This window comes from Lissotriton vulgaris, chromosome 1_1, assembly GCF_964263255.1.
Source record: "Lissotriton vulgaris chromosome 1_1, aLisVul1.2, whole genome shotgun sequence".
Classification (NCBI taxonomy): domain Eukaryota; kingdom Metazoa; phylum Chordata; class Amphibia; order Caudata; family Salamandridae; genus Lissotriton; species Lissotriton vulgaris.
In genome coordinates this window covers 187086415-187158503 of record NC_141685.1, presented here as the reverse complement: position 1 = coordinate 187158503, position 72089 = coordinate 187086415, and the positions used below count along the sequence as shown (strand labels likewise).

The following is a 72089-nucleotide window of genomic DNA, read 5'->3' as shown; positions in this document are numbered from 1 at the left end:
TCTTTCGATCGGGTGGAATCCCTGGAAGTGGCCGCAGCTGTGGAAAGTGATCTGAAGGTCCTTCCATCCGCTGCAGCCGAGCAGGCACCCACTCTTTCGACGTTCCCCCCGTTATCCTGCGAGTCCTCTCTGGAGCTGCTTTCCCGGTTGAAATCTGGATCCCCCTTGGATGCGTGTCCGGCCAAATGCCTGAGCTCGGTGGCACCAGCTATTAACAACTTGCTGAACCCCTTGCTCAACATGTCTCTGAGTTCTGGAGTGGTCCCTAAAGAATGGAAGCATGCTCTTATTCTCCCGCTCATTAAGAAACCTCTGCTCGACCCTTTACAGTGGGCCAACTATAGACCAATCTCCCTCCTCCCTGCTCTGGCGAAGGTGGCGGAGAAACATGTTCAGCTTACTCTTACCACCTTTATAGAGAATAACAAACTGCTGCATGACTCCCAATCTGGTTTCCGTGCTAATTACAGTACGGAGACAGCTCTTGTGGAGGTGACCGACGCCATCAGGGAAACGCTTGATCTTGGGGGAAAGGCTATGTTGGTCTTGCTGGACCTGTCGGCGGCATTCGACACCGTCCCACACGCCGGCCTCCTCCGAAGACTCCGGGAGGTAGGTCTGCGGGGGACGGTGTTGGACTGGTTTCAATCCTTCTTAACCGACCGTCGGCAGGTGATCTGGGCTCCTCCGTTCTCCGCGGAAATGCCTTCGCTAGAGGTGGGGGTGCCTCAAGGATCCATCCTGAGCCCCACCATATTTAACATTTATGTGGCCCCTTTGGCGAAGGTCGCGGAGGCATTTGGAGCCCGGGTCATTTCATACGCTGACGACACCCAGCTCCTGTTTACCTGCAGGAAGGGAGAGGTTTTTAATGGCGACAGAATCAGAGACTGCCTGAGTGCTGTTTTTGCTTGGTTTCAGCACCAGAACCTGAAATGTAACTCGGATAAGTCCGAGTTGCTTTTTTTTGGCTGCGCTGAGGACCCTGGCTGGAAATCGTGGTGGCCTTCCGACATGTTCCCCCCTGAGAAACCATCTGCCCAAGTAAAAAATCTGGGTGTGGTATTTGACGACAGTCTATCTTTTCGTCCCCACATCACGGGCCTGGCGGGGAAATGTTTCGGTATCTTGAAGATGGTGAGGAAATTTCTCCCACTGCTTTCCCTTCAATATCGTAAGAACATCGTGCAAGCACTCGTGGGTTCGCGTTTAGATTACGCGAACGCACTTTTCTCTGGTCTGCCTAAATATCTGGTATCCAGATTACAAGTTGTTCAAAACTCGGCGGCCAGAGCCATTTTTGGCCTTCCACGGAGAGCCAGTGCTTCTCTACTGCGCGGCAGGCTGCATTGGCTGTCTATCCCCAGCAGAATTAGTTTCAAGGTCCTCACGTTGGCGTTTAAAGCCCTCCACTGCATTGGCCCAGCTTACCTCAGGAAGCGGATTGTTTTCTACGTTCCCCGGAGGAGTTTGAGATCTGCTGACCTGGCTAAAGTGGAGGTACCAGTGATCAAACGCGTGCGGATGGGAGGCCGGTCCTTCCAGTTTATGGCGGCCAGGTTGTGGAATGAGCTTCCTCTATCACTCCGCAAGGCTAATAATCTTCTGGCCTTTAGAAAGGAGCTCAAGACGCTCCTTTTCTCCGCCTAACCAGTGGGCCTACAGGGTTTCTGCCGCTGGGTTTTTCTTGGTTGTGTTCAGGACTCTCTGCCAAAGCGCCGGGACACCCGATCTGGGTAGCCGTGCGCTCAAGAAATACAGTTCTAACATAACATAACATAACAGAAGGGGGTCTTGTCTCGACAGTGTGACTGCCCTCAGCAGGTAGTCTGGCAGAGGTGGCATTAGAATGGGGTCCTATCCCAATAGTGTGACTCATGTCAGCAGGTGTCTGGCAGAGGTGGCATTAGAAGGGGGTCCTGTCTCAATTGTGTGACTGCCGTCAGCAGGTGTCTGGCACAGGTGGCATTAGAAGGGGGTCCTGTCTCAATTGTGTGTCTGCTGTCAGCAGGTGTCTGGCACAGGTGGCATTAGAAGGGGGTCCTGTCTCAATTGTGTGACTTCTGTCAGCATGTATCTGGCACAGGTGGCATTAGAAGGGGTTCCTGTCTTGACAGCGTGACTGCTGTCAGCAGGGAGTCTGGCAGAGGTGCCATTAGAAAGGGGTCCTGTCTCAACAGTGTGACTGCTCTCAGAATGGCTCTGCTTTTGGCGTCCACATGACTGACAAGGTTTCTTTGAGATGGGACTAGTTGATGGAAAGAGAAGTGCTACTTGTGATACAAAGACCTGGACTTCACTTCTTTTAATTCAGTAATTTTTGTCCAACCAATGTATCATTTATAAGGAAAGTTCAAAATATGTCTGTGGTTTGGCACTCCCCTTGTTAATAATTCATAAAAATTCCACAAAATGTTCAGTACTTGTATGTATTCTGCTACAAGAGGTATGTAGACATAGATTTGTCATATTCCAAAAAGACTTTTTTTAAGAGTCTTATTTAGTGCAACTTTATATACTGGGTGTTAGATTGTGTTATATCTAGACCACCGTATCTGTGATGGACGTGGAATAAGGGAGTCGAGTACAAAGAGTTTCTCAGAAAGCTGTGAGCACCATCAAAGGGTGAACAGTTATAAAGCTAAGCTTATTTAAGTGTTGGCTTTTTGTCGAAATCTTTATGCCACAATCATATCCAGAATGACGGTCTTCCTGAGTCCAGGACTAACTGAGTGTTTTAAGCTTTTTCTTAGTATGGAAGGAAGGCTGTTCCTGAAAGCCCCTGTAATAACATACAGCGCTAAAATTCGAGCAAAAGCAATCTATGGAGCCCTCCGCTGGTGTTACTGAGTAGCACCTGCTAGAGCTGTTGTCGTAGGTAACTTGTAAAAGAGAATTCTGTGGTTTCCTCTGGGGAATAATCATTCCATAGTCCTATGAAAGCTTAACTTTAAATGTATAATTGACTATAATGGAACTGAAAGCCCTCCTGGACTGAGCCAAGATAGGGATAAGTAAGTAGTCTGTACTGATCATTGTCTTTTTTGCCTAATGAGCTCGAGAGTAGATGATTGGCACAAGGATCACTGTCATCACACAGTTTATTCGGCTCAAATCTGTGTATGGAATTGTGTTAAAATGTCCTCATTTTGTGCACATATTCACTGCAGTACTTCTAAAGCCAGTACACCATATCTAAATGATATGAAAATGATTGTATTTGGTTCTTTTGATTGTGTAAACCTTTTTCTGCCCTGGTTCTCTTTAAAGCAGGTGCTAGCCGATATACCTATAAAGCTGGTTTGAGATACAGCCTAGCACACTAGTTCTATGTCCGGTAGACTAGGACATGGTCACTGTCAGAATTTGGAAATGAAACCTTTAGTTACTGTTTAATGCTAGAAAGAGCATAGCACATCTAAAGCGCCAGAGTTCCATCCACCATGGCACTTTTGGTATGGAAGGCTTTGTGAACCAATGATATTCAAGTGAAGAAAGATGACTCCCTATCGACTTGGCTACCTGTCCTGTATGACATGGTGGGTGTTCACCGAGAACTGGCTTCTCAATCTAGGTGGAGAGCACTGGGGATGCTCAAACATATTTAAAAGGTAGTTTGTTTGATGAACAAGACAGCTGTCCCTAGCTTTCACTGCAGTGTACAGAATAAAAAGGTCATACATTTCTGAAACACCTTGTTGCTGAGTCCGAGGGGATGGATAATATGATAACAAAGTGGCAATTTGGCAACAGTTATGTATTGAGATACATTTTCACTGTATTAAAGCCCTTTAAATGAAAATTATTTTTTTAAGAACACTAGTGTGAGAATCTAGCATTCCTCCTAACCTTAGATGATTTGGACGTGCTGTAGTAATTGGCCAACAGTATGACACAAAAAAACTATAGAGTTTTAGGTCAAAAAGTGACTTCATTATCCTTATGGGTAATAATTCCTATCACCCATAGGTTGGAGGACGCTGCTGGTAAGATATTTCCGCAGGTTTGATTTAACTAGCGTGATTAACCATAGAATCTTTTTAGTCAGTTTGTGTATCTTCGAATGTTTAATCAAACGTGTAATCTGTTTTAGAAGTTGGATGTATCTTATCCTTTTGATCCACCAGTTTCCTGTTTCCTACCAGTGTTTATGAATTGATTAGTTGATGTTAAAATGCATTTCAGTTGTTTACTTGTACTTCTGTGCTATTGCTGTATCAATTTCGTGAAATATTAATTAATTCCTAAATAAATCTTGATTGATTCATTCACTCACATTCTGTCAGCTCTTATGTGATTTTTTTTTGAGGAACTGAGAATGCTTGAAATGTATGTCTCGGGCAGTGGGCCTCAGGCTGGGGGAGGGCCCTCCTAGAGGGGCCTGAGATGATTCCAGGTGGGGCGCTAGGCTCTGATCAAAAGAAGCATTATGCTGATAACGGTGCTTTGTTTTAAGCTGAAAATAATGAGCGTCAGTAAGCTGCTCTCCAATGGGCCATCATGAACATGTTTCGTTCGTTATATCCTAGCTACGAGTATATGTCAAAAGGGACGAAACTCCAAATGTTCTTCAAAACCCCCACCCCCACTTCAAATAAACACACTGTGGGTACTTGTACCTGTTATTGTTGTAATCGAATCTAGGACCCTAGTGTAATTGTCCTGATTCATGCCCTTATATAGGTATACTTTATCAGACCCTTATATAGGCATAGAAATCATTACCATATTTAGGCCTGAACCATACAGCCAAAATACGGAACGGCTACTTCCACTAAGTTCCGAGAATCAACAACGATTTCTTGGAAAAACCAGCCTTCAGCAGCTAGGGACTTCCCCCTGCTTGAATATTAAGTTATCCAAGAAATCCTGGAGATTTCGAGGAATTGGGTCTTCGAATGACGTTATTAAGTCCAATGTTACGTCAAACTCAGCACCTTCAAGGTATACATATGCCTATATTTGCCCAGACAAACACACAGTGGTTTTGGAGCAGATTGACTAACTACTTGCCCGACGCCCTGCAGCTGCAAGTGCCGAAGGAAGCGACCCTCCAGCAGACGCACTGAGAGACGCTGTCTTTTCTCTGGCTGAGAAATCCAGCTCCAGTGTTTCCGGACTACCCTTGCGGGTATCTGTGAAATCGAGTCCTGAGAGAGAGATACAAGACCTCCTTCATTCTAAACCAAGGTACAGAGCTGATTAGACCCTAAGAGAATTCTTGCTTAGATTCTTGGCAAAGAAATACTAAACTTAAAGTACTCCTCACTTACTCCTTCCCTAGAGCGAGGCTTAGGTCAGGTACACCGGGGTAGGCGTATTTTAGAAACACCAGTTGTGTACTTTTAGCCATTCTTTTATCACTGTATGTATTTTATATATTTTAGTCAATTTATGGCATAGAAACCATACCATGCTTTTACAGTACTACTTTATAATACTGTTCGTATTATATGCCCTGTACTTTATAACCAGTATTGCTATTGGAGCAGTTCATTTCTTATGCTTTAGAAAGAAGACTGTTCAATAAATACTTTTTATAGAAAACGCCTGTCTCTCTATTTTCTCAGCACCTCTGGTGAAACGAAGCATGCACGATTGACTGAGTGAAATAGTTATCTATTGTTTCCGCGACTCTAGAGATTGATTTCTTATTTCATGGGAAACAAAGTTGTCATGTTTATGCGGTTGTCAGAAACTAATCCCTTCTTGTGAATTTGAGAAAGTTTTTAGTGACCTCTGAGCTAGCTGGCACTCACAATTAACTTTAATATATTCGGTAGAGACCTAGTAGACCTCAGTCCTACGTCTAACCTACAGTATATATTATTCCAATGCGCAGAGCCTATTGGGAATATAGGAACTACACTACATTATTAGAACATTGGAATGTTGGGAGCTCCATGGAAGCAGCTCCGGGCTTGTAATTGCTGGTATAAGTCTGGAGCTCCAACATTCCAATGTTTGTCTTCATGTTTTTATCTTTTTAATTTAATACATTCTACCCTTAGTGGGTGGAATATTCCAATAGCCTTATAGCCCTTCTGCCTTTGGATATACCGCTTGTTAAAGGCCCTGAAACCGTTATAGACCCGAGACGTAGTCCCTCGGCAGCGGGCCATAAGGCTATATTAAAGCCTGCCTGACCAGAATAGTATGTTTGCCAATCATGTGTTTGATTGCATTCTTAAAACAGGACTTAACTGCAATGTTTAAATAAGTCTAGACATACTTAAACATTGTCAATTGAATAGAATAATCGTGAAAAATTCTGAGGGGAGCCCGGCGATCGCTGTGGGGTTGGGGGCGTGGCATTAAAAGGTTTTAAGACCACCGGTCTAGGGTGTTCCTCATCGGAGAGGTGTGAGGGGCCTGATGTAACACTGTTGGTTGGTCAAATCTCAAAGGAGAGGGCACAGAGACTCAAAGCCGATGGATTTCAATGTCAAACCTGTTCATCACCACTTAATCATCCTCACAATCGCAATAAGTGACTGGATCAGGCCCCCTCCAATCATGTCCAGATGGGCTGCTGGCTGAGTATATTCAGCACAGGTTTGGAAATCAAGGTTTGAGATGTAAAACATGAAAGTAATAGAAACATGTACACTTTGCAAAGGAACGATGATGGTGATGCCAAGCCATATGCGCCACTGTTAGTACTGCTAGCAAGAGTGTGTACATGTATCTGCTAACTGCGCCGCTCCATGGCCAAGGCCAAGTGATGGGCTCTTTTTCAAGTCTGAGATGTTTATTAGGTCCTTGAGTAGATCTGATTTAATGGAGACTGTCTTAGAGGCGAAGAAGGAGGCAAATTCATCACAGTTGGGAAGAGAGAGTGGGCTGGCGTTGAGGATATTAGCTAGGCTCTTAGTTTGGGCTTTGATAAGATCGAATAGCTTTTTGGGGCGGTTCTTAGCTGGGTCTAGCTGAGACCTGAAGAAATCGGTTTTGGATTTTCTGATCTTTCTAAAATAGGCGTTTCTGGAAGTTCTTAGAAGTTTGAGGAGGTCGGCTGAGGGTGTAGCTCTCCAGCGTCGTTCAATTACTCTAAGCGAGCGGCTGTCAACATTCAGTCTCCCATCATACCATGGTTTTGAGTCTTTTGCGGATGTTCTTTCCAGTTGCAATGAGGCCATTTTGTCTAGCAGGTTGTTCATGGAGTGAATAGCCCTAAAGTTGTAGGGGGCTTCATAGGGTTAGCATTAGAGTTGGAATAGGAATGTCCCCTGTATTTATTTCGGAGTTTCATTAAGCTCGCACTCGACCCAGAGGTATCGGGATCATAGTGCTTTATATGAGCCCCAGTTGCATTACAGATCGACACATTCATTTTTGTTAGGCACGGGGATATTGAATGATTTGCCCAGAATCACAGGATGTCTCATGTGATGGATCGGAGTACTGTGCCTGAATGTAGCTAAACCACAACCCTTAAATGTACGAGATCAGCTTTGCTCAGTTTGACTTCTAATTATTATAGCACCGCTCCAGCATTTGACAGCTCAGAAAGCTATAAAAATGTGTGACTGCATTTCATTACAGTGATGCAGACCACCACATTGAAATGCGTTAGTCTAACCCCTGATGCGTGGTACTGGTCAGGCCTGTTCCCCTCAACGCAGGAATCCTTGCACTATGGTACAAGGCTGCCTGGGTTGACACTAGGCAGCTAAATGTAGCATCAGCACAGGGAGAAATGCAGGGCTGCACTGTATTCTTGTAAATACAGTACAGCCCTGTATTTCGGAAGTGGAGAGCGCGGCGTTAAGCCAAGGAGGCCAACACAGTGCTCCGCCACTTGATTGTAAATATGCCCCTTAATGTCAACAACCTGACCAATTTTATCAAGAGGCAGAAAGTCCTCTCATTTCAGAAGATACACCTTCTTGATGAATCATTGCTCCAGGACACACACCTGTCACCTATTGAACATGATAATCTCAGAAGGGATTGAATGAGTACGGTACTATATGCCAGCAGGATCCAGACTACCCTTACAAACCCACCTACTCTTTTGGAACATGGGGAGAGTGGGTTGGACATCTTATTTTACAAATCCCTGGAGGTATGGGACCCCCCAGGGCAGATATATTTTTGCCAAGGTTCAGATGTTCAATGAGTCTTTGTGTGTGGGCTCTATCTGTGCCCCGGCGGCTGATCAAACTCCTGCTCTCCTTTGGGACAGTCAGGGTAATAATGAGGGGGGTGCTGGAATATGGCACCTTGACAAGTCCAGAAACCAAACGACCAGGCAGCCCCGAGACCGGTTCATCCTCTCTCACATTATTGATGATCATGCCTTGATGGATCCATGGTGGTTGGCGCACCTGAGGGACGCAGAATATACTTTCACCTCCTGCGTCCATTCTAAACGTTTATGCCTTGATCCTCCCAAACAGTACCTCTGATCATGATCTTCTAGAACTCAACCATAAACTTTGACGGTTGCAAACCCCTCAGGCCCATTGGCGTATGCATACAGCACGGTATAACTTGAACAGTTAGAATCGCGAGTTGCTTCTGTTGCTGACTACCATTTTGCACTCTGCATCCTTTTAATTTTAATGCCTCTGTGATTTGTTACCTTTTAAAAAACTGTGGGAAATATTGCCTTTGAAATTTTTATATTTTACCTGTGTGTACTTGTGGGACTTTCATTTTTGCTGCCTCGTACTGGTGTGGCATCGTGAATGAATGAATGAATGAAAGAAAATTTATACCGCGCAACTAAAACCCGAAGGCATCAAGGCGCCTATAAAATAAATCTTAAAAGGCAGAGGCAAAACTACGGGTATGCTTTGGCAAATAGTCGTGACTTCAAAGCTTTCCTAAAGGACTGAAGAGTGGGAAGGGCCTTGATTTCAACGGGAAGAGCATTCCACATTTTAGGTGCCACTGTGGAAAAAGCTCTGCCACCCCATTTGGCTCTGCGAATGCATGGTACAGATAACAAAGATTTGTTAGCGGAGCGCAAATTCCTCGAGGGGCAATAGGGGGTCAAAAGAGCCCCAATCCCCACTGACCTATTTCTCGCATCGGGCACCAAAGGTAAGGCATAGGATTTTAAAAGAGATCCTGTCCTCAACAGGTAGCCAATGCAATGCCTTCCTAGCGGAGGTGGCCAATGCACGTTTGGGTAGATCCAACACAAACTTAGCTGCCGCATTTTGGACCAGTTGAAGGCGCTGCAGCATCCCCTTGCTGAGACCTGCATACAGCGCATTACAATAGTCAAGTTGGGAGCCAATAAGAGCAACCACGACCTGCTTTCTGGCCTGCTGGGATAAGTAGTGTTTGATTCTCCTCAAGATGTGAATTATGCCCCAACAGGTAGAGACTGTTCTGTTCACCTGCTGACGCATATTGAGGGAGGGCTCAATCAGAACTCCTAGGTTTTTTGCCAGAGCGGTAGGTACCGGACACGCTCCCAAAGAGGCAGGCCACCAATTAGCCGACCAGATGTCCTCTTTTCCCCCAAACACCAGAATCTCTGTCTTCTCCCCGTTCAATTTTAATGAATTGTAAGCCATCCATTTTGCGACTGCCTCTAAACAGGATCTAAAATTGGAGGCAGCCTCATTGACGGGCTGAGAGAGGAGGACCAGGATCTGGGTGTCATCGGCGTAGGAAACTACCTCCATTCCAAAAGATCTCATCAACCTGGCAAGTGGGGTCACATAGATGTTAAAGAGGGTTGGACTTAATGCCGACCCTTGGGGGACCCCACATTGCACAGACAGGGATGGAGATAGAAACTCCCCCAGCATAACTCTCTGTTCCCTCTGGTTTAGGAAGGAGGTCAGCAAATCAAGAGCGGACCCCTCCACTCCAATCTCCCTCAGGCGAGATGTTAACACCGAGGGAGAGAGGGTATCAAACGCAGCAGTGAGATCTAGCAGGATGAGGAGGGTGGTCTGGCCCCTATCAGCTCGAGTGCGGATATTATCCAGCACGATGGTGAGGGCCGACTCGGTGCTATGCTCCCTCCTAAATCCGTGCTGCGAGTGATCTAACAAGCCAGAGTTCTCCAAAAAGGCCGCAAGGTGCTTATTAAGATGTGTTTCAAGCATCTTTGCGGCAGCAGGGAGCAGCGAGATGGGGCGAAAGTTTTTAAATACCCCAGGGTCAAGTGTTGCCTTTTTAAGTAATGGTTTCACCATAGCCCTTTTCCATTGCTGAGGGAAGGTACCAAACCTCATTGCCCCATTCATGATCTCCAGAAGGGGAGGTAAAAGGGTCTCCTTACACTGCCTGAGAAGCGTGAGAGGACAGGGATCTAAGGGGGAGCCTGATCTAGTCTTAGAAAGCAGGTCCTCTAGTTCCTGAGATACAAGGGGAGGAAAGGATGCCAAGCGTCCCAAAGGAGCAGCCTCCACCGTGTATAGAGCAAGCTCAGCAGAACCAGAGGAGTCCGCAGTTCCGGCCTTCTGAAGCTCTAATGCCGAATACAAATCAGCAATCTTCGCCTGAAAGAAAGAGGCAATGTTGTTACACAACAGCTGAGAGCAAATTACCGGATCGGGAACCTGCAGGGTAGTCAGAGAGTCCACAATCTTAAAAAGCTCTTTAGGGGAGTAGAGCGAGATGGTACAATCAGTAAAGTATTGTTGCTTAGCTCTTATTATCTCCGCCTTATAGCCCCTCAATAAGGTTTTGTGGGCTTCTTTTTCCCTCAGGTCCCAGCTGGCCAACCAAAGACGCCCCTGCCTTCTGACTCCCTGCCTGAGAAGTCTTAAAGATTCTGAGATCCAGGGGGCCGACGGCTTTTTCCTGGCCGAGTATCGTAAACGGACCGGAGCAAGTTCGTCTAGAGCCACAGTGTTAGACCTAGGGAATCCTAGACTACATAGGGTAGCCTGGCACAGAGGGGAAACAGCTAACCTCCAAGGCTTTTGTGTAGTACTTACAGAACCCACTCACAATAACTCAGCGACTTACCACTAAAAATAAAGGACGCCACACCAGTTTAGAAAAATACCAGTACCTTTTATAAAAATATTCTCTAGGTATCTTCTTCTCTCTCCTTGAATCAAGTTAGTGTATACATTCAGTTCAATAGGAGTTTACACAATCAATTAGCAATATTCATTAGCTTCCTTATTTCAATGAAGATTAATGGTTATTACATTTCATTTGGAATCAATCACCAACAATGTCACCGGTGTCACTTGACCGCATAAATAGTGCAGTTTGAATAGGTCACAGTACCAGATTTATGCACTACACTTTGTAACCTGTCATGCACATCACCCTTAGGACTCAGAGATAGCTCGAGGATACAGTCGAACAGCAGTTTGCCCCCACAGTGATCTTGACCAGAGTCGCAGTCAACACTATGTTTAAGAGAAGACAAGCATATTATTGGTACATTCTGGTTTCTTTACACTTGCTCTGCCCTGAACAGTATTGTACTTGCTCCCCAGATTCCACCTTTACACAGTGAGGGTTTATTTCCGCTACTGCTCAATGGCCTCTAGATTTGCCCCTCTCTAGCTGTGACTCAATACACGGTCTATGTATCAGGGAGTGTTGTTAGCACCTTCTCCCTCTTCACTCTCCTCAGAGATACATTAGCACTGAAGGATCGTTGTTCCGCTAATAGACTGTTCGAATGCTGTCCCACAGTCCGGCGATCTCACTCTCGCTCTCTTAATGTTCCACCTTCCACACTCAGGTAACCCCCCAGCTTACTTCAGCTGTTGCGGTCTCTCACTGCCGGAGCTCCTGACGAGCGCCGCTCCCTTACTCCTCCACCGGAGTTGAGACGCTCCACGGCACTTGGCTTGGGCCGTTTCTCCTGTCACTCGCGGTGCTCTACAGGCGCAGCGGCGGCGGCAGATGAACCCCTCACCGCGATCGCTTTCAGGCTGGCTCTGCCTCCGCCCGGCCTCCGTCGCTCTGGCTCACCCACTTCCAACGTCGCTGCAGGCTCCTTGCTTCAGTGCGTCATCTCTGCACGGCCTCGTCCTCCGTCACCCCGCCTTCCGCGACGTCACTTCAGACCTCCCTCTTCAGCTCCAGGAATCTCCGCTGGGCCGCGCCTCCGATGTGACAGCAGTCGGACTCCGATCCAATGCGGCTGGGAACCACACTCTTGCTGGAATGCCGCAATGCCGCAATGCCTTGAATTCTCCTGGCGGTGAGTGCTGCCCAGACGCACCTATCCTGTTTACAATAAGTTCTGTGCCGCTTCCACACTTAGCGCGGTGTGGGCAATTCGGAAGTTCTGGGTTACTGGCAGACCTTTGGTCACTTTCTCAGTCACCAGTCCTGAGGTAGTAGGTGCGGAGTTGGGCTCCGATATTAGAAGCGGAGCTACCTGGTCAGGGTTCGGTCAGTCCAAGAGGGGCAGCGTCAGTACAAGGGTTTAGCCGGCCCACAGAACAATCTATCCCTGCAGAGCGCTGTCCTACTCCTATGAATTGCCTCCCTCCTGGTCAGTTACTACCACACTACTCTGGTCAGTGCGTACTACCCAATGGCCGCCCTGGACTTGGCTATTTATAGGCTGGACCTGGACCGTAGGAAGGTGCTGGCAGGTTCCAGAACGTTCTCCATAGAACCCAATGGATCTGTTCTCCTAAGGTGGCAGTTATGGCAGTTGCTGGACACCATTTTAGGTTTCCAGGCGTCCCTAAATTTTCAGGATATGGACTAGGCCTCAGAGGAAAAGAAGGCCGGCCTAGTCAAGGAACACCTAGCCCCCTGCCACACTAAAAAGAATCCTGGTGGACATAAAAAAAAAACTACTAACACTAGGAGGCAAAGGGGACAAAATAAATCATAATTGTGAGGGGACTCACAAGAGCAGACAGGTCTAACACACAGTAACAGCCTTCTCAAACTGCGAGACTGAAAGACCTACGTCTACCTCCTGGCAGATTGTAATACTGGAGATCATAGGGGCAAGCAGGTTGTTTGAGATGTTCTTAAGATTTCGCCTAGCTACCCTCTTACTTGGGATCCTTTCCAGACTGTCCAGAGTAGTACATGACAGTTCAAATGGCACCGCGTAGTGGTCGGACCATGAGAGGGGTAAAGGGGAACTAACTGTCAGCCTTTCATCATTAGAAAAGATACCGTCAAGCGTATGTCCCGCCTGGTGGGTGGCACCCCTCACCAGTTGGTTCAGCCCACAGGCGGACATAGCATCGATCAGGGAGAAGGTGTCACTGGACTCCAAATTCTCCAGATGGTAGTTCAGATCTCCCAAAACGATAAAATGTGCACTTTTTCCTCTGCCCCCCCGGTCCACCGTAGTCAAGAGCGGACTGTTTGAGTGGAGGGAGGCCAAGGGTAAACTTTGCGCGCTAATTTTTTACCCACTTCCGGGTTGTGCCATTTGCTGCCATCATCTTAGGCAAGGGATGCTCTAGTGCTTGCGTCCCCTGCCCTGGCAGGCTCTTTAAAAACAGCCCATGGAACTAGCGCGTAGCGGACGCGCACAGCGGGTGTGCCAGTGGCGCGCCAAAGGCCAGCCCGTCTGCGCCCGTCTGCACCAGGCCGGGACCTGGGGCCCAAATCCCTGCCCCTGGTAACCCTCAAAACAACACCAAAATCAAGTTTTCCTCCACTCAGCTACGCAACCTTCGCACTTACCCCCGATCAATGTGCGTCTGTTGGGATGCTAACACCAACACCTCAGTCTGTCCAGGTTGTAGATTTCTTTTTAAACCCCCCCCACTGACTTCAGTCACACCACTACACCCAGCACTTCTGCCTACATGCCTACCCAATTAGCCAAGAAATAAAAGCCAGCTCCCCCAAATATTTTTCTTTTTTTTAGCATTAATTGTCGATCCCTCCCCAAACATCAGGCAGACATCTTTGATCTCTTGGTGGATCTCCAACCCGATGCCATCTTCTTAACGGAGACATGGCTTAACAGTTAATCTGGACCTGATGTGGCCAGAGCCCCACCCCCGAACTATGTGATTGTAAGAAAAGATTTAGGAGACAGGGTGGGCGGAGGAATTTCTATTATTTAAAAAAAAAATCTGTGCTGCAAATTTGATGAACTATCAATTCCTGATTGTGAAGCTGCAACTTTTAAACGAACTCTGACACCACAGTTCACTCTGTCTGTGCTACTAGCGTATCGCCCTCCAAGCCCTGCTGGTTCATGAGCTTCTAATTTCCCTGACTTTGTCGCCCCGCTTCTGTTACGCTCAGCTAATTTCACAATCATTGGTGATCTCCACCTCCATCTGGAGGATCCCAATTGCACTACTTGTAATACCTTGGTTTCGGATCTAGCAGCTTTGAACATTTTACTTCAAAACTGGGGGCCTACACACAAAGCTGGCCATCTCCTTGACCCTATTCTCTCCAATTTGCTTTCTTTACATTACCCAGCGGCCATTCCACTTAGTTGGACTGATCACTTTTTAGTGGGCTTTAATGTAGTTGCCCCCCATCTTGCACCCACAAATAGCAGCCCCATGGCTATACCCTTTAGGAATTGGAAAAACCTGGAAATGACTAAGTTTAATTTATTGCTGTCTAATAATGTCCCTAAACCCTATATAATCTTACTTTGGATTTGTTAGCGTTCCGCAACTGGATATAGACTACCCTTGATATCTGCCTCCCACCTTTGACCAAGAAGCTAAATAATCCCCGTCCCCCGCCCCCTGGTTCAATGATGAACTAAAAAGGGAGAAAACGAAATGTAAAAATTCTGAACGTCGATGGCGAAAAACGTATTCATCTGAAGCTACGTTTGCTTATCTTACCATTAAGCGTTCTTACCATTCCCACTGCAGGGCTGCACGCGCTAACTATGTCTCCTTGTCTATTACGCAGGTGAATAATTGTGCTAAAACCCTATTCAACCTTGTCAAGGATCTATCGGGCGCTACCACCCTGCCACCACCTCCTATTCTCAATACCACACAATGCGAAGAGCTTGCTCAATTCTTTCTTAAAAAAGTAGACACTATATATTCGGCCCTGGCTATCACTGCCACCCCTCCTGTTCCTTCCTTTGCGGAGTCCGCTCTTCCTTAGCGCTTGATAATCGCTCTGTTTCAACACAGACAACGATTAATCTTGACTCCTGGCCACTTCTGGACATGAAATCTTTCATTCAACATCTCAGCAAAATCAAATCTGGCTCTCCTTGTGATCTACTGCCTATTACAGTTTTGCGACAAATTGAATAACCTTCTCTTGACCATATTCTTCAGTTGCTCAACTCATCTCTTAGGAACTCAACTGTTTCCCCTGACTGGAAACATGCTATGACCGTCCCATTATTAAAAAAGGCTAATGCAGACCCCTCTCTTCCTTCCAATTTCCGTCCTATTTCACTTCTGCCTTCTCTCTCTAAGATCCTGGAGAGACATATCAAAGGACATTTATCTAAGTTCATTGAAACAAATGGGCTCCTACACCCTTTCCAGTCCGGTTTCCGGTCTGGCTATTCTACAGAGTCTGATATCAAAAAAATGGAGGGAAGAGGATAAGAAGTCCATTCGTTTCCCCTATACAAGTTACTATTAATCAAAGAGGAATGGACACTAGTTTCTACAAAACCATTAGTTTTTTATCGAAAACCCTCATAGACTTCCTGGTATTATCGTTGCGGTATATCTTTTTTTCCGCCCCATCAGGAGTCCTGGCATAGTCATTGGGTCAGCGATTAACGTGCTGGATGCCTGCCTCACCCGAGGCTACTTCTGGTGCATGTAGAAGTGTCCAGAGATCAAAAGAGGAAAACTGAGCTAAAAAATAGTGTCTAGTCAAAAAGGAAATTTTAATGTAAAGAAACTAGTCACTACTATTAAGAACCATTGTGATATGTAGGTAGTTGAGTTATTGAACTACCTTATCTTCTCAGAAACGTGTCGACATGTTTCAGCTCACAGGGCCCACACGGGTCTGGGGAGCTTTCGTCAGGACAATGAACAGTAAACAAACATACAATACATAAAAAATGTCACTCACACCTTTTGTGTGTGGTTCAAAGAGGCAAACGGAATTTCCGAGCTGTGGAGAAAACCAACAAACAGGCTTGTTTCAGTTGGTATAATTGCCAGGTGAGTAGGCAAACAAATGCACATAATAAAGCAATAATAAAGCAACTTTTAGTTTGCCCTTATGTTCCCTCCCGTAGTCTTTGATCCTCCACCCAAGAAAAACTTTAAATCCCAAAAATCAAACTTTCTCGCATGGGTGGGCGCTCTTTTGCCTACTTGGGCCCCACCCTATGGAACACCCTGCCATTGCCCCTCCGTCTGCAACCTAATCTTCTTTCATTTCGCAGATCCTTGAAAACATGGCTTTTCAGCCAATAGACTGCTCTACTTCTCTGCTGTTCTTGTACAGCGCCAGGAAACCCTCTTGGGTAGCTGTGAGCTGATATACAAATTCAAAATAATAATAATAATAATAAAGCCCCTGAAGACAAGCACAGATGGTACCAATATCTGAGCCAGTGCTTTTTTTTTTAATAGAGTTTTATATAGTGCGAACTTGACCCGAATAGGGTATCAGAGCGAATTACATAGCACCAGTTGCGTTACATTAGGACACATTCATTTTTGTGAGGCACGGGGAGATTAAGTGATTTACCCAGAATCACAGGATGTTCAGTGTCATTGCCGAGACTCGAACCCATTTCCCTAGGTTCGAGGTCGACCGCCCTAGCCGTTAGGCCAACTCCTCTCCCCTAACTTGGAGGAGAACGTTGGGTCCATCTCCTATGCAGAGGGCAGGAAGGTCCTTGAGAGGTAATTCGAGGAACGATTTGGCTGCTACTGTGAGGCATAACAGTGGTGGTTGACTGACCTCCCGCCTCACCTGGCTCAGACGTATAGCGCATTGCTGACACCTGCTCTTCTCAAGGAGCTGCTTGGAGCCAAGTATGATCTGATCTCTGATTACACAGTGGAAGACCAGAGGGATACGCTCTGTTGACGATATAGTAGGGGACGGTGAGTTGGCCCCCTTTGCTACTCTCATGCGTGATTATGGGCTGCCACAATCGCATCACTGACAGTACCGACAGCTCCTGCATAGCCTGCGGCACATGCCGGGTGCTCCCCCTTATGATCTTGAGACTGCCCCAATGTTGCATTATATCGTGATGTGGAAAGGATTCAAGGACACTATGGTGGGATTGTATGTTACCACTATGGACAGCCTTTCTTCGAGCACCACTGCCCACACTTTATGCTGTGTGTTGGAGCAGAGGCTGTGCCTCTCACTGTCTGAGCAGGACGGGCACGACCTTTGGGACGACCATGGAAGTTTCCTCCAGGAGGTCAGGTTGAAATTCCGTTATTTCAAGTTTCTACACTGGATGCCGGAGTGGATCTATAAAGCACATACGGCAGACGATTCCAAGTGCTGGAGGTGCTGAAGGTGTAGTGTACGGCCTGTGACATTTTGCATTTCCTGCGGACTGTACAGTACTTTGTGCTACTGGGGCTCCATTTTGGATACCTTAATTATCAACCTAGGGGTGGCACCTCAATTCATGGATGGTCTGACCTTGCTTCACAAAATGTAAATATTCCAGTATTTAACCCACCATTGGAAAGGTTAGCTGTCTATGGCATTCGTAGTGGGAGTTGTCTTTTTGGGGGCGACCATGGGGCCGGGCACCCTGACATTTTATTTTCCTGTTCCCAATGTTGCTGTCGAGGCACATAAGGCTGCTTGCATGACAATGCTACAAAGAGTTGGCACACTCACTAATCAACAGTGTACTGATGACGAGTGTACTATGATATAGGAGCCTATGTGAAGGAGTACAATATTTTCTATTTATTAAATGCCCCTCCCCTTTCCTCAGACCAGAAATACCCACTCATTTTTATGATACAATGCAAAGTGTGTAAGAAATTTCTGGTTCATATTTGATATCTCTATCTTAGGAATTAATTGTTTCAAAGATAAATTGCTTTATTTTGTGTCAGTGAATCTTTGTTGAGAGAGGGAGGTGGTTACTGTAAACAAAACAATAAAGCCTGGAAGAGGCCGCTATCTTGATAATTTAGGAGACAGTTGTGCTCTTAAACCAGACACTCAAAACCTAATTAGTGCCTAAATTTCAGTCTTGTGCGAGGATATAAAACCGTATCAAAAATAAGGAATAAGCCACATTGACAGAAAATTAGAAATAAGCTGTTCCTTTCAGTCCTGCCAAGTACCACGCAGCAGGCGCTAGACTAACACATTTCAGTGTGGTGGTCCGCATCCCCGCACTGAAATGTGAAGTCACGCATAAAGCGCCTGTGCCAGTCAAGCGCCCTGGACCTAGTGGGGGCTGGTCTTATAATAATACTAGTGTTAGTGGGCCAGGCAGGCAGCCCGCGCTATTCAGAAGACTGCTTGGGAGCTGGGCTCTGAGCTGCCTGCTTGCTACAATGTACAGACTGGTTTGAATCACTGCGCAGTAATGCAGCTTACTTTCACTTGTCATGGGCTGCCTCCCATGACACGTGCTCTCTGCTGCTGGTGCGGTAATGAAACTCGGCGGCTCGCTGCATTGCGATTGACCAACTCTCACCCGGTCTCACCACATCCCTGGGCGGCGGCGGAGTCACTTAGAACATTCGGACTGACTGCAGTTGATGGAGTGGTTAGTTCGAGGTCCCAGATCACTGGGACCCATGACTGTGAAGTTGAGTCCACTGCCCGAGAGAGGGAAGCCATGTGGCAGGCATCAAGTGAAATGCAGCTGCTCTTGAGCTGGCCACCACTGAATGTATTTCAGGTAAGTGTTTGCTTAACCCTGCTAGGAGTCAGTGAGGGCCATAAAATAACAATTGCTGCCAGTAACCAATTTCCAAACCTGTGCTTGACTTGCCTTCTGACCTCCATGTGCCACACACACACGAGTCACACCCACACTTGCAGTCAAACACAAACTTGCACCTAGCGGCCAGTCAGTGACATGCACACACAACATGTACGGCACAACACCTTTCTCAGGCCGGCTGATTTAACATGATTTCTCTCACCTGAACGCTCACTTGACACTGTTTACTAATGCCACTACACTTGATCTATCATCTTCCATATAATTGCCCACTGGCTCCACGAGGCTGTGACTAAGGGGGTCATTAGGATGGCGTGCTGACCTGAGTCTGCCAGCCATCCCCGCGGTTTTTGGACCGGCCGCCAGACCTGCGGCGGTCCCGCACCGCAAATTAGGATGCGATTGCCACCATGGCAGTTGCATTCCGCAATTTAACATTGTGGTAAGTGCTGCTGACAGCAGTACCCACCTCGATGTTAAAATCACATGTCTAACATTTCCCTGCACCACATTGCAGGCACCACACGGTGCCTGGCACCAGGTGCAGCGAAATGTAGGGGGTACTATAGATACCGGCAAGTGCACCCCACCTCCCCCAGATACACGGGGGGCCCTCAACGGGCCCCTAGACCCTATCCCCAATGCCGCCATGGGAAGGCCTTTATTTCCCACATCCTAGTATGGCGGACGGTGCCTGGTAGGTACTGCCACCATATTAGTGCCCCTGCTCCGTCTGCCAGACAATTGTGATGACTGCCACCAGCAGAAATGCAGCGGACGGACTTTCCGTCCACTGCGGTACCCACCGCCATCTTAATTTGGCGGTGGGTAAATCAACATTTGAAGGTGGAAGGATCGCCACCACCATCCCGGAGGTGGCGATCCTCCTGCCACCAAAATGCCTGGGGTGCGTGCTACTGCTCCAGTCTGTCCCCCCCTTAGTTTTGACTTGACTTTATCCTGGCGAGCCAACAGCAAAATTGTGCTTTACTTGGGTGATGATAGGAAATTAAATTCAGCGCTCTCAAGAGGCTGGTAGGTGTCTCTCGAAGGTAGTGCCCATGTTTGTGAGGCAGCTCGTACCCGGATGTATACGTGTGGTACATGAATGCTAGCTAAACTAAAGTGCAGCAAAAATACACCAATTATTGGAGCATGTGGATGGAAAATAGAACAGGTAGTTTATTTTGTATATTTACTAGTTCGTGCTGAGCTGCCTCGAGTTGAACGAGCCATTCCTTGAAATACTTCGAAACAACTGTGTAAATGTTGAGGGAGACTCATTTATAAAATTATAAACACTGCAGCGCACTGGCTGTTGGCTATGCCTGAGACTTCTCTGCGCCTCAGCCTGAGGCTTAATGCGTTTCAGGTGCTTTGCAGCAGTTTAAAGATTTTTTTGTTGCTCAAATTTAATTTAATTAAATGTCTTTCCCTCGTCTTCATTGCTTGATTTATTCTCGCAAAAAAGTGTCACTCATTGTCATTGAAATGTCACTCATAATCACACTGAAATTATGAAAATGTCACACATAGCAATATGAAACCTTGGCAGCTATGTTCTTTAATTATTGCTTTGACACATGACCTATGCTGCATTGCCACTGATCTGGTGTTTAACCCCTTGCATGCGACCGCGATTCTGCGCCTGTGCGGCAAAATCGCAAGTGGGCGGGTTCATGACGGCCCCCAGCCGTCATCAGCACACGAGCACCGCGGTGCATGACATACGGGGGCCGTCATCAGCATGCAAGGGGTTAAAACTCCATGGTATTTTCCTCTGTTTACTTTCCTACGTACCACGCTGTGGATTTGAAAAAATCTACAAATAGATAATTTAAAAAAATTAATACACTGTCCATTTTGATTGCAAAACTAACCAAAATACTTATATATTCATTGAAATATTGATATATTCATTGAAATACAGATATATTCATTGAAATTCAGACTGTCACTTCTAGTTGCCACCTTTCTGTAAATACTCTTAAGTCCTTTACATCGGTGTTTGGAAGATGCTCATCTGAAGGGAAGCTACAAATACTTTTCTACAGCAGCAACCAAGTGTGAGGCCCTGTACTTGAACTGTCTGACCCTTAAAAACATTCACGTCTGTGACATCTGAAATCCCAGGTCTTTACAGGTATAAATGCTTGTTTGTGTGAAAAGTATTCACTGCTGGAGCCTGGAGGCGGCGGTTCCGTCAGCGGCTACCAGAGGGCGCTCCTCGCCTGCTGATGAAATCCACAAAGCTACACATGGAATAAAAGGGTGAAGAGTTTTCTCTTCCGGGTCAGCGGTGGCAGAGACAGCACCAGCAGCGGTGCTGACATCACTTCCTCCATCTGCTCTGTATCCAGACTGCTGCAGAGGATGAAGGAGCCCTGTCTGTCTGGTGGGCAGTTACCTTCATCTTCAGACCACCCCATCAGACCCCTGATCTGCCCCTGTTTCCCTCAGAGTCCAGATCTGCCCCCCCCCACCCCCCCAATCATCCTCCCAGGAGGAGGATAGAGCCTGGACACGTCTGCACAGGTCTCTGCTCAGGTAGGAGATTGTCAGCACCTTCTGCTGTGTTTGAAGAAATAGACTGAATAATCCTGAAGGGAATCTCTGCAGGAGCCGGGCTGAGCTGGGCTCTTCTATCCGGGGCCCCTGGGGTTGACCTGGGCTCTTCTATCCGGGGGGCCCTGGGGCTGAGCTGGGCTCTTTTATCCGGGGGCCCCTGGGGCTGAGCTGGGCTCTTCTATCCGGGGGCCCCTGGGCGGCTGAGCTGGGCTCTTCTAACCGGGGGGCCCTGGGGCTGAGCTGGGCTCTTCTATCCGGGGACCTGGGGCTGAGCTGGGCTCTTCTATCCAGGGGCCCTGAGGCTGAGCTGGGCTCTTCTAACCGGGGGCCTCTGGGGTTGAGCTGGGCTCTTCTATCCGGGGGCCCTGGGGCTGAGCTGGGCTCTTTTATCCGAAACCCTAGGGCTGAGCTGGGCTCTTCTATCCGGGGGCCCTGGGGCTGAGCTGGGCTCTTCTATACGGGGGCCTCTGGGGCTGGGCTCTTCTATCGGGGGCCCATGGGGCTGAGCTGGGCTAGTCTTTCCAGGGGTCCTTGGGCTGAGCTGGGCTCTTCTATCCGGGGGCGCCTGGGGATGAGCCGGGCTCTTCTATCCAGGGGCCCCTGGGGCTGAGCTGGGCTCTTCTATCCAGGGGCCCCTGGGGCTGAGCTGGGCTCTTCTATCCGGGGCCCCTGGGACTGAGCTGGGCTCTTCTATCCGGGGGCCCTGGGGGGCTTTCCTTCCCACCCTGGGGGTGTTTGTGGGCATCATTTGTGTTAAAGAGGGGATCCTTGCACTGTTGCACTGTTGCACTGCATCTTACTGCACTGTGAGGAAACTGTGCACACTACTCTCCATCTTACTGCACTGTGAGGAATCTGTGCATGCTGCTCTATATACTACTGCACTGTGAGGAATCAGTGCCACTGCACTGATCTGTACTGCACTATCCATGCATTCTACACCGCATCCTACTGCACTGGGAGACACCTGTGCAGGCTGCACTGCTTTTCATTGCATTGAGGAATCTGTGCACACTGCTTTTACTACACTTTACGAAATATGAGCACGCTGCAGTGCATCATACTGCAATATGAGGGATCTGTGCACACTGTACTGCATCTTACTACTCTTTAAGAAATCTGTGCACGCTGCACTGCATCATACGACAATATGAGTAATCTGTGCACACTGTTCTGCATCTTACTAGACTTTAAGAAATCTGTGCACGCTGCACTGCATCATACGACAATATGAGTAATCTGTGCACACTGTTCTGCATCTTACTAGACTTTAAGAAATCGGTGCACGCTGCACTGCATCAGACTACAATATGAGGGATCTGTGCACACTGTACTGCTTTTACTACACTGAGTAATCTGTTCACACCACACTGTTTTTTTCTGTGTGACGGCAATATATGGGCTGCACTGCTTTAAGTTGTACTGACGAATCTGTGCACACTGCACTGCTTTTTACTATGCTCTGTGTATACACTTCATTACTTGTAATTGACTATTATAAAGCATTGCATGCTGCTGTTTACTGCACTATGAGATATATGTGCACACTGCACTACTGTTTGCTACACCTTGAGAAATAATGGGACGCTGCAAAGCCTTTTACTACTCGAGGAGAAATCAGTGTACACTTCAGTGATGTTTACTGTACTCTGGAATCTGTACACACTAAGCTGCTGTATGAAAAATATGTGCACAATGGATTGTGCATTCTGAACTGCTGTTTAATACACTTTGAAGAATATTTTAACACTACTGAGATTTGTTCTGATCAATTAGTAATGTGTGCGTACCTCACTGCTTTTCTGCTACACTGTTAGAGCACTATCAGCACTATGAGAAATCTGTTAGGCCCTTTGGTTTAAAAAATGCCCCTGTCACCTTCCAGAGGTTGGTGAATCAAGTCCTGACTGGGTTGGAGTCCTTTAGTGCAGCTTATCTTGATGGTATTGCTGTCTTGAGTTCCACCTGGCAGGATCACCTGATCCACCTTGGGAAGGTTTTAAAAGCCCTGCAAACTGCAGACCTAACCATCAAGGCATCCGAATGCCAGCTAGGGCAGGGCACTGTGGTGTAGTTGGGCCACCTTGTTGGTGGAGGCCAGGTACAACCCTTACAGCCCAAGTGCCAGGTTATCCTGGACTGGGCATCTCCAACAACCCAGGCCCAAGTCAGGGCATTCCTTGGCTTGACTGGGTACTGCAGGAGGGTTGTGAAGGGATATGGGTCCGTTGTGACTCCCCTCATAGAACTCACCTCCAAGAAAATGCCCATAAAGGTAAACTGGACAGTTAGGTGTCAAAAGGCTTTTGACTCCCTGAAAGAAGCAATGTGCTCAGCACCAATTCTGAAGGCTCCAGATTATGCCAAGCAGTTCATAGTGCAGACTGATTCCTCTGCTATGAACAGGAGCGGTCCTATCCCAGACCAATGAGGAAGGCCAAGACCAACCTGTTGCTTTTATAAACAGAAGGCGTCTCACCGCGGAGCAGCATTGGAGTGCCATTAAGAGGGAGGCCTTTGCTGTGGTTTGGTCCCTGAAGAAGGGGAGACCATTCTTGTTTGGTACTCACTTCCTAGTTCAAACTGATCACAGACCTCTCAGATGACTAATGCAAATAAAAGGAGAAAATCCTAAAATGTTGAGGTGGTCCATCTCCCTACAGGGAATGGACTTTGAAGTGGAACACAGACCTGGGACTGCCAATGCTAATGCAGATGGACTTTCCAGGTTCTTCCACTTACACAATGAAGACTCTCTAGGGAAAGGTTAGTCTAATCTTCTTTCGTTTGGGGGGAGGTTGTGTGAGAACGTGCCCTCTTTCTTGCATGGTATGCCCCCACTTTTTGATGAATTGCTGATGTTCTTTGACTGAGTGTGCCCTGGGCTCCTGCTAATCAGGTACCCAGGGCCTATGTTTCTTCCCTAAAACTGTTATGAAGCCTAACCCCAATTGGCATCTCTGGCCACATGTCAGCCCCTAGTAAATGGTACCACAGGTACCAAGGGCACTGTGACCAGAAAAGACCCCTAAGGGCGGCACCACTTATTGTGCCACCCTTAGAGGCCCTGTACCCTGACACTCACACACTGCCCTTGCAGGCTGTGTGTCTTGGTACAGAACAAAGTGAAGAGTCGATATGGCAAACATCTCTGTGTGCCCTGCTCACAAACCACTGCCCTGGCATAGATCAGTCACCCCTCTAGCTGGCTGCCCTATGCCCGTGGTGAGGGTACAAGTGCATTAGCCCTGTGCCCTTACAGTACCCAGGGCCATTCCAGGGCACTGTAAGTGCAGTGCTGCCATTAAGAGTATATGGTGCTAGGAGTTTGTCATCACGAAATCCACAACACCATAATGGCTACACTAAAGACTGAGAAGTTGTTACCAAACTTCTCAGCACATAAAACCCACACTGATGCCAGTGTGGGATTTAATGTAAAATGCACCAAAGAGGGAATCCTAGAGATGCCCCTGAAACTCAACCAACTCCTAGTGACCTGACTGAGTGGCTGCTTAGGCTGCCACCAATTGACATGTTTCGGGACCCCTGGGTCGAGAGCTTGCTGCTCTCGGGGACCTGAAAATGCACATCCTGGGACGAGGTACCAAGCCTCCTCCCCCAGGATGGGCAGGGTTCACGAAGGAGAAGATTCAAAGGCATACCGCCTTTGTGAGCCTCTCCAGACAATTTACTGCTTTCAGCAACTAGTCCCTAGTGGTTCTACCCCCCACTTTGGGCGGGAAAAACAAGTGAGGAAGAGGGGTGTTGCCGACTCCACCTCTCAGGTGGGGGAAGCGGGTTGAAGCACAGCCTCGAGTCCCGGACATCTTGAGGATGGGGGACCCAGCCAACCAGGGACAGGCTCCAGCCGCCCTCCCACTGGAGAGTGGCAGAATAGGGGGTGTACCCACCCCAGGGAATGGACCCAATGGTCCATGCCCTTTACCTACCTATAATATCCCTAAATCTAGTATTAAGGGGTCACCCTGAGCCTCGATTCCTCAGATCCAGAAACGACAAGAAAAGAAGATAAGGAGAAGGACCGAAGAGCCATGCAAAGCTAACAAGAGGAAAGCGCCCACTAACTTGCCCCAGTCCTACAGGCCTGTCACCCCTCGAACCTGCTCCTGCAAAATCCCGGTGTGTCCTGCAGCCAGCAACCTCAAAACCACGGAAGACCTGCCTGCCTTCACTTTAAAGACTGAACCTCTTGTGAACACTGGACTTGTTCAAACAGCAACCCCTGGCAGCAGTCAGGGACCGTAAATACAGCCCACTCTGCACCCGCCAAACCAGGCCCGAACTCGAGTGGAAATATACCACATGGAGGTCACCATGGCGAGCCTGACCCGAGATCAGGTGACCCCCTGACCTGCCTCAAGCCTCCAGCTGACGAATGCAGCCTAAATCCAGAAGGCCCCCTTAAACGCGACCAGGAGCTGGTAAGAAGATCCGACCCCAGAAGTCACCCCTGCACCCGACGCCCCGCGGCCTTGTGTGCCCAAACCGACGGTGCCTAACCAATCCTTAACTTCCCAACTTACCTCTCCCAGTGGTGGTCGCACCCAGAAGTCCTTTGTCTCCCTGCCTGAGGTTCTCCATAGAAAAAAACTGGGCGCCCAACGTCGAATCAGCACTCTGCACCCGGCCGCCCCAGTGCCGCTGAGGGTGCACCTTTTGTGCTACTTTGTTTCCCCATTTGCCCTGACCTTAACCCTAGGAGCTTTGCTCTCACAACCCAGTGACCTGCTTGCCAGCAGCCACCATCCGGAGACCCCCTGTCCCCCTTTGGATAACAGTGGGCCTCAACACTCTGCACCCCGCCGCCCCAGTGCCGCTAAGGGTGTAACAACAGTGCAACACTGACCCTGGGTGACCCCTGAGTCTAACCCCAGAACCTTAACTCCCACAGTCAATTACTTACCTATGGACTGTTAACCTGTTTTCTCTCCATAGGATAGCATTGACACTTTTTCTCCAAAAACTTTCCAAGTGTGGAGTTTTGAAACTTAAAAATATTCTTTAAAAATCATGTGAATAACCAAAACTTATTTACGTACCTGTTTCCAGGAAATGTCCCAGTGCTGAATCTAAGTATCCAGCTTTGAGTAAGAAAAGTAACGTAGAAAGTAACTTACCTGTAATTTACTATAAAAGCATATTCATTTCAATGTACTGTATTTGCTAACTGTTGCATCCTTCTGCATACCCTGTAAATCAAACAAAGTACAATTTCTATTGCATTTTCAAACTGTTCTATATCCAGTAACTTATTGCTGAAAAATATTTAATGCATACCTGTGCCATGTTTATTTGCCATCTGCTGAGTGTGTACATCAAATGCTTAACACTGTCCTCTGATACTGCCTTACTGCTCGACCAAGCTACCAATTTAGAGAGTAAGGTGCTATCTAACTTTAACCTCTTCCTACCTCTGGGTTCACTTGGTCTCTATACACACTATACCTCATTTTTGTGTAGTATATATATAGCCAGTTTCCTACAATAGGGCATTGATTTTTTTTGCTACAAGTAATGGATGGGACGGAAGTCTCTGTAGGGTTTGCTTCCAGAAGCATGAAAGATTTGGAAACACAATATTCTGTAATAGAAAGTGATATGTTGGAATGCGTTTGGGTTGTCGGCAAGTGTAAGCCATATCTCTTGAAAAGAAAATTTAGCTTGTGGACCGATCACAGACCACTCGTTGCTATTTTGTCTAGGATCCAAATTAAGATCCTCAGGCAGAGTATCTATCAAATTATTGGAGTTTTAGTGTGCTTCATATTACAGGAGGAAAGAACATTAGAGTGGACTTTCTGTCTTGGTTACCATTAGATTTGTGTTCAGTAGATTTACAGGAAGAAATTGAGGCATGTATCATTGCATAAGTTGAAGATTTGGTCATTTGTTCCAATTTAATGGAATTGTGTGATCGGTTGAGGGAGGATACTGTATTGACCAAGGTCACGATTTTTGGGAAATTTGGGGAGCAGAGGGAAAAAACTTTGGAGAATTCTTTGTAATCTTATTGCAAGGTGGCGGATGAGTTATCTTTGGAAGGAGGATTGTTGGTAAGAGGTAATAAGTTAATTCCCCCAGGATGTTTCCACCAAAAGATTTTGGAGACAGCTCATGTAGGCCATCTGGGTATGAGTGCCACTAAGCGTAGGATAAGAAATGATTTCTGGTGCCCTGGAGTGGATGTGGAGGTAGAAGGATTAGTGAGAAATTGTGCACCATGCTGTTTGAGTGATAAACATTTGGTGATCTCTGTGTGCACTGCTGTGCCTGTTTCATGTCCTGGTAAGGTGTGGCAGAGAGTTGTGGTTGATTTTTTTTTCCCGACCCTTTTCATGTATTACCTTCCAATATGAGACACTTTATTGTCATGATGGATCATCTTTTCAGGCGGGTGGAAGTACGTGGTATAGCAGAACCCAACACAAACTCTGAGATTCCTTTTGTTTGTGAAGTGTTTGCTAAAGAACGGACTCCCGAGGAGCTGCTCACTGACAATGGAGTTCAATTTACTTCTTCCACCATGACAGAGATTTTAGGCAAATGTGGAGTGAAACATTTATGCACGCCATTGTACCACCCTTAGGCCAACTAAAAGTGGAGAGCTTCAACAGGTTTCTAGTGGAGTGTATCCGGAGCGCGGTGACATCTAGAGTTGACTGTGAAGTAACTACCAGATATTTAGGGAGGGATTATAGCTGTACACCTCACTCGATCTCTGGTAAAGCACCTTTTACACTCATGAGAGGGAGAAAAGAGGTGTCCTTGTTGTGTCCCTCATTTGATCTCTGGTAAAGCACCTTTTAAACTCATGACGTGGAGAAAAGAGGTGTCCCCTGTGTTTCCCTCACTTGATCTCTGGTAAAGCAACTTTTAAACTCATGACTTGGAGAAAAGAGGTGTCCTCGTTGTGTCCCTATTTCGATCTCTGGTAAAGCACCTTTCACACTCATGAGGGGGAGGAAAGAGGTGTCCTCATTGTGTCCTTTTTGAAGATGGAGGTGATGGATCAAGGATGTGATGAATGTCTACAGCAAGTGATGATGCCGGGAAATTGAGTGACAAACAGTGTTGCTCGGTGTCAAAGGGACGTGAGGTGTAAGGAAAAATATGTCCAGGAGGTCAAAATCGCAATGATTGATTTGGCACGTGTCAGGAAGACACCATTTTGCTAAGAGATGCATCTTCGAAATCTAGAGATCCTGTTAGAGTCTTCGAGGTTAGAGGCAATGCTATTCGTGGTTCGAATGGACAATGGTGAAATATGACAAGAGTGGCTAGAAATGGAAAATGTGAGAATGAAAGTGAAAAACATGTAAGTGACAACCAAGTGTCTGTTGCAGGGAATGGTGCAGAGTTCTTGGTTAAGAAGGAGTTCTCGTGTTATCAAAGTGCCTAAAAGATACGCTCCTCTTTCTTGAGTGGCATCTGGTTAGTTTTTCATATTTACCTTGGGTATTGCTTTTTTCTGGTTCTCTGGGTTGATTTATTGTCCTGTTTTGTGTGTGGTAGTGTCACTGTGGTTCTGTGTGTGTGTATGTCTGTGTGTGGTGTTAAAAAGGGGCAAAGATGTGTAGCCTCTGCAGATAGGATGCCTTTACTGTTTATTGTTATATGATGTAATACGGCAGTGTACAGACATTGGTCATGTTGTGTTCTGTTATGGAATTTTGTTATGTGATGCTTTGAATAGTGTTACAGATGCAAGGATTTGCTGGGCCTTCTACAGCTGTGTAACAACTGGCTCTTCAGGAACTTCTCAGATCTCTACCCCCACCCGCCCCCCACATTGTGGATTGGCATTATTTCCACATGGTTTCTTCCCCTCTGTTTCGGGGGTTCTTGCCTGTCCTCCCCATGGCCTCCGCATGTTTGCCGCCACTGACCCATACAGTAAATAGTGGTGGGAAGGTAGAGTATATTTGTTTGCGAGTTCCACAAAGTTCCTTAGTTTTCCACCTGTTACCCACTCCATAGCACTATCATACCCTTTCTATCCAACAACCTAGACCAATATCCCTCAAGCGAGAGATGTAGTAATGCCGACAGTGTAAGGTACTTCGCACACGGAACCCTCATTTGTGTTCGCTGCAAGACCCAGGCCCATTGAAATTGCAGGATGTCCAGCAAAAGATCAGATATTTGCTTGTTTGAGCATTAGGGCTAATCAATCTGGCCCATAGCATGGTACTGGCGTAGAGAAAGTGTACGCCAGTCTCTATCACGCCCCTCTCCCCTATCGACAATGTCGTCCGTAAGCTGCCCATTTCAGGTGCGCCGCCAGGCAATAAAGCTCTAAGTCAGACACCGCTAACCCACCTCCATCAGTGGGGAGCCGTAGTTCGATTAATGCCAGTCTACGACGTCCTGTGCCTTATATGAGGTATAGCAATAGGCTGTTAATCTCCAAAAAGATGGATTTTGTGAGCCAATTTGGGCGAGCTGCAAAGTAATGAAAGAGACTGGGAAGGAAAACCACCTTCACAGTATCACCCTGCCTGCGACTGATAGAGGAAGTGTTAGCCAGAAATGTATGGATGTCTGCAAAAATCAGTGCCAGTTGAAGATTGCTCAAGATCGGCCAAGTTGTAGTAAATATGAATGCCCAGGAAGCATAATGTGACTGGTTCCGAGCAGAGATCCTCCCCCATTTCTGGCAGAATGGTGGCTGGTGTCAGAGCATGTATCGGGAATGCATTTGACTTATCCCAATTCACCTGGACTCTCGACGTCTGGCTAAAATCATCCAAAGCTCTAAATGCGTGATCCACATTTGCGTGTTCCCCACGCCGGTACACTTATAGATCCTCTCCATATAGGGGGATATAGATGGGGTGGTCGTCAATGACTATTCCTCGATAATGATGTATGGTGCAGAGTGTCAGGGCCAGGGGCTCAAGAGCCAAGGCAAACGACACTGGCGACAGCGGGCAACCCTGTGTGGCAACGGCCTCTACCCTACAGGGTGCTGATATTGCACCCCATTTCGGACCGGAGACATCAGGGGCAAATATAGCAGACGTGTCCAGCTGATGAAGCCATTCACCAGTCCCATGCTGGCCAGAGTAGCATCAAGAAAGTCTCAGCGCCGATAGTCACATGCTGTCTCTATGTCAGTGTTGATCACTAGTGCTCTAGGATAGTCCACCAATGAGGTATGGAGTATTTGGCGAATGTTAGGGATCAAACTGCGTTTAGGTATAAAACCCATTTTATCCGTGTGAATAAGATCACCTGTATGGTTGCCCAGTCACCAACAATTTACTAAGTAGTTTATAATCTACATATAATATGGAGAGCAGTCTATAGGATGGTATCTTATCACTCTACCCTTTTTGTGGAGTGGAACAAACAGGGACTTTCCCTTCATTGGTGGTAGTTCCCCCACAGTTTTTGCTGCATTATACAGTGTAGTCAAGATTGGGGGAAGCGAGTTTGCACAAGATGAATAAAATTCCAGGGTCAAGCCATCTGAGCCTGGTACCTTGCCCAGGGCTTTAATCAACCCATATCTTCCTGGATTGGGATATCACATCCTAGGGATGCAGCCGCTACCGGTGACATTGCTTCGTACTTGCAGATAGAACATAATCCTACACTGGCTGGGTTGGGTCCACATCAGAGCACCCATAGATGTTAGAATAATAGACAGCAAAGGCCGTATTAATCGCGGCATACCTGTAAACAAGGTTACCTTCCCCTTGTTTTGCATCTGCAGTATTTGGGGACACTGTCTATCAGGATTGGCCAGCCACACTAGTAATCTGCCGGATTTATAATATTCTATGTGTGCCCTAGTTTTTTATATGCTCGATAATCGTATGCCAGGAGTCGCTCCACTAGTTTGAGGAGTTTTTCCCTTTCTGCTCTCAGTGTGTCATGCAGCACCTGTGCTCCCTCCGTTGGTAGATCCGGTTTTATTAAGAGGTGCTCCAAGTGTTTGATCTAAGTATGAAGCTGGGACCGAGTCCCTACTACTGCTGAGATGCTGCAACCCCGTAGCACTAGTTTGAATGCCTCCCACTACGCTAGTGTAGAAGTTGGACCTGTATTCTCCATAAAGTAATTACTGATCACGTTCCCTAGGGTAGATCTGAAGACTGGGTCATCAGCTTCGCAGTATTGAGCTTGCATGTCGCAGTGCGGGGTCTGGACAACGCCCAGGCCAGAATCCGTAATAACGGGTGGTGGTCACAGTATTTTTCACCAGACATTCGACCCTTCTTGCTCTCGCATGTACGCTAGCCGAGCATAAGAAAGTATTAAAGTATACTGATAGCTTGTGCGTACCCAAGTAATAAGAATTGAAGAGTTAAGGTTCTCCAGGTATCAACAAATCCTCAATTGTTAATCCAACATCGAAATGCGTGGGCAGTTTATGTAGTGGGGATGTGGGCTAAAGTGACACCAGCCATGCAGTTAAAATCTCCTCAAAGTAACACAGAGTAATGATGTATTTGGGTGACAAGACAGTTTGGGAGAATAGGAATGATAGTTTGGCCCACATTGGGGAAATAAATGTTCACTAAGTCTATGTCTTTACCATCCAGTTTGCCTGCTAATATCACATAGTGACCCTCTCAGTCTATGATCTCGATCTGTGAGAGAAATAGGGAAGGAAGGATACAAACCAGCACCCCCCACCAAAGGCGGAGTTTATGGTGGCAAAGAATTCCCCCACATCGCTTCTGCAGCTCCCCCACTTCACCTTCAGCAAACATATCTCCTTCAGTCACACCACAGCTCTCCATTGGACGGACCACAGCTGCGTTCACTTTTTCTACAAAAAGCCCACAACCCACAACCATCCTCAACCTACTATGCGAAGAAACTGGAACAAAATCACCATCGACCAGATCTCCTCATCGCTTCTTCAAAACCCCCCTGCCCACTCTTCGAACCCCAACCAAGCAGCCATTAACCTCACTCAATGGTGAACCAACAGCGCCGACAACCTAGCACCCCTGAGAAAAGGTCAAATCAAACTAGGCAACAAAAACGCCCCCTGGTTCAACAATGATCTTAAGAAATCCAAGAAACTCTGTCGCTCCCTTGAGAAGGCATGGAAAAAAGACCCAAACACCAGTACCAGGGACGCCTTCAAAAACGCCACTCGCATACACCACCAACTGATCCGGACTGCCAAGAAAGCCGCCTTCAAAGACCGACTCGACAACAACGCCCACAACAGCAAGGAATTATTCAACATCGTCAAAGAGTTTACCAACCCCGCTGCCAACTCTAACGACATCACTCCCTCCCAAGCCCTTTGTGACTCCCTAGCTTCGTTCTTCCACGACAAAATCGCAGACATCCACAACAGCTTCGACAACCAACCCGGAGACCAACCCACCCAACCTTCCGCCGTACCTTCACCCCCCTTGAACATCCTTAATGACTGGAACCCAATCTCCACTGAGGACACCATCCGCCTGATGAACTCCATCCACTCAGGATCCCCCACAGACCCATGCCCTCACCACATCTTCAACAAAGCTGACTCCATCATAGCACCACACCTCCGAGACGTCATCAACTGCACCCTTAACTCCGCCACCTTCCCGGAAAGCTGGAAACACGCCGAACTAAGCGCCCTTCTGAAAAAACCCACAGCGGACCCCACCGAACTCAAAAACTACCGCCCCATCTCGCTCCTTCCATTCCCGGCCAAAGTAATCGAGAAAGCTGTCAACAACCAGCTCGCCGCCTTCCTCGAAACCAACAAATCCCTCGACTCCTCACAATCTGGCTTCCGAGCCAAACACAGCACTGATACCGCACTCATCGCAGCAACAGACGACATTCGAACTCTACTGGACAATGGAGAAACAGTCGCCCTCATCCTCCTCGACCTCTCCGCAGCCTTTGACACAGTTTGTTATAGCACCTTAATACAACGCCTCAGAAACACCGGAATCCAAGGAAAAGCACTGGAATGGATCACCTTGTTCCTTGCCGGAAGAACTCAGAGAGTCCGCCTTCCACCATTCAAGTCAGAGGCCACTGAAGTCATCTGCGGCGTGCCACAAGGATCTTCACTCAGTCCCACCCTCTTCAACATATACATGAGCCCCCTCGCGGCCATCGCACGCCAACACAACCTCAACATCATCTCCTACGCTGATGACACTCAACTGATCCTCTCACTCACCAAAGACCCTAACACCGCCAAAACAAACCTACATGAAGGAATGAAAGAAGTAGCCGATTGGATGAAGCACAGCCGTCTGAAACTGAATTCCGACAAAACAGAAGTCCTTATCTTAGGAACCTCCCCCTCTGCCTGGGACGACTCCTGGTGGCCAGAGTCCCTTGGAAAAGCACCCATCCCGACAGACCACGCACGGAACCTGGGCGTCATCCTGGACTCCTCACTCTCGATGACCAGACAAGTCAACGCCGTCTCATCATCATGCTTCAACATTCTTCGCATGCTCAAAAAAACATTTCGCTGGATCCCCACCGAAACTAGAAAAACGGTCACCGACGCACTGGTTACAAGCCGCCTGGACTACGGAAACACCCTATACGCCGGCACCACCGCAAAACTCCAGAAAAATCTCCAACGCATCCAGAACGCATCAGCTAGATTCATACTAGACATCCCGCGTAACGACCACATTTCTGGTCACCTGAAAAACCTCCACTGGCCCCCCGTCAATAAGAGGATAACATTCCGCCTCCTAACCCACGCACACAAAGCACTCAACGAACTTGGACCCGAATGCCTCAACACACGACTTTCCTTCTACACCCCCCCCCGCCAGCTACGCTCCTCCCACCAAGCCCTTGCTGCTGTACCTCGCATCAACAAAACCACCATGGGAGGAAGATCCTTCTCCTACCTGGCGGCTAAAACCTGGAACTCACTTCCCACCCACCCTCGCCTCACTCAGAACCACCTAGCATTCAGAAAGCAACTTAAAACATGGATATTCGACAAGTAACTCCCCACCCTTCTACAAGCGCCTTGAGACCCTCTGGGTATGTAGCGCGCTATACAAATTAACTGAATTGAATTGAATTGAATTTGAGGTATCTGTGAGGGATGATGCAGATACATCACCTGCGGTCCCTGTGCCCACCCACAGTTGTTGTTTCAGTCGTACCCAATTGGTGCGTTCCGGATCTGTGGCAGAATGATATGCTTCCTGTGAGAGCTGATGCGCCAAATGAGATATTTCCATCTTTGGAAGTCTCAGTTCGCCTGAAGTAGCGGCTTGGAGTTTGGACATGGCAAGTCCGCGTGTCTCACCTTGCCAAAAGTATGTTTTAATGGCTGCGTCTATTAGGCCTAGTTCTGATGCTGGGACCAGTATAGGCAGCATGCTGAAAATGTAGTTAAACCTTGGGCTACCTCCATGTTCATAGTTTGGACTCGTCCCCACAGCGACAATTGTGGTTTGATCCATTTAGTGAAATCCGTGTGCATTTGATCAATCAGTGCAGTCATATTGTCTTTGATCATCATTGGAAACTTGGTGGTAATCAATACTCATAATATTTAATCTTTGTGGCGATTTACCAAAATGGATGTTCATGGAGGGCTTCCCTCATTGTATAGACCATCAAGGGTAAGACTTCACTTATGGTTCTGTTCATTCTGTACCTGGAAAGTGCTGTACAGTCTGATATGGTGAACGTCGGTGCTGGCAGCGAACGTTCTGGAGAGGGTAAAGTAAGAAGCATGTTGTCTGCATACAGCCTAATTTTCAGGTCTCCGGCTATGATTTCAGTTTCCCAAATGTCTTCCGAGCAGCATATGCTGAATGTGAGGGGTTCTAAGGTTAACAGAAAGAGTGCCACAACCATTGGGTTTCTTTTCCTCCCTTTCCCTTCAGCTCTTCTCCACTTCTTTTCTAGTCTGCCATCTGTTTGTTCTCATCCAAATGCACACTTCACATTATGTGTTGTAGGCATGCTCAGAATTTAGATTTTCCTAAGTTTAAAGATTCAGAAAGTCTCAACTATTATGCATTTCATTCCTAGCTTTATCAGCATCCACGTTAAACGCAGTTATAAAAAGACTGCTCTTCCCAAAGCCCATTGGAATGCTTGTCTACAGAAAACCACACCTGGTGTACCGTCATGACACACTAGATCTCATATTTAATCCTCCCATGCATACAACAAGTCTTCTTCTCTAAAAAGGAGCATTGAAAACAAGATTCATTGGCTTTTCTGTTTTCAGTTTCTAAATTGTGGTTTTTTCAGTGTTATTCAAACTTTTAAAACATTTTTTACTTATTTTTATGCTCTGTAAAAAATTACAGGGCTAGTGAGTTTATTTCCTTCTCTTGCTTGTCCCTTTTGTCATTTCTAATTTCCATCTATCTTCTCCTAACAATTTTTTTGAATTTGCTCTTTCAGGTCATGTTTCAGTGTTTTGCTCACCTCCAAACCTTCCCATCGATCTCTTTCCAGCAGTCTAGTCCCAGGATGTGCAGGATGGAGGTACGTTTGCATCTCATTATCTCATAAATATTTGATTGCATTTTTTATTCTTATAAAACATCAACAAGAGCAAACTCTTTGAGCGATACAGGTTGCAGGGAACATCAATGACATAATATATGTGGCATATGTAGAACACATCCTGGTTGGGAAGCATTGCCAGTTACATCACTTTGAGAGTAAGATCTACTAACCCCTTCCATTCTTTGGACGTACTGGTAACGTCCATGGTTGTGGCGCTCCGGTGCCAAATGTAACCGTTACGCCCAAGGCCCACTATTTTGGAATCCCTCTGCTGCAAACAGCAGAGGAATTTCCTTTTTTTCTTGGGAGCTGGTGATGAGCTTACCCAGCTGCCGAGGCACTTTTCTTTCAGTGTACTGACGAGCAGCGTGTATGGCGTGCTGACGCCACCACAGTGAAAGTGAAATAAGCTGATAGGTTCATTTCACTTTCACTGCCTACATGCTCCTGGGGCTATCCTAGTCCACCGAGCACGTAGGCAGGCAGGAGAGGTATCATTGGAAAGGGGAGAATCTAGTGGATCTCTGCTTGGGGATCGCCACAGGATGGTTTTTTATTTAACTTAGTGGTAGGGGCTGCCCTAAATGGGCATTATACTGCCCCCAGCTGTCGAAAAATGATCAGTCTTTCTGCTCCCCTCACCCTGGGGGACAGAAAGGCCACTAGGCACCAGGAATTATAATTTTTTATTTTTTAATAATGGAGAGGTGGGGGCTGCCCACAATGGGCATGTCTATGCCCCCACCCCAAACACAACAGGGACAGCCCCCCTGGGCGGTAGATAAGGGTTATTACCTACGATCAGCCCCCCAGGGGAGCAGAAAGCCCACTAGATGCCAGGGATTTTTTTTCCTCTCTGAAAGAGAAGTGGGGGCTTCCCAGAATGGGCATGCTAATATCTCTATACCCCAAAACAAAAGGGACAGTCTTTCTGTCTCTCCCCGGGGCAGAAAGGGGTTATTACCACTGATCTGCCCCTCCGTGGGGGCGGGGGGGGGGTGAGTCCACTAGACACCAGGGATTAGAAAAAAAGGGATTGGAGCTACCCACAATGGGCAAAGCCATGCCCCCATTCACAATTATAAAAATAGAAGTCTTTCTGCCCCTCCTCAGGTTCAATTGAGGGTACTAGCCCCTGATCTGCCCCCAGAGTGGCAGAAAGCCCACTAGGCCCCAGGGATTTCTTGTTTTCAATATGTATGCCAATGACCCCACCTCCAAACAAAAAAATCGGACAGTCTCTCTGCCTGCCTTGAGGGGGCAGATGCGGGTAATTGCCCTCGATTTCTCCCCAGAGGCAGTAAGCCTATTAGACATCAGGATTTTTTTTTAATAAAAGATGGCTGCGATGCAAATACCCCCTCCCCCAAAGGGGCAATAGCCCCTGATCTGCTCCCTGGAGAGCAGAAAGCCCACTATGAACCAGAGAAATGTTTATGGGCTTTGGCAGGGTTGGTCCCTTTTTTGTGAACACATTTTTGCTGCTTCTGCCCTCCCCCCCACCACCCTCTTAGGGGCAGATCAGCAATATTTGTAGGCTAATCTGCTGAAAACCTTTAGACAGTAGCTTCTGTGTGTGTGAACTGGAGTGCGGATGATGGTCCGTTTTTACTGGCATTTGGCTGACTGTGTGTGAACCTGCATTTTGCTGGTAGTGTATGTGGCCTGCGCTTAGGTGGCAGTGTGTGTGGACTAGTGCTTGGCTGGCAGTGTGCGTGTACTGTCGCTTGGCTATCGGTCTGCATGGCTGGACCATGTCTTGCGATTTGTATGTGGACTTTCACTTTGCTGGTGGATGTTGTGTTGCTGGCGGTACATGGATGGTTCTTGGGTGGTGATGTGCATGGATGGTGCTTGGTTGGTGGTGTGCATGGATGGCGCTTGACTGGTGGTATGCATGGATGGCGCTTGGCTGGTGGTGTGCATGGATGGTGCTTGGCTGGTGGTGTGCATGGATGGTTCTTGGCTGGTGGTGTGTATGGATGGTGCTTGGTTGGTGGTGTACATGGATGGCGCTTGGCTGGTGGTATGCATGGATGGCGCTTGGCTGGTGGTGTGCATGGATGCTGCTTGGCTGGTGGTGTGCATGGATGGTTCTTGGCTGGTGGTGTGTATGGATGGTGCTTGGTTGGTGGTGTGCATGGATGGCGCTTGGTTGGCGGTGTGCATGGATGGTGCTTGGCTGGTGGTATGCATGGATGGTGCTTGGCTGGTGGTGTGCATGGATGGCGCTTGGCTGGTGGTGTGCATGGATGGTTCTTGGCTGGTGGTGTGCATGGATGGTGCTTGGCTGGTGGTGTGCATGGATGGCGCTTGGCTGCTGGTGTGCATGGATGGTGCTTGGCTGGTGGTGTGCATGGATGGCGCTTGGCCAGTGGTGTGCATGGATGGTGCTTGGCTGGTGGTGTGTATGGATGGTGCTTGGCTGCTGGTGTGTATGGATGGTTCTTGGCTGGTGATGTGCATGGATGGTGCTTGGCTGGTGGTGTGCTTGGATGGTGCTTGGCTGGTGGTGTGCATGGATGGTGCTTGGCTGGTGGTATGCATGGATGGTGCTTGGCTGGTAGTGTGCATGGATGGTGCTTGGCTGGTGGTGTGCATGGATGGTACTTGGCTGGTGGTGTGCATGGATGGTGCTTGGCTGGTGGTATGCATGGATGGCGCTTGGCTGGTGGTGTGCATGGATGGTACTTGGCTGGTGGTATGCATGGATGGCGCTTGGCTGGTGGTGTAGGTTGTGTGAAACCTCCAGCGTTTTACTACCCAGAAGCTCCTGAAAACCTTTAATTTAGCTAAAAGTCACACTTTCCTCACATTTCTGAGTGGAAAAGTTGTGGCCTCATCGTGCCGGCACATATTTCCCACCAACCAGCGTACTCCTCGGTTTCCTGATAAAAAAATGATATCTCAATTGTATTAGGCTGACTCTGCTTTGGGCACCCACACAAGTGAGGTATCATTTTTATCGGGAGATCGAGGGGAACGCTGGATGGTTAGAAATGTGTGCCGGCGCAGTGATCTCACAAACTTGGCACACAGAAATGTGAGGAAAATGTGACCTTTTAGCTAAATTTGAGCTTGCAGGGGATTCTGGATAAGAAAACTTTGGGAGATCCATGCAAGCCACACATCCCTGGACTCCACCCGGTGTCTAGTTTTCAGAAATATCTATGTTTTGTAGGTTTCCGTTGATGGCATGCGAGCCAGGACCAAAAACGCATGTGCTCCCAATCAATCACAAAACAACCTATTTTTGCAAAGGAGTTTTTGGTCTCGGGCTCAGCAGCCATCTATGGAAACACCGGGTGGAGACCAGGGAGGTGTGGTTTGCATGGGTCCCCCAATGTTATCTTACCCAGAATCCCCTGCAAATCTCAAATTTAGCTAAGAAATTAAATTTTTCTCACAATTCTGTGTCGTATGTCACTGAACCTGTTGGAGTCTGTAGGAGCCCAGGATCAGTGATGAGTTCAGCTGTGGTTCAAAGCGGTAGCCAACAGCTCCCTGAGCTGGTTTGAACTGGAGTATGCAAGGAGGGCACCAAATCTGTCCTTCCAGCAGACTATGAGGCGCTGGCAAGCGCCTCCACCCCTGCCTAATACACTAAATCTTGTCTGGAAGATGGAAACACCTCCCTATGACAGGAAGCCTATTGTCCTACCTTCCCCTTCTCGGGCTTGGCCCAGCAGCAGGAGGGCAAAATAGGGTCTGTTGTAGGCAGCAGGCCTAAGTTGCTTTCAAGGTCTGTAGGATCGGTCCCAGGAGCGTGGTATGCTTCCCGGAGGAGCCCTACCGTGGATGGAATCATACCTCCAACACCAAATACAGTGTTGGGGTATGATTCCAACACGTCTGATACCAAATATGCCCAAGTTCGTTCCAGCCAGTTTAGAGATAGTCTTGCTGTCTCATAATGGCTGATTTACGTACAATGCCTGGAGAATGGACTTCGGGGTTTGTATGGGTTGTTTGCTCATGCAGGGCCACCCTCACATTCGGAACCAATCACCCAGCCTTTGGGCCTGAAAGGCCTGCTAAAGGGGTGACTTATAGGTTTCAAGGGCAGGGATGTTAGATATAAGGAAACATATCTTTCGTGAGAGGTGCATGCACCAACTCACAAAGGCTACAATGGCAGGCCTGTGGTCAGAGTTTGGAGGGTCCCTCATAGTCATAGTCATACATTCTTATATAGCGCACAGTTCACCGTAAGGTCTCAAGGCGCTAGCAGCTAAAGAATGGAGGACAGGGACGGTGCATTGCGGCTAGTTGGTGGGAGGGGGGAAAAGCCAGGTTTTAAGATTTTTACGGAAACATTTATGATCGGTTATGGAAGAGATATGGACCGGTAGTTTGTTCCACCACATTGGGGCCAGATAGGAAAAGGAACGGCCCCCGTTGCGCAGAGTCCGAAAACGGGGCTGAGCAAGGAGGAATTTGGAGCTGGACCTTAGAGATCTACCAGGGATGTACCTAAGGAGCTTGTTTTTTAGGTAGTTAGGGCCGGCGTCATGCATTGTCTTATGGACCAGGCTTAGGATTTTAAAGTGACATCTCTGGCAGATTGGGAGACAAGGAAGAGTCGGTAGGTTCGAGATGGATGAGGATCTACTGGGGAGATTGAGGACAAGCCTAGCTGCCGGGTTCTGAAGAATCTGAAGCTTGGAAAGCAGATTGGCATTTAGGGCAGTGAACAGGGCGTTTCCGTAGTCCAAACGGCTAACGATAAGGCCCTGTACCAGTGGTTTCCTAGCCTCAATAGGGAGCCACTTAAAAATCTTACGGAGAATGCACATGATGCCGTAGCAGACCCCAAGAACCTGATCTATGTGGGGCTTCATGGACAAGGGGGCGTCTATGGTAATGCCGAGGTTTCTGACAGATGGTTTGGGAGGGGGGCCCAATCCTAATTCCGCAGGCCACCAGTCAGACGACCAGACCTCCTCAGCTCTTCCAAACAAGATGATCTCGGACTTGTTGCGGTTCAGTTGTAACTTGTTGGCGCTCATCCATTCATTTATTCGGGTCATACAACTCCTAAAGCGAAGCCGGGTGCCGACGAGATCGGAGTCACAGGTGACAAGTAACTGAGTGTCGTCGGCGTAGGACACGGTTTCAAAACCATATGATCTAATGATGGCAGCTAACGGAGTGGCAGCTCATGGGTGGCATAACACATGCTGCAGCCCATGGGGGTCCCCTGGAGTACCTAGGCCCTAGGTACCTAGTACCATATACTAGGGACTTACTAGAGTACATCAGCAGCCAATAAGGAATGTACCAAGGTGCTCACCATAGCCAATTTAGAAAGAAAGCACAGTGAGTGGGGTCCTGATTAGCAGGATCTGACGCAGACTAGTCAGAAAAACTGTATGACACCAGCAAAGAGTGGGGGAAACCATGAAAGCAGATCCTACCTTCCCACCACCCCACCCATTCTCCCCACTCCTCTAGAGAGTAGCATGTGTAGTGTGTTATCCTCTGCTCGTGCACAGTGCAGGGGAGTATGCAGCCACCTCTTAGTGTCTGGCACAGAGGCCACTTTCCAAAACATTGCTTTTGTCACTTGTAAAGTACGTATCCAAGGTCTATGAACCAGTGTAAGTGTTTGCCCCTCTTTGCTTTATTGAGAAGGCCTAGCAGGCAGGATTCAGGGGTAGTTGACAGTGTATGGTCTGTGAGTTCTGCTTTGGTGGCTGTAATCTCAAGCCATGACACCAGTAGTGGTGGGCACTCCCGCACCATATGTTAGAAGCCAGCGCCAGCCAGTTTACAGCACCAATACTCTGGTGTCGAATCAGGAAACATGCACTTGATACGGTGGGGGGAGAGTTAACTGTAATGTGTGTAGTTAAATTATGTGAATTGAATCAAGGATTCCAGGACACTTCGCTAACATGTTTTAGCGCCCGTATGCACGACTTGAGCGGTTGCGTTAGCACGGTGTTCACTCTAGCCAATGCCGCCCCCGTGTGCCGCTGGTGAAAGGTTAATGGTCGGCATTTAACACACCTTCCTGTTGCCCTGTTCTTCAAACAATCATTAAAGATTGGCTTAAGTGAGGTGCTCAGTGCCGTGTTATTGGAAGCCAGCGTCCTACTACCCAGTTCTTTATCTCAGAATACTACTGAGCTATAAATGTTTTACTTCTGACTGATCTGGGCCTGCCCCCGCTCTATATTTCATAGAGGAAAAGCACCTTTTTCAAAGAAAGAACACTTTGGTGACAACAAACTTTGCAGCTGCGAACGCATTTGCGAAAGTAAAGAACCTTGGTGGCATGCTGCACGCTATGGATCATTTGGCGGTGCATTTCACACTGTGAAATACTTTTATTTTGCATTATTGAGCTGTGCCTGTGGCATTTTGTGAGTATTTGAAAAGCAATGCTAAGCATGTTGTTAACTTCTCAATCCTCGGGATCAGCGTGATGTTATAACAAGGCCACCTCCAGATCTAACCAAACCCAGATTGCTGAAATAGCCGTGGGTTAAGGAAGGATCAGGTGAGGGCAAAAAGAAAGGCGGGGAAGGAAGGGAACAGCGGGGAGGGAGATCTGGAAAACACAAGACAAAGAAATGCGTTGGTACCAGATACTCTCACTCCTGTTTCAATCAGCAACCCATTAACATAAGATGTACCCATCTACCTGTAAAGAAACTAAAGGAACGGTGTAATAGAAGATACAACTCTTCACCAGCATCAGAGCCCTGGAAGGATATGAACGGTGCTACGTCCTCCCTGTAATACTCAATGAATACCTTTCTTATTCTGTGCCCTTGTATAACCGTATTGCAAGAATGAAACACTATGCTATTGTACATACCCCACGACATATGAACATGACGGGACGTAGAGGAGAGTCTTGAGCAACATCTGAGGGACCCCTGGATTCAATGTATCCGAGTAAAACAAAGTTAAGCAACAATGGGTTACGTCACCCGATAGTATAAAACAGTACAGTACCTGTGTTACTCCAATCAGTATTGAATATGGTCCTGAAGGGCACTGCTTCAATTCAATATGAGATCCTGATTTCCTGTGTACGAGCCGCAAGACGCAGGCACAGCATACAGTGCAAAACTTACCACGTGCGGTAAGATTAAGTATATACGAGAATTCGTCCTCCGCACGAGCCGAAGCAAGAAGGCTCACCTGCGGAGGGCAACTGCAAGAAGGAAACACTCTCATGGAGAACACTCCACACGGAACACAATTCGTCCTCCGCACGAGCCGAAGCAAGAAGGCTCACCAACGGAGGGCAACTGTGGTAGTGAGACACACTCGTAGAGAACACTCCACACGGAACACAATTCGTCCTCCGCACGAGCCGAAGCAAGAAGGCTCACCAACGGAGGGCAATTGCGGTAACAATTCGTCCTCCGCACAAGCCGAAGCAAGAAGGCTTACCAACGGAGGGCAAGGAAATCCTTGGTAACTGCTACGGGAAGCAACTCACTCCAAGAGCTCAGAGTTCAGGTCGATAGAATCCAAAATATCCGACAAGAGAAACAGGACCGCCCCTAGATAGGCGCTAAGCAGTCTGGGACATTTAGTTGTTTAGTCCGTATGACATCCAGCCGGATGACTACGTTCTGAGGCGCTCACAGAAACCTGACACATGTGGCCCTTTGTAAAAGCTGTGTAGGGACTGTTTCATTGCCGGGCATGTGTGAGAGTCGCAGAAGGCACTTTATCTTTATCTTATGTGCAGTGTGCGCTGTTCTGGTGCATTCTCCATCTTGTGGAAAGAATGAGCGCACCTCAGGATTGTACCATTGAAGGTGGCCACAGTGGTTTGTACAGGCGATGTTGAAAAGCATGAGTAGGAGGAGAGACCTATGAAAAGTCATGGGAATTACGTGGTTGGAAAATGTTGTTCGCAGGTTTTGTGCTGGAAATGGAATGTTGAAAGCAGGTCAATGCAAGCGAGGTGCAGGTGAATAGGTTTGAGAACAGGCTCTACCTTGTGTGGCAGGCAGCAGAGGTGTAGGATGTATGGACAGAGCAGTTTGACTTAAGAGATGTTTTTAAGAGAGTGTTTCGGGTGCTGAGCATGGTACAGGGGTGAAAGGGTGCTAACAGCCTTGGCTTTGGCGTACCATCTGTGCTCTTGCTACGCTGATGCACCACAGTTGTCAACTAGTGGGCCGCCAGTCTAGCATGCTATCTCAAGCTCTAAAGTTAGAGGTGGGACAACTAAACAACAGACCAGCCAAGCTCAATCTCCTTGTCCAGCTGGGAAACTCCCACCCCAGTGGATAATACCGACAAACTTAGAAATATATGTGAGAGAAGTAAAACCACAAAGTAAATACAATCATTAAACTGCTGCTCTACTGCATATTGTGGGTGTAGTGGATGAAGCAAAGCACCTCTGCGAGCAGCAATATTTGATTCATGGCACAACATTCTGATGTCCAACCTTCTGTCTCAAGTCTTCCTGATCCATCTCCCATCTCTTACTCAAAGAGCTGTTCTTGTTTTACAAAACCTTGACCATTTGCCACTACCTAAAGCTGTAACTAGTGTATGAGTGCTATGCGAGCGCCCTTTTTTTTACCAACTTACTCATGAATAATTAAGATGTGACATATTCAAAGCAACTTTTATGTAAATTTCTGTGTATGGTTAAATATGCCTTCATATGTTTCAAAAATGGTAATCAAGAGATATTTATACAATCAATAAAAAATTGTGTTTGCACATTCCGTTATGTTTCCCTTTAAGTTATTAAATTTTTTTTTACATCCGACAGAAAACAATCTTTGATTGTACGAAATGTTTCAAAATAAGGAAGATAACACTGTAAATCTGCAAAGATGAAGTCTGAAATATTGAGTTCCAGTATTCAGGAAAACATAAGTGCCATCAGAGCCAGCCAAACCCGAACATAAACTGAGACATCCTGAAAGAAGGGAGAAGGGACACAAGAAATTCAGTGATTCCACGAGTCTCAGCTGTGTACTTCCATGCCTCTGAACGAAGAAATAACCTCTTGAAAATGAAGACAATACTGATAAACCTCCTCTTGTGTAAACATGTCCAATAACAGCTTTGATCATGAGGTGGTGACAGCAGTGCTGTGCTTCCTAAAATAATACCAGGCCACCATTCTGTGCTAGAGGTGTATTGCAAACTGTTTCAGACCAATCCACAGCAACCATTGAAAAGCGCAATGGAGTGGAGTCAGACAACTGAAGGTTAAAAGAAATAGGGGTTCTGCTGTCTAAAATACAGAGCACTGTCCCAGTGTGCACCGACCAGAAGGACGTTGGATCTTTACCCGCATGCGTGCCAAACCATTATCCAGTCTAAAGACACAATCGCCCACGAAGAAGCCTTACACACGTTTTGAGATTGGGAAGTAGTTGGTGGCCATTGCACTTTATTCTTTAATCGGAAAGCAAACGTGCAAAATACAATACATACAGAGAATGCAAGAATAATACAAGTGCTTTATCAGTCATGTTGGCCCTTCAGGAAGTACAGTCAATGGATGTAAACAAGTATACACTAGAGCCAGAGACGCTAACCAAGAGAGAAGTCTCAGACACATGCAGTGAGAGCTTTAGTTTGTCATCAATATTAAAACACCATCAGCAAACACACACAGGGAAAAAACGATTCAAATGCCCTGAATGTGTAAAGAGCTTTATCCAGTTATCAGGCCTACAAAGACATCAACGAACACACACAGGGGAAAAACCATATCATTGCAATGAATGTGACAGTAGGTTTAGTTGCTCTTCAGCATTAAGGAATCATCAGCGAACACACACAGGGGAAAAACCATATAATTGCACTGAATGTGTGAAGAGGTTTAATCGATTATCACACCTAAAACAGCATCTGCGAATACACACTGGGGAAAAACCATTCCAGTGCAGTGAATGTGAAAGAAGTTTTAGTGATTCATCAACATTAAGGAAACATCTGCGAACACACACAGGGGAAAAGCCATTCCAGTGCAGTGAATGTGGAAGTAGTTTTAGTCAATCTTCAACATTAAGGATTCATCAGCGAACACACACAGGGGAAAAGCTATTCCAGTGCAGTGAATGTGGAAGTAGTTTTAGTGATTTGTCAACAGTAAGAAAACATCAGCGAACACATACAGGGGAAAAACCATTCAAGTGCAGTGAATGTTTGAAGAGCTTTAGTCAATTATCACACCTAAAACAGCATCAGCGAATACACACAGGAGAAAAAACATATAATTGCACTGAATGTGTGAAGAGGTTTAATCGATTATCACACCTAAAACATCATCTGCGAATACACACTGGGGAAAAACCATTCCAGTGCAGTGAATGTGAAAGAAGTTTTAGTGATTCATCAACATTAAGGAAACATCTGCGAACACACACAGGGGAAAAACCATTCAATTGCAATGAATGTGAAAGTAGTTTTAGTCACTCTTCAACATTAAGGAAACATCAGCGGTCACACACAGGGGAAAAGCTATTCCAGTGCAGTGAATGTGGAAGTAGTTTTAGTGATTTGTCAACATTAAGAAAACATCAGCGAACACATACAGGGGAAAAACCATTTAAGTGCAGTGAATGTGTGAAGAGCTTCTCTCAATCATCACACCTAAAACAGCATCAGAAAACACACACCGGGGAAAAACCACACCAGTGCAGTGAATGTGAGAAGAGGTTTATTCTATTATCAGACCTAAAAAGGCATCAGAGAACACACACTGGGGAAAAACCATTCAATTGCAATGAATGTGGGAAGAGCTTTATATATTTATCAAGCCTAAAACAGCATCAGAGAACACACACAGGGGAAAAACCATTCAAGTGCAGTGAATGTGGAAGAAGGTTTAGTGATTTGGCAACATTAAGGAATCATCAGCAAACACACACAGGGGAAAAACCATTCAAGTGCAGTGAATGTGAAAGTAGCTTTAGTCGATATTCAACATTAAGGATTCATCAGCGAACACACACAGGGGAAAAACAATTCCAGTGCAGTGAATGTGGAAGTAGTTTTAGTGAATCTTCAACATTAAGGAAACATCAGCGAACACATACAGGGGAAAAACCATTCCAGTGCAGTGAATGTGGAAGTAGTTTTAGTCAATCTTCAACATTAAGGAAACATCGGCGAACACACACAGGGGAAAAGCCATTCCAGTGCAGTGAATGTGGAAGTAGTTTTAGTGAAATGTCAACATTAAGAAAACATCAGCGAACACACACAGGGGAAAAACCATTTAAGTGCAGTGAATGTGTGAAGAGCTTCTCTCAATCATCACACCTAAAACTGCATCAGAAAACACACACCGGGGAAAAACCATACCAGTGCAGTGAATGTATGAAGAGGTTTGTTCGATTATCAGACATAAAACAGCATCAGAGAACGCATACAGGGGAAAATCATTCAAGTCCAGTGAATCTGGAAGTAGTTTTAGTGAATCTTCAACATTAAGGATTCATCAGCAAACGCACACCTGGGAAAAACCATTCAAGTGCAATGAATGTCTGAAGAGCTTTTGTCGATTATCAGACCGAAAGCACCATCAGAGAACACACACAGGGGAAAAACCATACCATTGCATAGAATGTAGAAGTAGTTTCAGTGAATCATCAATATTAAGAACATATCAGCGAATACACACTGGAAAACCATTCAAGTGCAAGGAATGTGACAATGGATATATATACATATATATATATCAGGTCTAAAACAGCATCAGAAAACACGCACAGGAATCCTTCAAGTGCAGTGAATGTTGATGTAGGTTTTATGAATATTCAATATTAAGTACTGATCAGCGAACACACACAGGAAAAGCCATGTCATTGAAGTAAATGTGTGAAGATCTTTTGTCAACTCTCAGAGCTACAAAGATGTCACCCTCTCTTCAGAAGAGTGCAGGATCAATAATGAAGGTCACAGAGCTACAACTGTGTGACAGCTCGGCCGAGCACACTTCAGAAGAGTGCAGGATCAATAATAAAGGTCACAGAGCTACAACTATGTGATAGCCAGGCCGCGTACTTCACTTCAGAAGAGTGCAGGATCAATAATGAAGGTCACAGGGCTGCAGCTGTAAGACAGCCAGGCTGAGCACACTCCAGAAGAGTGCAGGATCAACACTGAAGGTCGCAGAGCTGCAGCTGTGTGATAGCTAGGCTGAGTACTTCACTTCAGAAGAGTGCAGGATCAATAATAAAGGTCACAGGGCTGCAGCTGTGTGATAGTCAGGCCGAGCACACTCCAGAAGAGTGCAGGATCAACACTGAAGGTCGCAGAGCTGCAGCTGTGTGATAGCTAGGCTGAGTACTTCACTTCAGAAGAGTGCAGCATCAATAATGAAGGTCACAGAGCTGCAGCTGAGTGATAGCCAGGCCGAGCACACTTCAGAAGAGTGCAGGAACAATAATGAAGGTCACAGAGCTGCAGCTGTGAGATAGTCAGGCCCAGCACACTCCAGGAGAGTGCAGGATCAATAATAAAGGTCACAGAGCTGCAGCTGTGTGATAGCCAGGCCGAGCACACTTCAGAAGAGTGCAGCATCAATAATGAAGGTCTCAGAGCTGCAGCTGTGAGATAGCCAGGCTGAGCACATTTCATAAGAGTGCAGGATCAATAATGAAGTTCTCAGAGCTGCAGCTGTGTGATAGCCAGGCTGAGAACACTTCAGAAGAGTGCAGGATCAATAATGAAGGTCTGAGATCTGCAGCTGTGTTATATCCAGGCCGAGCACACGGTGTCTGTTCAGCAAATACAGATTATCAATGAAAGTCTCCAACCTGCATGCTGTGTGATAGACAGGGTGAGCGCTTCTCTTCAGGAGAGTGAGGAATCATTTATAAAAGTCACTGAGCCGCATGTTGTGTGATAATTAGGCAAAATCACCATTTTACATTCTTGGACGAAGATTTTTTGATGGCTAATGGAGCCGAATTTTGACATGATTGTTCCACAAAAGAAATGAAAAAAAAGATTGATTGTATAAAAAATAATATTAAGGTAGAACCAATCACGGTGCTATAAAATGTACACAATAATGACTAAGTTTTACATATTAAAAAGAAAGGCACGTTTTTAAGATATGTAATAGAATAAAAAATTATTTGGATTTTGACATTTTACTGCTGATTGTAAAGAAATTATATTGAGCCCCAAACTCAAGATAATTTGTGCTGCCAGCAGGTAGTCTAGCAGAGGTGGCAACAGATGGGGGTTCTATCTCGACAGTGTGACTGCTGTCGGCAGGTGGTCTGGCAGAGGTGGCATTAGAAGGAGGTCCTGTCTCGACAGTGTGACTGCTGTCAGCAGGTGGTCTGGCAGAGCTGACATTAGAAGGAGGTCCTATCTCGAAAGTGTGACTGTCCTCAGCAGAGAGTCTGGCACAGGTGACATTAGAAGGAGGTCCTGTCTTGACAGTGTGATTGCTGTCAGAAGGTGTCTAAAATGAACAAAAGAGATGCACGTGCCGCTATTGACTTAGCCTAAACTATTTTTTCAAAACATATGAACTAAAACACCATGTTTCGTGTGTATTATCACTTCTTTTATTTGTTTTATATTTTATTTATATATTTCCTTTATTTTGGTATCTTAGTTTGCCAAATTCACATTTTTAAGACCTTATGTACACAAAGAAATACATTCATATTTACATAAACAGAAAACAACAAAAACAGATTTCAATATACACTTCAAAAATAGGAATCATTCAAGCCACTATTCAAACGGTCCTGATGATAACTCCAAAATATCACGAGTTTGAAACGCGTAGAACTTTCAATAAGCCAAAAATTACCAAAAGGGTTCCAAGAATTGTATAATTAGATCTCTTTTAGAGAATATTAATTGTAGATGGCTTTACTGTGAATAATTCTATTCCAGTATTCATTTAAAAGTATATTGTTATTGTTGTTTGTGGTGGTACGTCTGATGAATGAATGGTGGCTTGAATGATTCCTATTTTTGAAGTGTATATTGAAATCTGTTTTTGTTGTTTTCTGTGGGTTCCTCCGGGGAATAATCATTCCATAGTCCTATGGAAGCTTAAATTTAAATGTATAATTTTCTATAATGGAACTGAAAGCCCTCCTGCACTGAGCCAAGGTAGGGATAAGTACGTAGTCTGTACTGATGATTGTCTTTTTACCTAATGAGCTCGAGTGTGGATGATTGGCACAAGGATCGCTGTCATCACACAGTTAACCAGCTCAAATCTGTGTATGGAATTGTGTTAAAATGTCCTCATTTTGTGCACATATTCACACCAGTACTTCTGAAGAACCGGGTTATTTAATACCCAGCGGCGCCAGGGGCATGCCCAAAGTCTTCGGGTTCCACCTGTCTTAGAATACAGAGACACAGAAACTTCTTGGTGGCGTCAAAGATCAAATTTATTGGCTGCAGCCAGTAACAGAAGTCCTAGAAATCATCACAGTATGAGTTCTCAGGAGACTGCTCAATTTTACACAGCAAGTCGTCCCTTTTTATGCCAAAAATCACATTCCAGACAAATACCTAATATTTACAAACTGTCCAATCACATGTATTCACACCAAAGGTATCGCATGACAGTAAAACCCACTTTTCAGTTGCCCAGCCCATGATCAATCATCGGTCAAACCCAACATTCTTCTTTAGACAGGTTGAACGAACCCATAATAAAAAAGGCCACAACCCAATCATAAATAGACCATAAAGAAAGGAGCAGAAACAGGTGAGAGTAGGATAAGGCATATTTGTGTGCAATAAAACTTTACGATGTCCTGTGCTCTGATCCTTAACCTTGATCAGCTAGAGGGCAGGAACTGGTTTAACAAGGTCAGCTTCAGGCAACAGGGTCAGTTCACTCAGGTCAAACAGGAGTCGGCACGAACTGGAGCTAAGGTGTACATGTCCTTAAAAAGACTAGTTCAGCCACAGTCATCGGCCTATGTGAGGGCAACCACAAAATGGCTGCCATACACAAAATGGAACCCAAGGGTTCAGAACGAAATCCCTAAATACGTGGTGAATCCATCGGTCTAACGTGATGAAAACACTCATACTTGCCGCACTAACTAGTTACGGTTCGCTAATATCAAATTCGTAACGAAACCATCACCTTTATGAAACGGGTTCAGAATTCACGGAACCTCAGACCCTCCTTTTGCCCTTACATAGGCAATAATCTAAACTCACGTCAATCTGAGTCCAGGTCTATATTCATCAGATCATCAAGATGTTGCTAGAGCATAATCCTATCACTTAGTACCTCTCTTGGGACAGGTCTCCTTGCACACGTAGTAGCACAGAGGCCACATATAGCAGGAGCGCACTGCACACAAAGACAGAACAGGAAAAGAATCGCTAAAGCCATCCCAATGATCATCAGAATCTTCCATCCCCAAGTCGATAACAGTTCCCAAAACCATCCAATCAACGACCAATCTCCTTTATCCACATTTATAGACTCAGAGATCTTAAGTAACTTAGAAATGGCCTGGTATACTGTAGGAGCATTGTCTGGTATGAAAACGCAGCAACTCGATTGGATCACTTTACATACCCCACCTCGATCTGCAAGTATGACATCTAAAACCATTCAATTCTGTAATGTCATAAGGCGATCTGCTTGAAGCTCAGCGGTCAGATTACTAAGGGCACCAGCAGTTTCATTTATGGTGGATTCAACAACTCTTGTCAATTGCCGTATATTTCTACTGTTTGCCATAGGTCCCCAAAATGGTAGGAAACCCTTGAAAAAGTCTCCCACTTCTTGTCCCGTAGTATCTTCCTCACTGAAGACACCCCTAACAACTCTCGTTCTGTGGTAATCTACAGCAGCAGTATACGTAGGAGGCAACAAAAATGCAACATTACATGTTCCTGAAAAATCAGGGGGCAACCATGTATATGCTCTATCATAGCAGACAAAATATGTGCCCTTAGCTGCTAAAAATGGTGGGGAAGTTTGGGACTCAAAGACATACGTCTGAGTACAAACACTCTTCCCTAACTGAGCTCTCGGATTCTTGCCTTTCCCTTGCAGACAAAAATGACCACGATGGGGTAATATCCAAATCGGAGGTGACCTTTTTCGTCTCTGCTTCTCACCCAGACTAATACTATATATGGTTGCATTCCAACCAACATATGCCATTAACTCATCTCTGGGAATAGTTCTATAAGTATCGATCTCGCTACTCATGTTTAAAACTCCTTTCACCAAAGCTTGGTTACTCGTGTTCTCTCTTCCAAAACGCGGAGCATAAACCTCAAGGGCATAAAGGAACTATGGCCCACATGCATCAAGCATTTTTGGAGTCGCAAACGGTGCGATTCCTTAAAATCGGCCGTTTGCGACTCCAAAAATGCTTTTTCAGATGCATCATTATTTTTTAATGAAATTCGCTGATTTTGCGACTTTCCAGAATGCGATTGCATTTAAGGAATCGCAAATTTGCGATTCCTTAAATGCAATGCATCATTCTGAAATCAAATTGCGAGAACAAGGTTTGGAAGTGCAAATTACCACGAGGTTGAACCTCGTGGTAAATTGCGAAAAATGTTTAAAATGTACTAATTTACATTTTAAACAATGTCATGTTACAGACACACATGTCCTTAGGACATGTGTGTGTGAAACATCCATTTAAAAATACATTTCAGGGGTGCAGGGGGGGGGTCCAAAGGACCCCCCCCTGCACCCATGAAATTTTCTAAGTGCCACTCGCAATTTCCATTGATTCCTATGGGCCTTTTGGCCCATAGGAATCAATGGGAATAGCGAATTCGCAATTTTGAAGTCACATAATATTTGCGATTCGGTAAAAATTGCGATTTTTACCGAATCGGAAATATTTTGCACTTTCTATGATGCATCCCGTTTTGCGAATCCATATTTGCGATTCGGTAAAATTCGCAAATCTGGAAACGCAAAACGGGAGTTTGATGCATGTCGCAGATAGTCTGAAAAGCCCACAAAGACCCGTTCTGACTGATCGGTAAAATCAAATAGGGAACACCTCTATCCGTAGTATGCGGCATAAGACGACACACCCAGCAATTAGTGATGTTCACCACCAACTGATGTTGATGCAATAACTGTATGAATGAGTTATTTACAAATTCTGACCTTCTAATCTGTTCGTGTTCAGGTAAAGTATGGAAAGAATGCAAAGAAGTAGTAGCAGGTAAAGTCGTAGGTTGAAAAACGGGTGCAGAAATCAGTTGAAGAGAAAATACAAACCAACCCACCAAAGCTAACGTCATGCTAAAAAACATCAAAAGACATGTGATCAGAAAACATTTGCCGTGCATAATTTTACACAGTTTCTTCTTAAAGTTCATTTTCTCAACGGCTCTCTCAATCTCAAAAAACTCCATCCTCTAACTCAGTGGTTCCCAAACTTTTGACTCCTGAGGACCCCCATTGAGTCACCACTGGAAGCCGGGGACCCCCAAGCAATGTGTATGAGTTAAATTTCAAAATTAAAACAGTCATTCGAAAAAAATACACACGTGTGCACACAAAACAAATACTCAAGGTACTAAGGATTTTGGGGCCAGATATACGACCATTTCATTTAGCGCCTCGCAATTAGCGGCACATTGCGAGTGGCAAATTGCGAGTCGCTAAATGAAATGTACAACAGTGTGTTTAACACTGTTTGGGATTCCCAATGGGGTCGTAAATTGCGAGGTTCATTAATATTAATGAGCCTCTCGCAATCTGCGAGCCCATTGGGAATGCCAGCCCTCCCAGGGATGGTGGCCTGCTGGGCTCTGCAGGCCACCATGTCTTGGACTGCTTTTAAATAAAGCAGTTTAAAAAAAAATGCAGCCTGTTTACCATGCATTTAAAATAAAAAAGAAAATGAAACATTTTTGTTTCATTTTCTAAGGGCAGGCAGAGGTCCCTGGGTCCTCTGCCTGCCCTTAAAAAATAATTTTGCATGCATTTGCAAAGGGGAGGGGTCCCCTGGGGACCCCTTCCCATTTTCGAATGCATTACCATCTACTTGAAGTAGGTGGTAATTGCGACTGTTTTGCGACCGCAAAACATTTGTACATGGTTTTGAGACTCTCTATTTGGAAGGGAATGCCCCTTCCAAACAGCAAGTTGCAAAACCTATTTAGCGAGTCGCAAACAAATTGCGACTTTGTGGTACTTAAAATTCTGGACCCGTGTTATAAACATCGTCGTATCATGACGATTTTGGTATCAGCAGACCGAGAATGACGAGTATACTATATACGAGCATTTTCGGTGTGTTCGAGTGATGAGATCACCACTAAATCAGAGTTTCCGTCCTGAACCCTCGGGGTCCATTTTGTGAGCGCCAGCCATTTTGTGATTGCCCTCACATAGGCCAATGACTAAGGCCAACCACGAGTCTGAAGGACACATACACCTTTGCTGACTCCTCTGTGACCTGGGCAAGCTGACTCCACTGCCTGAAGCCAAACCTGTTCGGCCAGTTCCTTTCCCAGTGGTCGAATGAGATTAGTATCAAGGCACAACATGTCATAAACCTTTCATCGTACACGAACCATGCCTAATCTTACACACACCTGTCCCTGTTTCTTTCTTTATGACTTGCTTTACGAGGAGGAGGTGCCCGTTTTTATTGGGGGTCCGTCGATATCTGATGAAAATACTGGACCTTGCCGGGTAATTGATTGTGGGCTGGACAAACTGAAATATGGGCTTGTCATCATGACTCTGCTTTTTCTTTGTAGTGGAAATATGTGAACGGTTAACTGTAAAATAAGGAATGTTTGCCTAAAGCATAATATTTTGTATAAAAGGAGAAGGATGGCTTTGTAAGATTGAGCAGTCTCCTGAGAATATACACCGTGTGGTACTTCTAGGACAGCTGTTACTGGCTGCAGCCAATAAATTCGATCTTTGACTTCACCAAGAAGTCGCTGTGTTTCTGTAGTCTGAAACAGGAAGGACTCGAAGTCATAGGGTGTGTCCCTGGCACCGCTGGGTTCTTAAAAACCCAGTACTTCAGTTTGCAAAATAGGCTATGTACGTGGCTCAATAGGTTTTTGCATGTATAAACGGGTTTGCGAACCCGTTCCCGCATATCAAAACAGATCGTACATCTGGCACTTGGTATTTTATATTGAAGTAATAGCCCCTCTGTCACATGTATTTCATTTGTTTTATAGCATCTCTCATACCATTGTAGGATGTCAGAGCACTTTACATCACACACATATAGATACATTGAATCATACATGTAAATCAGTGTGTATATAAAATGTTTAAAGAGTGCTTATCTGGAAAAGCACAAACTCAGGATTCAGAGCATAACACAGTGGCTAGCACTGACTTTAACATTAAAAATGCATTTACACACAAATAAATATTTTTATCAGCATCAGGATAATGAATGGGAAAAAATATATGTTAATAACTGGTACCATGCAGTTTGCAAGCAGCTCTTTGATGACAGTTTATAGGTCCATATGCTAGATTATGATTGTCACTTATGAAGTGCACAGTAACAAAAGAATTTCTGTGACAAAAGCAGTAACCACGAACCTATGCACATAAAATACAGCTTTTTAAGATGCATGATACACGTTCTTTGCAGTAGGCACATTAACCCTCTGTGCTACATTAGTTCAATCAAAGCTGCCACTGAACAAAACTCTCCTCAGCTCCAGCAGGTACATTAATCACTGGCATTCTCTTGACACTTTTATTGTTGCTGGAAGGCTGCTAATTATACAAGAAATGTTTCTGTGCTTTTAAAACTGTTGCCTACGGACCCCCTGGGAATGTGTCACGGACCCCTGGGGGTCCGCGGACCACAGTTTGGGAAACACTGCTCTAACCAATGCTGTTCACGGCGGTTGTTTTTCTTCTGCTAAGGAATGCTTCTGTCAGCCCAGGGAACTCCCTTAGACCAACCAGAACCGTCGACCTTGCGTCTTCGGCTTGCACTCTCTAGTCTTTACACCCTGACCCTACAGCTGAACCCGGATGGTGGTTCACAAAAATATACCAAAAAAGTTTCTTGGCTGAGAGAGTTCAGTTACTGAGAGAGTTCAGTTCCAAAAATCAAAAAAAAAGGAATTCATTTATTTTATTAGTCCATTGTTTCTAGGACGTAGATTATAACGCTCTTTTCCAGGCCTCGTTTGAGGCTGAAACTACAGTTCAGGTTCAGTAGTGTCTAATCTTTGAGACACAGGCACAGCTTCTTGAAGGACATCGTCATCTCCTTTGTCGGAACCTCTCCACACCAACTCAGCGTCGCTAAACGGTGCAAACTTCGGCACCCTTTCAGTCTCTGAATCTGCAATACCTTCTCGGACCCACTGGTCGTACGGCAGAGGCAACGGCACCCTCTTACAATGTACACCGTGGATCCAGTTTTTCTTCCCGAAAACCTTTACTGAAGTCCTCGTAGATAGCAGGACTTGGTACGGTCCATTCCAGGGGGGCTGATCATTCTTAGTCCGCTGAAAATATTTCACCAGGACCCAGTCACCAGGATTGAGGATGTGACCTGGGTCCGCAGAAGCTGGCGGCAATTTATCATGAACCTGTTGATGTAAGACACGCAATTTAGTCGTCAAGTCATACAAGTAGTCCACTAGCATAGGGTATTCGATGTCACTAAACTTCGTTGGCCTCGGCCAAACGTTTGACGGACGGCCAAAGACAATCTCATACGGACTAAGGCCTATCCGGGAACGTACTGTAGTTCTAGTCGACAAAAGTGCCAATGGTAAAGCATCAGGCCATTGAAGACCAGTGCTCGCTTGAATCTTAGCCAGCTTTAACTTTAACATGCCATTATAGCACTCAACTAAACCAGCTGATTGGGGATGATTCGCAGTGTGGAATTTCTGGTGAATTTCCAACCCTTCACACACTCTCTTCATCACCTTCCCCACGAATTACCTTCCGTTATCACTCCATACCATCCTTGGCAACCCAAACCTAGGGAAATTTGACCAGGACTTTAGCAGTGGACGAGGCAGTATTATCTTTTAGGGGGTATGCTTCTACCCATCTAGAAAAGGTGCAAACAACTACAAGGACATACTTTAAATTATTGCACCTTTCCATGTGGATGAAATCCAATTGCAAAACCTCGAACGGATACGTCGGAGGAGCAAAGTGACCAGCTGGAGTTGGGGTTCCCTTGCCAGGATTATACATTAAACACACCATGCAATTCTTGACCACATTCTCCGCACATTTGGGAATTCCAGCATTCTGCCATACTGGAGCCAACAACTTACAAATCCCTTTCACAATGATGTGAGGCAAACCATGTGCCATAATAACCACTGCAAGCACGTGCGCATCTGGCAACATCCATCTTTGGTGTTCTGACAATTCAACCCAACAACCAGTCGAATCCAATCTACCCGTAGTTTCTCTCCAAACATTCTTCTCACTTTCAGTAGCTTCAGCCTGTATCGATTTCACACTCTCAAACGTATCTTCGCACATTCCAACATCACCAATCCATCTCGCAGTGCCTGCCACATACATTCGACTCATCAGATTTCTTTCTGTGTCTTTCGCAACTTCATCCGCAAACGCATTACCACGGCCAACATCATCCGAAACCTTCCGATGAGCACTACACTTCACAATCGCAACTTGCTTTGGCAAAGTAAGTGACTCGAGAAGCTCATTCACCAACTGTCCATGCTGAATCTTAGTCCCATGGGATGTGAGGAATCCCCTTTCTTTCCACAAACGTCCAAAACTATGGGCAACACCAAACGCATACTGACTATCGGTATACACATTCACTCTCTTTCCTTCAGACAAAACACACGCTCTCGTTAATGCAATCAATTCCACTGCTTGTGCTTAATTATAGCTCACTCGTTCAGTTTCAACAACTGTACTTAATGTCGTCACGGCATATCCTGCAGTCATGTCATCATTCGGAAGCTTGTAGCATGAACCATCAACCCATAACGTACCATCAGGATCCGGAAGAGGAGAATCTTTTAAATCGATCCTACCCTTCGTCTCCTCTTCCGTCCTCAGAAAGCAATCGTGCTGTACCTAACCATCTGTATCCACAGGCATCGGCAACAATGTTGCTGGATTCAATACATTGCATCGCTTAATATGCACATGACTAGCCAAAAGTGTCAACTCATAACCCGACAACCTTGCACTAGTAAGGTGTTGAGTTTTTGTCCGATTTAATAAAGTATCCACTGCATGTGGAACCATCACAATCAACGTATTATCCATCACCAGTCCAGCAGACTGTCGGATAGAAACAGCCGCTGCCGCTGTAGCTCTCAAGCAACTCGGCAACGCTCTAGCAACTGGATCTAACGTTGATGAAAAATACGCGCATGGGCGCTGCTTGTCCCCAAAAGATTGTGTCAACACTGACAACCCACATCCCTCTCTCTCGTGCACATACAACGTGAAAGGCTTGTTATAGTCTGGAGTACCCAACACAGGAGCCGAACACAATGCATCACGTAATTCTGAAAAACTTTTCTGACATTCATCAGACCAAGGAAGAGGATACGGAGTATCTTTCACAGTCAATGCTAACAGAGGCTTCGCCAACAATGAAAAATTAGGGATCCATTGTCTACAATATGATGTAATACCCAAAAAGGCAAGAACTTCTCTCTGTGTCGTTGGCACACTCATTGACGCAATCACCTGAATTCTTTCTGGGGTCAATTTCCTTCCCTCCTTCGACAAGAGATGACCTAAGTAGGTTACCTCTTGGCGGCAATATTGCAACTTTGAAGGCGATACTTTATGATGCAAGTCCGACAGATGTCGCAACAAAGAAAGAGTAGCTTCTTTACAAGTTTTCTCATCATCAGCGGCCACTAACAGATCATCCACATACTGAATAAGAGCAGCACCAGCAGGCAACACAAGAGTATCAAGTTGAGTTTTCAAAGCCTGACTATAGATAGAAGGACTTTCACAATAGCCTTGGGGAGCTCTCTTAAACCGGAGGCTTCGGCCTCCTAAAGAGAAGCCAAAAATATCTCTACTCTCCTCAGCAATTGGAATACTGAAGAAAGCATTTTTCAATTCTATGACTGAAAACCAGGCAGCTGAAGCAGGAATCAAAGTCAACAAAGCAGTAATATTCGGAACAACTGGAAACTGTGGCACAACAATCTTGTTAACCTCTCTAAGATCGATCACAAACCTGTAAACAGGTGGCTGAGAAGAGTTAGTGCGTTTCAGGACAGGCAAAAAGGACTGTTATACACATTACCTCTCGTTTCTTTAATCACACCTTTCTCAATCAGATCATAAATGATTGCTAAAAGCGCTCTTTCACCATCGCTAGAAATCCAATATTGGGGAATAAGCAGCATTTTAACATTCGCTTTAAGCATTACAACATAAGGTGGAATCACCAAAAGACCCACATCATTAGGACCTGTAGCCCAAAGATTATCAGGGAGAGAACGCAATTCCGGTGGAAGCCGATCTTTAGACAAATACATCGGAGAGATCACTTTCTTACCCAATGTAAGTTGTACTCCCGCAGGAGAACAACGTAATGTTGCATGCAACCTTTTCAACAAATCCAAACCCAACAAATTCTCACCACAACCTGTCGTTAAAATGAGAGGTGCTTCCAACTCACAAGGCACTATAGAAAGAGACAAGGGACTAGAAACTGTGTTACGAACTGGGGCGCCAGAGAATCGTACTGAAACATTAGTTAAGCCAGACAAAGGTGCGCCAGGGAGTTTAGAGTGCATAATAGAACTCTTTGTAGCACCAGTATCCAAAAGAAAAGGCTCTACCACACCTGATTTAATCACTTCAACATACGGTCCACTCTGATCTACTGGAACTGAGACTACTCCCTTACTTTGTCCATGGCTGTCCTAGTTATCATTATAACCAACACTCTCACCTTCAACGTAGTAATCCTCAACATAGTACTGAGTCGACTGACCAGATGCAATTTTCTGTTGATCAAAACAATTCATAGAATTCTGTGGGGGAAAGGAACGTTCGTTCTGAGGAAACGCACCACGTCCTCTACCCCTAGACACTTGCTGAAAACCACCACGGCCTCTCGGGCCGTCATACCACTCGCTCGCTGTCGCAACACAGGGCACTCATTTTTATAATGGCCTTCCTCCCTACAATACGCACACTGATTTAAACCGAAGGGTGGTCTTGGAGGAAAATACCCAGCGTTCTGTGGCGGTCTCTGAAATGGGGGAGGTTGCTGAAACTGTGGGCGTTGCTGTGACTCTTGCTGATTGAAGCGAGGCGGATACGCCTGCTGCAAAAGAACCTTTGTCTTTAAGTCTTTGGTCTTTTTCTCTACTCTTTCTTTCTCGTCCTTGTCCCTATTCTCGTAGTACTGTGCAGTCGCTAATATCTGGGCCGACGAGGAAACAGCCCAAGAACTCTCAGAATCTTTCAACTTATTACACAGTTCAGGAAGTAAGTTAAAGACAAACTTATCTACGAACAATCTTTGCCCACCTTCCGTACTCATATCCTGACCACTATGACCTACAAATGTTTCTTTAAATCTAGTGAAGAAATTAGATACACTTTCGTCCTTCTTCTGCTTACATGCTGCTAACTTGTCCCAATTTACTCATAACGCTGGCATCATCGTCTTCATTAAATTAATAATTCTACCTGGCAATTCCGTAACCAAAGGTTCAGGTTTAGCACCTCCCTGTTGTCTACCATCCGCAGCAATAATATTTGCCCAAGTATCTCCTAATTCTACCCCATGATTCTCATGACGAATCTTTGCCCATAGAGGTTGAGGTACTACATTACCCAACAGCATATCTATGTCTGCCAAATTCATGATGCATGCGTCAACTGTCTGGGACAATTCTTTGTAATAGCCAGCAGGATTCTAACGGGGATCAGGTAAGGTCTGCTTAAGAGCCAAGACCTCTGCTCTCTTCCATGGCACATGTACCCATACTCGCTGAAAATGAGCCGGTGCGGCAACAATACCCTGATTTACATTAGCCTGAACAGCTTCCTTCCATACAGGAGGAACTTCTCTCATGGGATACTGTCTGGTTTTCGTCTAACAGAGGAATCAGGTTCGTACAATGTCTGAGGAGGAAGGCTAGATCTAAAAGCCAGTATCGTCTCTACGGCATCTGTAATATCAGATTCCACTATCATCCCTTTAGCAAAATCCGACTGAACATCAAGTAGTTCCTGCGGGATCAAACCCAAATCATTATCTTCCCATTACTGACGCAGAAACATACACATCACATTAAAAACATACCTTTGCTTAGGCGGTTCCCACTGAAAGAAAACATCCATAACTGCTGGCAAACTATACCTTGAGGCATTTATAATCCATTTACAAGCCAACAAATCCAACACAGCCCGTTCCTCGGAACCAGGAAGCTGACTACGACTCTGCTTACGTTCCGAAACAGGGGTCATATTCAGTGACCCAAACAATGGAGACAATAAACTAGAAACAGTTTCTGTCATTCGTTTTCGAACAGAAGGAGAAGAAGCAGTCATAAGAACAGGAGAATAAGTGTTTTGAGGCAAAGAAGGTGTAGGAATAAGAACAGTAGGAGTCTCAGATGCAGAAGCGGAAGGCAAAGGAGTTTGAGGCAAAGCTGATAGCAAAGCTGGCAACCATAGAGCGGGTTGTGCAGGAGGAGGTAAAACCATCTGTGGAGTACCAGGTGGCTGAACAACAGCAGGAGGTTGAACAACAAAGGGTGGAACAACCGGTGGTAATGGAGGCGCAGTAGCACCCTGCACATAAGGAGGTGGTAATCTCAGTAAATGAGACATCAAAGGATCTTTCTCAAGATCTTCAATCACTTTCAGAGGAGTAGACGGCAAGGCCGGATAACATTTATCTATGGCCATGCAACGTTGCCTATCTGACATCTCAATTGCTTTATCTTCTTCGTTTTCTTTAAACTGCCTAGCAGCTTGCATTATTGATACATCCTTTTCTCTTTTATCTCTTTTAGCTTGTTTAATTTCTCGCTGTCTGGCTTCTTTACACCAAAGGCGAAAGGAGTCAAACATTGCCGGCCGGGCTTTCTTCCTAAATAATTTAGTTTCTAAATTGTCTAAAATCTCTGTATTAAAGCTACCATGTTGGGGCCATTGTAAGGCACCATCTTTTCTAGTGTAGTGGACCCATACTTCATTGAACGTAATGGGGCCCACGCCGTGTTTAGAATAGAGCTCATAAGTCGGAGTTCCAACCGGAGGTATCGGACACGAATCCTCCAATCGGGAATCTCTGTTGCAACCACAACCAAACCAAGTACAAAATTTACTACGATTAGGCATCTTCGCTCACAAATCGAGCTTCAAACTTCAAGGGATTATCTCTACTGATACACTCGTAAATATACAAGACCCTCGGTTTTGGAAATTGCAATTTTCAAATCAAAACTAAGGACCAAACAAACTAAGAACCAAAGAACCAAAAACTAAGGACTGGGGGCGACCCACTTTTACTTAACTGAGGTATCAGTCACGCCACCAGAAGACCCGTCTATCTTCTCGCCATACAAAGCATCACAAGTGGGTCCAAGACAGGGCGACAGTCAGGGCAGCAGTCCTTCGTAGCCGTCAGGAAAGCGGGAAGCGTCGCAGAAAAGACCTTCAGTCCACATTCGACATGCCGGGGTCGATGAAGTGGTGGCCGTCCTCCAGAATTTCCTCACGAAGCTCCTCACGATCTTCAGGCTTGGACCGGTACCGCTGAGGTCGCCCCACGTTGGAAGTGCCAACTGATGAACCGGGTTATTTAATACCCAGCGGCGCCAGGGGTACGCCCAAGGTCTTCGGGTTCCACCTGTCTTAGAATACAGAGACACAGAAACTTCTTGGTGGCATAAAAGATCAAATTTATTGGCTGCAGCCAGTAACAGAAATCCTAGAAATCATCACGGTATGAGTTCTCAGGAGACTGCTCAATTTTACACAGCAAGTCGTCCCTTTTTATGCCAAAAATCACATTCCAGACAAATACCTAATATTTACAAACTGTCCAATCACATGTATTCACACCAAAGGTATCGCATGACAGTAAAAGCCACTTTTCAGTTGCCCAGCCCATGATCAATCATCGGTCAAACCCAACATTCTTCTTTAAACAGGTTGAACGAACCCATAATAAAAAAGGCCACAACCCAATCATAAATAGACCATAAAGAAAGGAGCAGAAACAGGTGAGAGTAGGATAAGGCATATTTGTGTGCAATAAAACTTTATGATGTCCTGTGCTCTGATCCTTAACCTTGATCAGCTAGAGGGCAGGAACTGGTTTAACAAGGTCAGCTTCAGGCAACAGGGTCAGTTCACTCAGGTCAAACAGGAGTCGGCACGAACTGGAGCTAAGGTGTACATGTCCTTAAAAAGACTAGTTCAGCCACAGTCATCGGCCTATGTGAGGGCAACCACAAAATGGCTCCCATACACAAAATGGAACCCAAGGGTTCAGAACTAAATCCCTAAATACGTAGTGAATCCATCGGTCTAACGTGATGAAAACACTCATACTTGCCGCACTAACTAGTTACGGTTCGCTAATATCAAATTCGTAACGAAACCATCACCTTTATGAAACGGGTTCAGAATTCACGGAACCTCACTTCTAAAGCCAGGACACCATATCTAAATATTTATACAATTGAAAATAATTGCTAGTGAGGCTGAGTCATTTGGAAATTTTAGAGAACCAAAACATTTGACACAAAAAATAGTGATATGAAATTAATTGCATTTGGTTCTTTTGATTGCGTAAACCTTTTCTGCCCCTGGTTCTCTTTAAAACAGGTGCTAGCCGAAAAGCCTATAAAGCTAGTTTGAGATACAGCCTAGCACACTAGTTCTATGTCCAGTAGAATAAGACGAGGTCACTGTCAGAACTTAGAAATGAAACCGTTAGTTACCGTAAAATGCTAGAAAGAGCATAGCACAGCCACAGGGCCAGAGTTCCATCCACCATGGCTCTTTTGGTATGGAAGGCTTTGTGAACCAATGATATTCAACTAAAGAGAGATGGCTCCCTATCGACTTGGCTGCCTGTCCTGTATGACATGGTGGGTGTTCACCGAGAACTGGTTTATCAAGCTAGGTGGCGGGCTCGCGGATGCTCAAACTAATTTAAAAGGTAGTCTGTTTGATGAACAAGACAGCTGTCCCTAGCTTTTATTGCAGTGTACAGAATAAAAAGGTCATACATTTCTGAAACACCTAGTTGCTGACTCCGGAGGGGAGGATAAAATGATAAGAAAATGGCAATTTGCCAACAGTTATGTATTGATACATTTTCACTGTATTAAAGCCCTTAAATGGCTTGTAATTGCTGGTATAAGTCCGGAGCTCCAACATACCAATGTTTGTCTTCATGTTTTTTCTCTTTTTAATTTAGAACAATCTACCCTCAGTGGGTGGAATCTTCTAATTGCCTTATAGCCCTTCTGCCACGGGATATACCAGTCGTTAAAGGCCCTGAACCCGTTGCAGCCCCGAGACGCATGCCCTTGCAGGGGGCCATAAGGCTATATTAAAGCCTGCCTGACCAGAATAGTATGTTTGGCTATCATGTACTTGATTGCATTCTTAAAACAGTACTTAACTGCAATGTTTAAATAAGTCAAGACATATTTAAACATTGTCAATTGAATAGAATAATTGAGAAAAATTCTGAGGGGCGCCCGACGATCGCTGTGGGGTTGGGAGCGTGACATTAAAAGGTTTTAAGACCACTGGTCTAGGGTGTTCCTCATCAGAGAGGTGTGAGGGGCCTGATGTAACACTGTTGGTTAGTCAAATCTTAAAGGAGAGGGCACAGAGACTCAAAGCCGATGGATTTCAATGTCGAACCTGTTTATCACCACTTAATCATCCTCACAATTGCAATAAGTGACTAGATCAGGACACCTCCTCCCACGTCCATATGGGCTGCCAGCTAGGTATATTCAGCACAGGTTTGGAAATCAAGGTTTGAGATGTAAAACATGAAAGTAATAGAAACATGTACGATTTACAAAGGAACGGTGATGGTGATGCCAAGCCCTGTGTGGCACTGTTAGTACTGCCAGCAAGAGTGTGTACATTTATCTGCTAACAGCGCCGCTCCATGGGAAAGGTCAGCCGTCCCTCATCATACCTGCAAACCAAACCTATTCTAGACCCTCTCCAGCTGCACCTGTAGGCGGCTGGAGAGAGAACACTAAACTCTCCCTCATAAACCCACCTTTAGCAGACATGGGGGTGAGCACTACAGGCAAAAACAACAAAACTAGGGCTGCTGATCGACCCCGATCACAGGACCAGAGTGTTTGGTCCTAGAGATCCACGAGGACTAGTTTTGGCTATTCTGGCCTGGTCAGGTCTAACCAGGACCATCATTAAGTATTCTTAGTCCTCAATGCTTACACCTTAAACCCCAAGCATATAAACCTTAAGTACATATAAATTGAGTAACAGAAAGTGCCGTAGCACTTCTTACGAACATTGAACGTTGGGAATTGGAATTCCAGTGATAAGTGACAATGATAACAGTGTGTTGGCACCGCTAATTCAGGAGCAAAAACTAAACTCTAGATGCAAGAGTCGTGGGGTTTGAAAATTAACAGGACTTACCACCCTTACACCTCTGAATATGTCTAACTGTATAGAAGTACATCATGCAGGGCTTCTTTGGATGACATTTGTGCAAAAGCAAAGTAATGGTGTAAGTGTTGTGTGACAAAGAATACAAAGTAATGGATATCAAGTTTTTCGCTTGTTTGACGAACCGCCAGAAAGGTCCATCTCCAGGGCAGGGTTGTCTTCCAGGTGACGTGCGAGGTCTTGGGGGTTTGTAAAGATGCTTGGTTTTCCATTCTCTAATATTCTGAATTTCAAGGGTCCTGCAAAAAAGAATTGAATGTTCTTCTTCCTCAGAATGTCCCGAAGTTTTAGGAATCCTTTCCTTGTGTCAACTGTGTCTTTGGAGTAATCCTGTGTAAAAGTAATACGTTGGCCTTCCCAGGTGACATGATGATTTTTCCTGGCGTAGTTTAAGATGGCTTCTGTGTGTTGGTAGCGGAGCGGTTTGCAGATCATGGGGCGAGAGCCTTTTCTATTTAGAGGGTTGAACGACGGGATTCTATGGGCTCTGTCCAGTTCCAGGCCCTGCTGGAAGTTTATCCCCATTATCATTGGTATTCAAGCTTCGAGGAAGGCTACGCATGATCCTGCATCAGACTCTGACCCTTCCAGAATACCGAAAATACGTATGTTCCCTCTCCTATTTCGGTCTTCCAATTCCGCGTTCTGTTTCTTAAGCTCACTGGTGATGTTGAGGAGGTGTTTGATCTCTTTGGTGGCCTGGGAGGTCGTGTCTTCAACATCGCTTATTCGATGTTCCGCTTCATCAATTTTCGTGTTCATAGTGTTCATATCGGCACGGATTGCGGTTAGTTCTAGTTGCATTGCATCAGTGTTTTGTTTCGTTGATTTGGCCAGGTCATGGACTTCTGCTAATTTTTTTTAATATCATGTCCATTGTGCTATTTAGGTCTGGTCTGGCTTCTATCAGTGATTCTGAGATGGTTGTTCCGGTTTCACTTTCTTGTAGGAGGATCTGCTCTCTTTGTCCGCCATTTCTAGTCAAGAGGTGATTGAGATGGCTAGGTGACGCGATGATTAAGGGCAGGCTTACTATCAATGATCTATATCTCGTAGGCTGCAAGGTCGATAAGGATCCCAGGGACTGCGCTTGTCAATATTAGCACATAGATACAGTTAAAGCCCAGGTAGGTCCACAGGTAGGATGATGAGTGTGCCTATGATATCAGCAGTAGGAACAATTGGGACAATTAATCAGCGCAGACACAGTAATGCAGATAATGTTAATGTCCAATTGGCAAAGTTAACATTCAAGCCAATGGGTCAGAGGAAGCTGCAACCTTGATTCTGACCGTATACCGCCTGTGAAGGCTTTATAACATGTTGTTTCTCCTGAATGATAGGTATTGTAAGGCAGCCAGACTTAGCTGGCAATGGAGTTGGGTCACCATCAGGAGAGGCTTGCCCCTATACTTGCGACCAGTAATTAACGACAATAAACACCTACATGACACAGAATAGAGCCTTATCAGAGAACCTTTTTTTTTTTTTTTGTAAGACATTTATTGTAAACAAATGAAAAAGAAGATTCACACTGCGTCACGCCAACAACCCGGAGGCAGGCCGCTATCAGGTAGGTCATACAAAAATTTCAGAGAAACAGATCAGAGGCCGTCATCCGGCCGGGTTAATCATTCAGAGGTAAACATGAAATACAATAAAATCTTTAGCGTGTGCAGTGCGACTTCAGCAAGTAAACGGTCTTACTTTTCTCACAGTGCTGCTGACAATTGAAAGATAGCGAAGATCAATGAAGCCGCCCCTAAGTAAGCAGCGGTCAACCACCCGCTGCAGCGGCCTGTGGAAAGGATGTGTCTATCAGCACCATTTTTCTCCCAACAGGACCCCCCAACAAGCTAAACCAAAAACGTCAAACATAGGTGCAAGTACGTAGAAACAGCAGCCATACAACACTTCAGTCAACAAAAGGGTCTCGTGGGCCTGCCACAGACCATGCAGATAGAGGGCAAGCCATAGCAGGGCGGGCGTGTAATGGCATCTTTACTGTGCACGTATAGGCCAAAGGGCGTGTGGGGGGGGAGGGGGGGAGGGGCAATGCATAGGCCACAGGAGGGCCAGTGGGAGTGGGGGGCCAGGGACATAATCGGGGTCAGTGGGGGCAGCAAACGCATAGCGTGCGTCGGGGCAGGGCCTGTCCGTGGCAGCGCGGGTCCACAGGATTACCATCATTAACCTACGCAGCGCGCACCTTCAGCCCATGTCGTCTGAAACACTCGTAGCACGTGAGGTACCTGGGGTGTCTGAACCCGTGCGTTCTTTAGTCCACTGTATAAACGGGCCCCATATGTCAGTGGGTCTGGAGGCAGTGGGCATGGTCTCCCAGTAGTGTGTCAGTTGTGTGTGGCCGTAAGTCACATCTCTAATCCAGCTCTCAAAAGAGGGGAGGGCCGGTCTGCCCCAGTGCAGTGCGACCTGTCGTTTGGCGTATAAAAGGAGTAATGCATGCAGTTTCCTGTCGCAGGGTTCAGTGTCTTTAACATACCCCAGCAGACCCAGTAGTGGGGACGGTGAGTCATTCCTATGTATGATGTGATTGATGGCAGTGAAGACCTCCGACCAGTATGTACTCAGCTTGGGGCAGTTCCAAGCCACATGAATAAAGGACGCACCTTCACCCCCACACTTCCAGCAAGAGGCGTCCTCACGGATACCCATACGGTGTAGTAGTGTTGGAGTTCGGTAATATCGGTGTAGGAATTTGAAGTGGATAAGCTGCAATCGATAATTTGGGGATAGGGCTGTGAGTTGCGCACAGCAATACTCCCATGTGTCGTCCGGCAGCTGGTTTTCCAGGTCCGCAGCCCAAGCGTGTTTGGCCGTGGCCACTGTCACCGGGGCCTGTTCCTGCATGCAGTTATACAGTCTGGACACCAGCTTTTTGGGGGAAGGTCGTGAAAGCAAGTTTTGGAGGGCAGCTAGTGTGCAAGGTTCCTCCGGGAAGCACGGTTCTATCTTCTTGCAAGATTCCCTAAGGGAATGATATAGTAACGTGTCAGCAAACGTGTAGGGCTGGTCGTCCCCACCAGCGGGCATCTCGAAAAAAGTGCCGTCTGGATACAGGTCAGCGAAGGTGAGAAGCCGATTTCCACGGATAGTGAGGACGTCACCTCTTGCTGTCAAACAAGGCAGCATCGGGTTGCCCCTCAGGGGGACGGCTGGCGCATAAAGCAGGGAGAGACCGGCTCTTTTCTGAAGTTCACGCCAGGACCAGCGGACCATTTCCACTGTGTCTACCTCACGCGACGGGCATGTAACTTTTCCGTATAGTGCCACTCGTAGTGGCAAGGGGGCGACCACTGCTAGTTCCACCGCCGCATGTGGCTGGTAGGGGGTGGGATAGGCCCAGAAATGCAGGAACTGAGCTTGGGCACAGAGGGAATAGAGCTTCAAGTCCGGGGCACCCAGGCCCCCTTGTCGGAGCGGAAGCGTGAGTAGGTCCCAGGAGACCCTGGCTTGACCGCCAGCCCACACCAGTTTCAGCAGCAGTGAGCGGACACGAGCGTGGAAGTGCGCTGTCATAGGTAGTGGTACGTTGACGAACAAATACAAGAATTTGGGGAGAACCACCATTTTAGCCAGTGCAATTCTCGCGACCAGGGACAGCGGTAGTTTGTTCCAGACCTCGACCTTCCCTTCCAACCAGTCCACCGCCCTCCCGAAATTCAGCGACCACAACTCCTGCACATCTCGGCTGATCCAGATGCCCAAATACTTGACAGCTTCCGTCTCCCATCTGAGGGGGTAGTCAGGAGCAGGGCGATCAGTGCTCTCCGTCAGGGGGAAGGCTACTGACTTTGACCAGTTAATGGATACCCCCGCCAGTCCCTCAAACCTTACAAATTCACGAAGTAGCGGACTCAGGTTATCTTTAGGATTCAGGACGTACAAGGTGACATCATCCGCGTATAGCGAAATCAGTAAGCTTCTAGCACTAAATCCAATGCCCCTGGCAGTGTGGTGTTGCCTTATTCGAGCTGCAAGCGGCTCCATCGCAATCGCAAAGAGAAGCGGGGACAGAGGACAACCCTGCCTAGTACCTCTTGAGACACTGAATGGCTTGGAGATGAGACCATTAACGCTCACCCGGGCTCTGGGTTCCGTGTAGAGGAGCTTGATCAGGGTCATGAAGTTCTGGCTGAAGCCCATCCGCCTTAGGACACTGAAGAGGTAGGGCCACTCTAAGGAGTCGAAGGCCTTGGTGGCATCAAGAAACACCACCGCCGCCTGTACTGAGGGGTGTAAATAGTGAAGGACAGAGAAGATCGTTCTGAGATTATGTGATGTCGCGCGGCCAGGGATGAATCCCGATTGATCTGGAAGCGCTATCATAGGCAACATCGGTTGTAATCTATCTGCAATGACCTTCGCGTATATTTTAGCATCCACGTTTATAAGAGATAGGGGCCTGTAGGAGTCTAGCTGTTGTTCATCTTTATCCGGCTTGAGTAGTGTGATAATTAGAGCCTCACGCATGGAGTCCGGAAGGGAATTTAATTCGAGAGCCTCGACAAAGACAGAGTGTAGTCTCGGCGCCAGTTCAGCTACGTAGGTTTTATAGAAGGAGGTGGTCAGGCCATCTGGGCCAGGGGCTTTATTGGCCGGCATGCTTTTAATCACCTGGGCGATATCTTGTATTGTGACGGTGAGGTCCATGTACTGCCTGTGGTTGTTGTTGAACCATATGAGTGCTATTGAGTCAAGAAATTCTCGCAGTGATGTCGGTGCCGTGGGTTGTTTTGAGGTGTACAGGGTAGCATAGAAGTCCGCGAAGGCGCCCAACACTGCCTCTTGGCCCATCACTAAGTGTCCGGATTTATCATAGATAGTGTGGATATAGTTCGATTGCGTGGGAGGAGTAATCAGCCTGGCTAGGGTCCTGCTCGGCCTATCCCCCTCCCCATACCTGCGCGCTTCAGCTTGTTTCCCCAGAAATCGCACCTCCCGCTCCGCTTCCTCACTAAAGGCCAGCAATTTGGTTTTTAGAGCGCCAGCAATCTCCAACGACGGGTCAGAGCTAAAAGCAACATCAAGGTCTTTCAGTTCCCCCTCAAGTTTAGCTAACGTGTCCCTGATGGTGCGTAGGACCCCTGCTTTTCGTGCTATACATTGGCCTCTGATTACAGCTTTAAAGGCATCCCACACAATAGCCTCAGATGTGGCAGACACAGCATTCTCAGCAAAATATTTAGCGATGTCCTCTCTTATCTCCTCTACGAACACTGGGTCTGTGAGCACGTGTGGGGGAAGGCGCCATTGGAACGCCTTGTGTATAGTGTCGGGGGGGTGCAATTCCAACATACACGGAGCATGGTCTGACAGTGACCTAGCCATGATATCAACATTCGACACCCATGTCGCAACTTCAGGAGACACCAACCAGAAGTCTAGCCCTGACCAGGCAGCTTTATGACAGGTGTAGCAGGTCCCCACTTTGACTCCCGGATTTCTAGATCTCCACACATCTGAAAGCAGTCCCTCATTCATGACATCAAAGATCGCCTGACGCGCTCTAGTATGCTGCGGTCTGCTCACACCCCTACGATCCATGTCGTCATTCAATACAATGTTGAAATCCCCCCCCCAGCACAACCGTCTGGCAGTTCAGCAACTCAATCCTCGCCCAAACACTTCTGAAAAAGTCAGGATCGTCCACATTGGGGCCATAGATTGCAGCCAGGACAATGGGTCGCCCCTGTAAAGACCCATGGAGCAAGACATACCTTATTTATTTATTTTATTTATTTCTTTCGATTTGTATAGCGCTCTATAACCCAGGGGTCTCTAAGCGCTTGTCCAGTAAGCACCGCAGGAAACCAAAAAGACACTTCCCAGAAATTTATAGCCCTCCCCAGGCCTTCTGGAAAAGAACAGTCTTCAACCTCTTCTGAAAGGACAGCAAATTAGATTCTTTGCGCAAGTCCGCCGGTAGACTATTCCAAGCCGCTGGGAGGGTGTTCGAGATGGCACGACCGCCCACTGTCGCCAATCTGAAACGAGGTTGCATGAGAAGAGTTGCCTCAGCAGATCTTAGCACCCTTGCAGGTTTATATGGAATCAGGCGGGTCTTAATGTATCTTGGTGCCTTACCATAAAGAGATTTATGTGCAATGCATAACCCTTTGAAGAGCACCCTCTGCCTTACTGGGAGCCAATGTAGCTCACGCATAAGTGGGGACACATGCGTGCTCCTGGGTTTCTTATGAATGAGCCTAGCGGCATCATTCATCACCATCTGAAGTTTGTCTAGGAGTTTTTGGGGTAAACCCAGATAGAGCGAGTTGCCGTAGTCCAGTCTTGCAAGGATCATAGCGGAAACCGCCCGTCTCAGTGTGGAATAGGAGAGTAATGGCGCAATTTTTCTAAGTTGACGAAGCAGGCCAACACAAGTTCCTACCACCGTGGTAACTTGTTTCCGCATGGAAAGCTTGTCATCCACATAGATGCCTAGGCTTTTTACAGCCACTGCCGGCTCCGGAGGCTGTCCAAGTTCCCTCAGCCAGAATCCATCATGCCATGGATTGCCAGCGATGGTAATAGGTAGAACTTCCGTCTTGTCCGGATTAATTTTTAGGGAGTTCAGCGACATCCAATTAGCTGTATGCT

At 46.3% G+C, this 72089-nt stretch overlaps 1 protein-coding gene across 1 annotated transcript; it reads left to right on the top strand.

The window, feature by feature from the left end:
• Window positions 1–18664: 18664 nt before the first annotated feature.
• LOC147738124 (uncharacterized) lies at window positions 18665–47933 on the top strand. The gene is made up of 4 exons (XM_086925034.1): window positions 18665–18727; window positions 45242–45388; window positions 45446–47254; window positions 47323–47933. The coding sequence occupies exons 1-4, from the start codon at window positions 18665–18667 to the stop codon at window positions 47536–47538; spliced, it is 2235 nt and encodes a 744-aa protein (XP_086781160.1). The 3' UTR covers window positions 47539–47933.
• Window positions 47934–72089: the final 24156 nt, after the last annotated feature.

What these genes read in the sequence shown, in the direction of transcription:
- LOC147738124 (XM_086925034.1), top strand. Translation starts at nt 18,665, where the DNA reads ATGTGGCAGGCATCAAGTGAAATGCAGCTGCTCTTGAGCTGGCCACCA. An exon ending in CACCACTGAATGTATTTCAG is followed by an intron (nt 18,728 to 45,241) that starts GTAAGTGTTTGC and finishes TTTATTCTTTAA; the next exon opens with TCGGAAAGCAAACGTGCAAA. An exon ending in CAAGTCCAGTGAATCTGGAA is followed by an intron (nt 47,255 to 47,322) that starts GTAGTTTTAGTG and finishes AAACCATTCAAG; the next exon opens with TGCAATGAATGTCTGAAGAG.